The 70583-nt window shown below is 42.1% G+C and overlaps 4 protein-coding genes across 12 annotated transcripts in view; 3 read left to right on the forward strand and 1 right to left on the reverse strand.

Annotated features, from left to right (window-relative positions):
- Positions 1–1954: 1954 nt before the first annotated feature.
- zgc:85932 (calpain-9) lies at positions 1955–16241 on the forward strand. Of its 3 annotated transcripts, XM_027032230.3 has the most exons (20): positions 1968–3548; positions 4211–4280; positions 4453–4571; positions 4833–4966; positions 5313–5484; positions 6237–6308; positions 6872–6963; positions 7149–7223; positions 7676–7821; positions 8162–8313; positions 9924–10132; positions 10313–10358; positions 11143–11217; positions 12583–12643; positions 12916–12980; positions 13240–13308; positions 14323–14401; positions 15542–15658; positions 15746–15804; positions 15957–16241. In XM_027032230.3, the coding sequence occupies exons 1-20, from the start codon at positions 3387–3389 to the stop codon at positions 15981–15983; spliced, it is 2001 nt and encodes a 666-aa protein (XP_026888031.2). In that variant the 5' UTR covers positions 1968–3386; the 3' UTR covers positions 15984–16241. The 3 variants fall into 3 exon arrangements, 2 of the variants coding, with proteins under 2 accessions (XP_026888021.2, XP_026888031.2); XM_027032220.3 differs by lacking the exon at positions 15746–15804 and having other exon boundaries at positions 1961–3548; XR_014126130.1 differs by lacking the exons at positions 14323–14401; positions 15957–16241 and having other exon boundaries at positions 1955–3548; positions 15746–15766.
- A 716-nt stretch (positions 16242–16957) lies between these two features.
- On the forward strand, positions 16958–49490 carry actn4 (actinin, alpha 4). Of its 6 annotated transcripts, none has more exons than XM_081723711.1 (22): positions 16958–17284; positions 34568–34682; positions 35609–35728; positions 36130–36216; positions 36882–36969; positions 37638–37716; positions 37869–37950; positions 39098–39183; positions 41172–41264; positions 41488–41718; positions 41864–42011; positions 42216–42366; positions 42621–42729; positions 42836–42976; positions 43118–43300; positions 43735–43869; positions 44090–44269; positions 44948–45094; positions 45904–45984; positions 46395–46460; positions 46894–47052; positions 47241–49490. In XM_081723711.1, the coding sequence occupies exons 1-22, from the start codon at positions 17153–17155 to the stop codon at positions 47397–47399; spliced, it is 2772 nt and encodes a 923-aa protein (XP_081579837.1). In that variant the 5' UTR covers positions 16958–17152; the 3' UTR covers positions 47400–49490. The 6 variants fall into 6 exon arrangements, with proteins under 6 accessions (XP_081579837.1, XP_081579838.1, XP_035383696.1 ...); XM_081723712.1 differs by lacking the exon at positions 39098–39183 and adding an exon at positions 39702–39787; XM_035527803.2 differs by lacking the exons at positions 39098–39183; positions 46395–46460 and adding an exon at positions 39702–39787 and having other exon boundaries at positions 16959–17284.
- Positions 49491–58736: 9246 nt separating this feature from the next.
- f3b (coagulation factor III, tissue factor b) lies at positions 58737–61999 on the forward strand. The gene is made up of 6 exons (XM_027030022.3): positions 58737–58990; positions 59288–59405; positions 59589–59782; positions 60187–60365; positions 60890–61058; positions 61409–61999. The coding sequence occupies exons 1-6, from the start codon at positions 58933–58935 to the stop codon at positions 61549–61551; spliced, it is 861 nt and encodes a 286-aa protein (XP_026885823.2). The 5' UTR covers positions 58737–58932; the 3' UTR covers positions 61552–61999.
- Positions 62000–63533: 1534 nt separating this feature from the next.
- The window catches only part of abcd3b (ATP-binding cassette, sub-family D (ALD), member 3b), an 8028-nt gene continuing 978 nt past the window's right edge, over positions 63534–70583 (reverse strand). For both annotated transcript variants that reach the window (XM_027031299.3, XM_027031294.3), the window contains exons 5-23: positions 70013–70082; positions 69368–69465; positions 69138–69261; positions 68963–69019; positions 68704–68846; positions 68547–68616; positions 68375–68444; positions 68185–68282; positions 67720–67811; positions 67448–67539; positions 67270–67342; positions 67047–67110; positions 65918–65995; positions 65778–65843; positions 65562–65651; positions 65322–65441; positions 65115–65219; positions 64305–64361; positions 63534–64094 (exon numbers count right to left, since the gene is read on the reverse strand). In XM_027031299.3, the coding sequence (XP_026887100.2) occupies positions 64017–64094; positions 64305–64361; positions 65115–65219; positions 65322–65441; positions 65562–65651; positions 65778–65843; positions 65918–65995; positions 67047–67110; positions 67270–67342; positions 67448–67539; positions 67720–67811; positions 68185–68282; positions 68375–68444; positions 68547–68616; positions 68704–68846; positions 68963–69019; positions 69138–69261; positions 69368–69465; positions 70013–70082 (1645 nt within the window). In that variant the 3' untranslated portion in view covers positions 63534–64016. The remainder of the gene's footprint in view (positions 64095–64304; positions 64362–65114; positions 65220–65321; positions 65442–65561; positions 65652–65777; positions 65844–65917; positions 65996–67046; positions 67111–67269; positions 67343–67447; positions 67540–67719; positions 67812–68184; positions 68283–68374; positions 68445–68546; positions 68617–68703; positions 68847–68962; positions 69020–69137; positions 69262–69367; positions 69466–70012; positions 70083–70583) is intronic.

The following is a 70583-nucleotide window of genomic DNA, read 5'->3' on the forward strand; positions in this document are numbered from 1 at the left end:
TGTCACGTACATAGTCATACATGGTATAACTCACAGTGAAATGCTTTTGTGACTGCTCTGTCTGAGCTGAGGAGATACATGGGTACAATATATATATAATATAATATGTATATATACACACACAATGTACAATGTATATATGTGTATATACAAAATGTACAATTACCAGTTGCAATTTACAATATACAGTTATTGTAGTCTTTTTATGATGTTAATAACATCATATGCAGTGCACAGAGTGGTCCCCACAGTTCATCAGTTGCCCTGATTCAGGGCCCAAATGGCCTGCAGGAAGAAGCTCCTCTTCAGTCTCTCTGTGATGGTCTTCAGGGAGCGAAAGCGCTTCCCTGACCTCAACAGAGAGAAGAGCCTATTGGGATGGGTGAGGTCCTTCACAATCCCCCTGGCTTTGGTCTGGCACCGTTTGTGATAGATGGTCTGCAGGTCAGGAAGTTCTTTATGAATGATGCGCTCTGCTGAACACACCACCCTCTGGAGTGCTTGTCTGTCCTGCTTGGTGCTGTTCCCAAACCAGGCTGTCATGTTCCCGGTGAGGATGCTCTAAATAGTGCAAGTGTATAAGCCCGCAGCACCTTGGAGGGCAGTCTGAAGTCTCTTAGGTGTCTGAGGTGGTAAAGACACTAGCGAGCCCTCTTTGCCAGGGAGTTGGTGTGGCGAGACCAGGACAGGTCCTGCGAAATGTGAACTCCAAGGTATCTGAAACTGGCAGTGTCTCTCACACCAGAGACTGGGACTGGGTCCGGACAGGCGGCATCTCTCGCGCCGGAGCTTGGGACTGGGTCAGGACAGGCGGCGTCTCTGACACCAGAGACTGGGACTGGGTCAGGACAGGCGGCATCTCTCACGCTGGAGACTAGGGCGGGAACCGGCCAGGCAGTGTCTCTCACGCCGGAGGCAGGAACCGGCCGGGCGGCGTCTCTCGTGCCGGGCGGTTTCCTTCACACCAGAGACAAGAGCTAGCAGGGTGTCTGGGAGGGCGGTAGCTAAAGCAGGCTGTTTTGGTGGAGCAAATCGTGTAGTGAGCAACTGGAGAAAACCCTCCACTGTCATTACCTCCTGAGCCCTGTGCTGGAGTATTATTTCTGCTCATTCGAGTGCTTTACCCTGGAGAAATGTTTTCAAAAACACTACCTTCACAAACTCCGGGGGATTAGGGCAGGTCAGGTGTTGAAGGTATATACGGCTTTGCAAAGCGAATATGCCAACCGACGTACATTACACTCCCCGAATATGCCAAACAACATACATTACACTCGCTAGGAGTTGACGAAAGTGAGGGTAGAGCCAAAGTCTTCCCGTCTCTAAGCATAGCGACTAGCGACTTGATGTAATCCATGTCTTTGTCTCGGAGCAAACCATTGTGCGAAGGTGGCTGGGCTGGGGCGGATGGAACGTGATGTTACTCAACGTGGCCCTCCTGCTGCATTCTTGTTTTACGGTCGGTTCTTTTGTTACGATTCCAGTAGGAACGAGGCAAGAGGTAGAACACAAATGCAGGAGGCGGTTATTGAAATGAGGGAAATACAAAGGCAAAGTTCAAGTGCCAGATAGATAAATGACTCAAAGAGGAAAAAGAACAAAAAGAGAAAAAGAAATGCAATATAACCATGGCAAACTTTTTACAACAGCTATGAAATTGCATTTGAACCCTCAGCCAGCCACCCCTAAACTGCTCTATACCAAACCTCTTTTAAGAGTGAACCAATCACACAAAAATCACTATAACTACATATTTAAATAGCTTAGACACCATATTACATTCTTTAATTCTTTCAGTGATGTTTAAATATCTATTCTAATATTCTATATTACATCAACTGTAATACAAAGATAACCACTGACTCACAGAGTACATGTCATGTTGGCGGATCGGAGCTTCTCCTGTTTCCCTGGCTTCATGATCTCTTCCGTGTGTTCCAGTCCTTAGTTTCGTTTTCAACGCCCGTCATTGCTTTCACCTGCTCCTTGTTTATAGTCTTGTTAGCTTTGTATATTTAAACCGTGTCACTGCATATTAGGTTTGTTGGTCATTTCGCTGTATTTTCGATGTTCTGACTTTGCCTCGCTGGTGGTTTCGCTATAATCGTTCTTTGTCTTTCAAGTTAAGTTACTCTTTTCGTTTACTATTGTTATTCTCTCGTTAGCGTTATCTCTTGTTTGGTGCCTTCTTTGTCGGTATTGCCTTCCGGGTTCATGTTCGTTGTTGATTCTGTCCACTGTACGTTATCTCTGTGTACTTTCCTAAGTTTCTTTCCTGATCTTTAATCACACGTCGTAGTCTAGTCTCTTTGCTCCCTTTAGGTTTCTTTCCCCTTAGTTAACTCATACAAGTGTTTGGTTGTTCTCAGGTATGTTACCTGTAACTTGGTCTTGGTCACTGTTTACCGTGTGTGTGTGGTGTTTGTTATTAAACTAGTCATTTATTTACGTTTTGTCCTGATTATCATTTTTGCTATATTATGGAAAGGAATGATGCAAAGGTGAGCTGTTGTGTAAATAAAACATGTTTGTTGACACGAAGACCGAAACACGATTAACACTATCGATACGCGTGAAACAAGGATTCCAACAAAGGACAATTACGGAATAGGACATTAAATACACACACTAAAAGGTCGATTAACAAGGGACCTTCCTCGAGGGCTTCCATTATTGGAGAAAAGAAATTTGCGACAGAATATTTACTAACATGTTAATTCGCATTTGTGGTTATATCCACGGGTTTCATGGTGGATAAAGTTAAAGGTGCATCTTTAACTGACGAGGGAACGCGCAGGCCGTGATTGGCGTGGAAGTTTCGGACGCAATTTAAATCATTGAGGAACCCGAATAATTACAGTACACGACCTCCTCGTGTATAATCTCGGCCTTGAAAGTGTTTAAAGTAATTTATCTGGCACTGAGATGATGGACTGTTAAAATCAATGGCTATAAAATCACTTTTCATTACTTGGATGGAAACTGATGAAACGCAAAATTGCAAGTGTGTTTAAGTGGCATGGCTCTATTAAATGAGAAATGTTTGTTTGAACTGGTGTGAGGTGAAGCCTGTATATGGCTTATTTGTGTGGCTGTTCGTTAAAAGGGCTTTTTATCGGATTGAATACTCGACCTGGCGACGGTTATGCCTTGTGCCAAAGTATGCAGGGCCCAGGTGTGGTTACATACCCACGAGCTTTCTAGTTAGAAGGAGGAGTCAGTAGTAAGGTAAAATATTTTAAATAGGAAGGCAAGTCCAGACAGCTTGTTTTTTGGCATGTAAATGTTGCAGGCTTAAGAATTCCTGGAAGTTAAGTGTTCAATGGTAGCACACACTGAGTTTTTAAAAATAGCCTACCGCATAAATAACACCAACTCGCTACGGAATGTTTAAAACAAAGAAAGAACCTAGTGCACTCGCCAAGACCACGGATTTCAGAAGATGGGCTCCAGGCGGCGGCCCCTCGAAGGATGGGCTTTTCGTGGATTCAGCATTCCCAGTGTGGGAAATTCTATTACGTTCTGATGTGGAGTGGAGGCGACCCAAGGTTAGCTAGTAAAATTCCTTTCACTATCCCTGCACGCGAAATTAAAATTGTCAATAAGCGTTCACATTTTCCCTTTGTATAACTCTAATGGTTTGCGCAGGATATTTTACATTTGATCCTATGTATAATTACAACAAACTCTTACAACAACAAAAAGTGTATGCAAACCTCGTGATCTCGTCACTCGAGCAATTTTAGTGGACTTTGTCCTTAATACAATGAAAGTGATGTAGTCTGTGATCCCTTTACGGCTGACATTTAACAGAAAACCCTATAGCTATGGCAGGAGAGTTGTACACTGTCCAGACTTGTACATGATGCGCAGCTGCCGCTGAAATGTGGAATCCGAAATTAAGCACTATCTGCGCGCTATCACATACTGACCTCAAGGCATAAGGAAAGAGTTATGTTAGCTCTGCTGAAATACTGTGATTTATTTATTTTTTGTATATAGTTTACTTTTTTAATATTCCTGAATGCCTAGCATTATGCGTCTTCTTACGCATTTGGCCAATCACCATAAACCAAGCTATAAACTTGTCACATGCACGTTTCAGTGCTATGCAGAATGCCATAGAATCTCTCTGCACGTTCATCTGTTAAAACCTGCCTTGTCTGAAATGTTCCGTTGGCTTATCTATGATTTTGGTTCTTTTGTGCAGAATATCTGCAGTTTTCCTCAGTTCATTGTGAATGGAGCGACACGGATGGATATCTGCCAGGGAGTTCTGAGTGAGCAATCAGTTAAAGCAGTGAGAATTTCATGTACAGTAATTGCATGTGTGTTAAATATTAGGTCTATCAACTAGTACAATGCTATTAATCAGCTTGTCTTCTGTAGTTAGATTACCAACTTTTTTGTTGTTTGTATGTCTCTCTCTCTCTCTCTCTCTCTCTCGCACAGGTGACTGCTGGTTCTTGTCTGCAGTAGCATCTGTATCTCTGTATCCATCTCTCTTGAATCAAGTGGTGCCTGTGCGTCAGAGCTTTCAGCATGGCTACACTGGATGCTTCTCCTTCTGGGTCAGCTTGTTCTAACACAATATCAACCATTATGTCTGTATTGCAAATATTCATGCCCACTCATACAGCTAATTAGAGACGTTTACCTTATACGTACAGTGTGAAAGCTGCAGCCCTAACAAACATAAATGATATGGAGAATAGGATAAAAATGGATAGTTCCACTGACAGCTCTTGAGCAAATGTTAAAAATTTCTCTCTCTGTGCCTCCTCCCCCCAATCCCCAACTCTCTTTCCCTCTTCATATTACTCTTGGTGTAGTTCTGGCAGTATGGAGAGTGGGTGGAGGTAAAGGTAGATGATCTTCTCCCCACACAGCAGGGTGAGCTCATTTACCTGCACTCCTCTCAGAGGAACGAGTTCTGGAGTGCCCTCTTGGAAAAAGCATATGCCAAGTTAGTACATGTTCGCACACTCTCACACCTATGCAGTGTTTACAATAACAGGCAATACAGTATTTACCCTGTCAGATGCATAGAATTTGGTATATTTTAGTAGTAGTAAACATACACCAAACACAAAATAGGAGCCTAAATAAAAGCAGGCAGAGAATTTTCAAGGAGACATAACACCAGGGGTCCATTCTTGAAGGGTCACAGAACAACAGAACCTGATTTAATGCAGCTAATTATACTAAATACCATGTTGTCCATCAGCTGATTAGAGCATGTCAGAGGATCATAGTGACAAAACTCAGTAGGACTTGTCCGATGTCAAAAATATGAATTACCTCTCTTCCAGACTGAAAGGAGGCTATCAGGCCCTAAATTTGGGATTCCCTCATGAGGCCATGGTGGACATGACTGGCGGAATTACTGAGGCATTCATGGTGGCAACCCTCCCCCAGGCTCTGGCCTCCTTCTTGCGCCCCCTGCTGGCCAAAGGAGCTCTCATCAACTGCGCCAACTCACTGGTCTCTGCTTTTTTTTATTACTACTTTTTCTCCTCATGCCTCATCTCTGCTTGCTTCATTATTTATAATGTGCCATTGTGTGTGTGTGTGCGTGTGTGTGCAATTCATTATCTTAAAAAAAAATCCAGTTCACTCTGTTACTACCATGTTATTGTTATTGTCCTTGTGAACAGGCAATTTTAGTATGGGTGTTATATTTTTTGTGTTTCTTGAAAATTACACCTACCCTACATAAAAAAGTAAAACAAAGACATACTCTGTAGATTCAGATTTTGAATTTGATATAGATTCATCAAGCTCAAAATAAGCAGCAGATGCCACAGCAGGCCAAGAAATAAATAAATAAGTAAATAATCCATTCAAAGAGTGTTGCTTTTTGGAGAATGCCTTGGAGATCTCCATGAATTTCATCTCCAGACCCACCTGAAATCCATTTAAAGCCACAATACTGTCCTTAACAACCATCCCTGTTGTCAAGCAAGTAATCTGAGGGCTATGACCTGAAGGTACTTTCCATATGATGTAACCCTGTTTTTTTGTGTGATTTGGCTACCAGGAATAAAATATGGACATTTTGTGTTGCTTTCACCCCAGACGTTGTCAAACACATTTAAGGGGCATTATTCCAGAAAATTGATTTTGTCATGACTTGGGAAGGCTTGCCCCCTTCATTCACTCTGGTCTATGACTTCTCTCTTATAGAAGTGTGTGTGTGTGTGTGTGTGTGTGTGTGTGTGTTTGTTTGCCTCCAGGGTCCTATGGAGAAGAGAAATGATTTGGGCATTATGTTCAGACATGCTTACTCTGTGACGGGTCTTGAGACAGTAAGAAAATCCCTTTCCATTCATTGCTCTCCCCACTCAGGTGTTCTGTGGTACACCAATCTAGCCTTCTATGCTGTATTCCAGAGAAGTATATGCCCCTAGCTTTTCTTTTTGTTGTTTTTGTTTCTTGCTGTCAAAGCAGTAGGGCAGTGTTAGCTCAATGGTTAAGGTGACTAGTAATAAGAAGGTTGTTAGTTGAAGCCCCATTGGTGCCAGGATGCCATTGTTGGGCTCCTGAGCAAGGCCCTTAATCCTCAATTGCTTAAATTGTGTTCAGTCATAATTGTAAATCGCTTTGGATTAAAGTGTCAGATAAATGCCGTAAATGTAAAGTAGTTACAGTCTCATGCTGTCTTGCCATGAAATAGGAGTCCATGATAACATTTACATTTTACAAGGCCGCTTATTGCTCAGAATACTTTTTTTTTTCTTTCTTTTTTTTTACTGATTTAAGTATGCCCCACTCTTCTACTTTTTGTGTTATGTTTGGGTGAGTTCAGGTTTGGTTTGTTTGCTATTATTTGTGTGTGTGTGTGTGTGTGTGTGTGTGTGTGTGTGTGTAGGTTAAAACTACGCTTGGACCTGTTGAGCTTGTGCGGGTTCGGAACCCCTGGGGTAAAGGGGAGTGGGAGGGTCCTTGGAGTGACTGCAATGGGTATTATATATTGTCACATTTCAAGAAACAGAAATACAATTATTATTAAATATAAACACAGTTATTTTAGTGAGCTAAACTAGGTGTGTGGTTTGAATATGTGAGTAAATATAATATATATAATATACTGTGTTTATATACACATGCAGATGCAGATCAATGTGTGTGTGTGTGTGTGTGTGTAGGCCAGAGTGGAGAACTGTCAGTAAAGAAGAGCAGAGGCGTCTGGAAAGAGTTGCGGTAGACGACGGGGAATTCTGGTGAGCCTGGTCTCAAACACAGAACTCCCAGCCTGCAGAGGTGGATTTAAGGATTTTAGGACCCTCCCCCACCAGCTCTCCTCAACCTGAAATATTTACCTTGGTTTTCTCTCCATGGTTACTTGTCTATCCTGCAGTGGGGTGTGTCTTACAGTCAGGGTTACCTATACTAGTGATGTATCATTCAGACCACCCCTGACAGACACACATGCTCAGTATAATGCTCTCTCACAGACTGCTCAGTACGGTACTTTCATAGACTACATCTGCTCAGTACTCTCAGAGATCTTCAAGGACTTGGCAGTGAAACATGATTGAAATTCTTGCCTTTCCGCAGGGATAACCTAGATAACCAGTAACAGATGAAGTTTTTGCTGTTTTTGTTGTTCTGTGCAACATCTGGTTTTTCTTTTTGTCTTTCTCTGTATCTCATGGTCTCTCCAACCTCCTAGGATGTCTCTGTCAGATTTTCGGCAGAACTTTGAGATAATGGAGGTGTGTCACCTAAGTAATGAGACGCTAAGTGAGGGTGGAACCATCAAGAGGCCCTGGCATTGCAAAATGTATCATGGGTTCTGGGAGCCCAAGCTCTCAATGGGTACACTCATAACATAACATAACATATCCCCTGATATAACATAACCCCTAACCCTTGTTAAATACCAATGTTTGCACCATGGCCCTTGACCCCTGTTAAATACGTCTGTGATTAATAAACTGGCACACAAACACACACACTCTCTCTCTCTCTCACTCACACACACACACACACACACACAAGTAGGTGACCTCTGTTCTGATGTTTTAATTTGGTTTTCCTACGCTCAGGACATGTATGTGTGGTTCTAGATGTCACAAGGGAATAAAACACAAGCCACTTTTAGTGAAGTAGATGATTATGTTGATTGCCTGTTTTTTGTTTGTCTGTGTGTGTTTAGTTCAACATGTCCCTCAGTTCCGCCTGACTCTGCTGGAAGAGGATGATGACCCAAATGACTCTGAGCTCACCTGCTCCTTCCTGCTGGCACTGATGCAGAAACACACAAGGCAGAGAGGAATAATGCTGCCCATTGCCCTGAGTGTATACCAGGTACACACATCACTGCTGCCTTTAGTGTATACCAAGTATACACAATCATTATATCATTAGGTTAATGATTAACTTCGGGTGATTCTGTGGGCCAAAAGTGGTGGCAACTCCCCACAAGGTGTCTCAATGAAAACATCTTAATGATTCAAAACTTTTAATGATCTTTGATCCTGACAAGAAATTTGACATGTACGTAATGTTATGTGTGTTCATAAATAGCAAAAATAAATCAGTTTTCATGCACAGACAAAGTAACTAATTTAATTTGATCCACCATAAAGATATGTGATTGTTCAGGAGTTAAACTATGTAAATGTAGCGGTGAGTGGTAAGGAGGCAGACGCATGTGCAGAGAAGACCAAGATTTATTACGGGCAGATCCAGAGTCAGTGCCTTTGTCCAGAGTCAAATTACCAACATGGAGAGTCTGAGAATACATGATACCACAAACACACGGCAACAGTAAAGAGAAGCAGGAATATAACAGAGAGGCTAGGATTAACAAACGGAGATAAGATTTACACAAATGGCTAGAAAAAGCACAGCGGTTTGGAATAACACACAGGCTATACTTACAAACAGTGGCTAGACTTACAATGAACAACAACAATCCTTCTGTAACACAGGGCTTAAATACATGATCTACTGAACACTAAACAAGACACAGGTGCAAATCATGAGGGGTGGAGAAAACAAAACTAAGGAACAGAACCACAACAAGGAAGTAAAGCAAAAACAAAGAAACGACAGGGAAACCATAGAGACGTGGACACTAGGAGGGTGGCCAATTGTGACAGTAAACGTGTCAAAACATATAATGGGTTTTACAAACAAATTTCCCAACAAAATGGCTTTGGTAACCATAAACACATAATAAACATAAGTGTGGATTCGACTACCTTCAAAACAAATGAATGATAATTACGTTGCATATGATCTGATTTGATGGGTTATCTCACTAAAATAAGAATATTGACTTGAACAGCTGAATAACTAGCTAGGTTAACAACCTGAACAATCTTTTAAAGGAAGTGGGGGAAAAAAAAAGATTTAGCAGTTCTTTTGTATAAAGTCTGTAATTAACTTTAGGCCATGTTTTATGCTTAATGGTTCAAACTCAAAATGGGAGAACTGCTGAGGAGTTCAGTCAGCAAGCTCACTTTAATATGGGCTGTTCTTAACGAAAAGGCCTTGAAATACAGTTAAGCAAATCTTTCAAGATATAAAAAGCTCACATTAGAACTTTTGCACTATTTTATAACAGATTTTTAAAAAGGATCATTTGTAAATGCCTTTGGTCCTGATAATAAGGGTTTAACTCTGTGTGTGTGTGTGTGTGTGTGTGTGTGTGTGTGTGTGTGTGTGTGTGTGTGTGTGTCTGTCCGTCCTACAGTTTTGGGGTGTGTGTGTGCACATATATAATAAATATATATTATTATTACTAAGGTTTTTTTAAAGGTTTGTATTCATTATATGTTCTTACATTATAATAGTTGTGTATATATATATATATATATATATATATATATAGTATGTGATTTCATTTCAGTGTGTGTTGTTATGCATGGGTGTTTATAGTTCAGAGTGTATCTTTTGTTTGTGTCCTGTAGGCTCGATCTGAACGTGACTTCCTTTCCTCTCGGGAGTTATCTTTGCTCTGCCCTGTGCTCAGCACCCATGGTTACCTGCAGCAACAGGAGATTGTGATTCGTGATCGCCTGGCACCTGGTCATTACATCATCGTTCCGTCCACCTCAGAGAAAAGCCAGACAGGAGAATTCCTCCTGAGAATACTGACAGAGAAGGGCAATAATGCTATGTAAGGGATGTCATATGGCGAGAACTGAGAAATATTCTTATTTCTCTGGAAAGGGACACAGTTACATGACTTGTAATATTGGAATATTAATAATGAATTATGTTATCTGACACAGTGCCTGTAGACTCTGTATGTTAATATGTAATCTAATTCAAAGTGTCTGTGTGTGTGGGCCTGTAGACCAGCTCAAATTCCCAGTAGCAGTACTGCAAGCCTACCTAAACAGGTAAACAAACACAAATTCACATATAATTCCTCTTCTTGCATAAAACTGGATGAAACCTTGATCAACCTTCATATGAATTTTAAGATGTATTTAAAAATCTTAATTGATTCAAATAATTATGTAAAGCTAAATGTATTTGAAGTCATCATCCATTGCAGGGGGTGAATTATCCAGGAAAGTCAACATTTTTGTGAAGCTCCTATTCTAGTGTTCAGGTTCTACAGCTCTACGGTCTTTTAAAACCTGTTAGTATCAGGTTTTGTAGTTGGGGTGAAGTCACACACAGGTAAAACTCAATAGGTTTCATATATCAGTACAAAGGGCAGTTCAAATACAAGGTCAAAAACCAGGCAAAGATCGATGACAGAAAAGGCAATAGACTGTGTAGACAAAGCAGACTAGGGGCCAGCAAAAAGACAACAATGGAAAGAACAGGCATGGATCAGAAAATGAACGCAAATGGTAAGAACAACGGGGAAAAGTTTAAACATGCAAGACGGTGCTTAAGGAGACTTCACAAAGACATAGAAACAGGTATTTATAGACAGATATGCAGATAAACTAGACACAGGTGAAACAATAATCGGGAAAAAGAATGGACAGGAGGATTCTGGGGAATGTAATTTGCAAGAGACTGATTGGAGGCTGAAGGCATGACGATTTAAAGCGTTTCATAGGCACACCATAGGCACAGGTCTATATGTGGAATTGTATTCCTTGCTCCATTATGTTTTAATGTATATTTGTATGTGTTTGTGTGTGTGTTATGTTTGTTCCCCAATAGCCAATGTCAGTCTCCCTCAGAGGACTGCCCCCTATCTCAGAGGCCCAGAAACTGTTTAGGAAGCACTGCAATAAGGTAAACATGCACACACACACACGCACACAGACAGTCAATTACATAGCTACTGTACCCATTTGCCAAACCAAGCCATTGTGAGTTGTGAAGTCCCTCTTATTGATCATGAGGGTGTAGCAGCTTTACAAGAACCCTAGAAGGGCGTTAATGTAGGCACTTTTTATGAATCTTAATGTAGAAGCTTGTTTGAGTGTTAATATAGGCATTTGTTTATGAACATTAATGTAGGCGTTTGTTGATGAGCGTTGATGTAGCCTCTTGTTTATAAGCATTAATATGGGTGCTTATTTAAGTCCTGCTCATGTTCAGGAAGGCTGTTCTGCACCAGAGAGCAGCACTGCATCTCAACCTGCAGCATGTACAGCGTTCTTCAGCTTTGGCAGTATGAGTCACTTCGTACAATCTGGGTTACCATCTTCTAAAATACAGAGGGAAGGGAGTAAAATAACCGAGACACTCCCAGGGTAAACACACATTAAAGGAAGTAGTGAAGACTCACAAATTTAGCTTTGGGCAGAATAACAGTTTTGAGTAAGTATCCATCTAGTTCAGGTATAATGAGTATATTTTGAACTAAATAATATTCTAGACAGAAGGTGGAGCCATTTGGAAGTAGTGTGTACTTGTAAGTTGATTGAAATCTTTAGACTGGGAAGTCATGTCATGTCTCCTTTTGTTTGAGGTAAAGGAGTTGCACCCTGCAGTGGATTACTGTTATCACAGGGAGCATGATATGAGTTCATAGTGGTGTAGGGATTGGTTTTAATTTTCTTTATGTGAGCAACCAACATGCTAATATGGCCTAATCTGTGGCACTGTCCTTTGAAATAAATTGAAAGCATGACAAATAAAAACACAGTATAAACGATGCCAAGCACCGCTCTTGCTTTGTGTCCCTACTGGAGTGCTAATGGCTTTTGAATGCTAATTGCACTATGACCAGACATGTAGGTATTCAAAGAGGCTGGACATAGAGAGTTCAAAGGCTGGACACTGAGGTATATAACATCTGGACATGAATGTATTTAAAGCTGGATAGACTAGATAGGAAGTATTGTTTTTAAACAATGAACAATATGAGGTATGCATTTTTGTTCCATGCAAAATACATACATATATATGTTTCTGACAGAGGCCCTTCATCAGCTGTGCAAGCAAAGTGCCTCGCTACTCTGTGTAGTTTACTAACAGGACACTGCAGTTACTCACCTAGGCTCTTATATATATATATATATATATATATATATATATATATATATATATATATATATATATATATATATATATATATATATATATATATATATTTATTTATTTATTTAGTTGCCTGTGTAATTCATCTGCTTTGTGATGTTGTGATTGCAGAAGGGATGTTGTGGGCCACTGGAGCTGTACAACCTGCTAACTGAAGTAATTACAAGAGAGGGTAAGTTGAATGGCCCAACAATATTCTCCTTATGTTTCACGCGCCTGTGCGTATTGAAATGTGCTGCGAGGCTAAAATGTAAAAGTGTGTCTAGTTAGAAACTTAGAGTCTTTTTTAACACACAAATGTACACAGAATCCTTTATGACCTCACTTTATTACCTCTGAGAAGCCAAAAGATGTTCAGGAAGTGGTGCCTTAACAGCACAGAAAATGTTTAAATGTTTATAATGGTCGTTTTCTTTTTGCTTACTTCCCCTCTGGGCTGACCAGTGTTAGCTGGCAGTGAGAAGAAGCTGTGCTTGGAGCACTGCAAAACCTTTGTGGTCCTCATGGACGTATCCATCCTGTCTCAAAGCTACTGCCACTTATGAGGCTGTGGAGAAGAAGAAAAACATCTTCTCCAAAATGTTTCCTTGCTGTTGGTGTGTGTGTGTGTGTGTGTGTGTGTGTGTGTGTGTGTGTGTGTGTGTTAGAGAGAGATGGATTTGATTCTGCTGAGAGTGTATTATGTGTAATACCCAGCATAACCAGCTAGCTTGGTCATGACAGAGATTGGACCACTTTGCCACTTCCTTGACTGTGTTTGCCATCCAGAACAGAGGACTGGCCCAGCTACAATGGACTGAGTTTCAGGCACTGTGGGAAAAATTCAGGAAGTGGACGGTAAGGCCCCTCTCACAATCAGGTGGAGAAAGTAGACAAGGAAGGTGATAAGGAAGGTGTGAGGAATGCTGAATACTGTATAGGAATACAAGTGCACATCACACTGTGTGTGTAGGTGTCTATCACTAGTCCTTGGATAGTGAAGTCAGAAATGAATCTACAAAAGTGTAGATTCAAAATTGCAATTTGGACTTCAGTGACCAGATACTTATATAGGGCAATGTATGTCAGCCTATACAATCTGTTCAAATTGATGCTAGGATATATAATAAAATTCATATTTTGTTTTCCAGAATGTAGAGGTTCAGAAAGTCAATATCCTCTCCACAACTTTGTTCCAGTTACCTTGATTAGCTAATTAGTTCAAACCATCAAGGGGATTTATTAGCAAAACCAATGGGGTGGTGCAAAATCATTGCAGAACTTTCCCAAGATGAGCCTAAGATGTACTGATGCCTCTGTAACATTTTTCTAAATCAAATCTAATTTATTTATATAGCGCTTTTTACAACAGATGTTGTCACAAAGCAGTTTTACAAATGTCCAAGTCCCCAGTGAGCAAGCCATCAAGGGCAACGGAGTTGGGTGGGGTGGAGGTGTGGTGGGTTACAGCAAGGGATATCAGGGGGTGGTGGGAGTAACCATGGCTGCTGATGCGGGTTGAGGCTCAGTAACATCATTTCACACCGTAGCCACCAAAATGCACAAAATGCATAACACGATGTAGAGCTGCATTTCACATTTGTTAAAAAGTAAAAAATGTCTTTAATATTTAAAATAAATACTGAACTAATATCAGTACCTTCCAGACTATTCAAGATGGCTTGTGCAAAAATACTCAACATTAACATTACAACTGACATTCATTAAGAGTGAATTGCGACAGACGTTATGATCAGTACAGTTTATTTTTGCTGATCTTTTGCTGGTTATGGCTTGCAACTGCCCACAGTAGGGACACAAGCCAACATGTTTTGCATAACTGATGCTTAATTTATTGTGTCTGACATACAGAATATATTTCTGAAATTTGACACAAATAAGTCTCAGTCACTGGACTGCCTGGAAATCTCCCCAGCTCTGACAGAAGCAGGTACAATGTATAACTAGCACACACACATGTGCGCGCGCACGCACACACACACACACACACACACACACACACAAACAATAATACCTACATATAGAACACTGACCAGTTGTGGACTGTAGCCTTCCAGATAAGATAAGATAGAACTTTATTCATCCCAATGGAAATTCTTGTGGCATACATTGCTCAGAAAAAAATTAAAACATTAGAAAACAATACACAGTAGAAGAATAAACTGCACTTGATAAAAGATACTATTGCACATATGATACAGAGAATATTGCAAAAACTATTGAAAGGTAATATTGCAATGATGTTTAAAGAGTACTGCTTCAGCTGTCTCTCCCACAGAATGGAGAGGAGCTATACAAACTGATAGCCACTGGTAGTAAAGGCCTCGTGTGGTGTTCTGTGCACCTCGGTGGTCTCAGTCTACATCTGATTGTTTCCTCTTCCTCCTTCTCTCACTACGAACCTCTTAAGTCAGACAATACAGACACTGAGTACATACAGGAATGAACATCCTAGACCAATAATGAGGATCACGAGTAGCTGTGACCATACTGAAACCTCACACATAAGACAGATAGACAGACAGATGTGCAGATTTATGGGAAATTGCAGAGTTATAGCAACAGAACTGTAAACCTTACAAACATATCTAGGAAAGGGAAAGAGATATAAAACAGCTCTGCTCTATACAGATTTAGAGTTAAAAATTAAATAAAATAAATAATGGAATAAAGTATAACTTCCAAGGCATTTGAATTGTAAGTTGGCAGAGTGCAAAATGGTGTTCAGCATTGTTGGTATCAATGAGCATTAGTCTTAATGCATTATCCTTTGTAGCCAAGTAAAGAGGATAAAAACATTGGGATTGCTACTGGGGGAAACATATCTACTTAGTGGAAAACTCAACGTGAATTTAAAGGGTTCTCATCATAGCACACATACACCTATATCAACAATGTATTTTACCCATTTAACCACTGGGGGGCGAGTTTGTTCCACTCTGTTTGGTAGTTTCATGTGTTATTGTTCTTGTTGACGAGACGCACATCCAGCGTTGCACAGAGCATGAAGCAAAGGGAACATCATGATCTTTCCACCTCGGCTGATCTGTGATTGTCTGCTCTGGTCTAGGCATAGAGGTGGATGAATTTGTACTGCAGCTGATTGGACTGCGCTATACTGACCCCGATATGACAGTTAGCTACCCAGGATTCCTTTACCTGCTCATGAAACTGGACAGCATGATCCGTAAGAAAGGAGTTTGTGTGTGTGTGTCCGTACTTTTTTGGTCCATCTGTACATATGGTGCATTTGGTTTTCTTCCTGTTTCTACAGGAAAGTTTCAGTCTTTCGATATGGTGGGGATGGGTACCATTTCAGTCAACTGCAGACAGGTAGCCACTAGCCATTTCAAATAGGCTATGATTAACACCGTCAGTCCAAAGAGTACAGATGATAAATATTTTTTCAATCATGACCAGAGTGTTTCAAACGCTACATTTTAAAATTATATTTAATGAGAGTTTTCTTCTTTTCTGTTCTCCAGTGGCTGCACATTACCATGTACAACTAAGATCAAACCTGGACACGAGACTTCAAGAGGGGATGTCCAATCTTAATCGCATTTCAGTGTTTTATATGTAAACATTATGAGGCATTGTGTCTTGTGCATAGACTGGGACTCGGGGGAAGCAGCGCAACACTTATGTATGTGTAACCATATCAGCGCTACATTAGTGGTAGATTGTTAAATCTTAACAAATTACAGTTGCAATGATTTAAAATCTTATTCTCTGTCCTGATTAAACTTTAATACTAACATTTCAAATAATTCTACAATTGTTTAGTTATTTAACCAAAACATACGACTAAATTACCAAGCATATTAACACATGCATCACCCTAGATCTGCAAACTACAGATCAACAAAAACGTTTCATTTAATGAGTCTGCGGATTGAAGCGCCAACGTTGATCGTCGTGGACGTGCGAAAGGGGCCTATGAAAGTTTAATCGAAGATATAAGCAGACTTATTCCGTCAGCCTAGCAAACTGATAGTCACATTAAAATAAAGCACGCGAGGGTCTGGGCACTTTTAAATGGATATGGTCAAATAAACACTCTTTTGATAGCTAACGGAACTGTAGTTGTGACCCACCAAACAATCAGGCAGTGACTAATATCACATGATTTAGGACTGTCATGAATAATGCATCAAGTTTATCCTGTTATTTAATGTAGTCTTGGACGGTAGGTTTTTCCCCTATGACTATACAAGCATAGACCTTCCAATATATTCACACATTTCAAACTTTGGTATAGTGCTGCTATGCATTCGACCTAGAACTTGACGTGATACATATATTTCAAAATCAAATTAAAGTTTAAAACCAACTGTAAATGTTAAAATTACTTTAAGCTAAAATAAACAATTTCTAGACAAAACAGTTTATTCGGTCGGTGGGCGGGGTTAGCGCAGACGCTTGAATAGTGAAAGATCTTAATATTCATGAAATATTTGGGCCTACCTCCTTTAGTTTGGTGGGAGCGGCGCGACGGAGTCTGCTACTCCTACTCCTTTTTACCCGGGTGGCGAAATATTTGCGGGCACAGTGGCAGTATACGTAGTGGATAGGGTACTTCGGACCGAACGACAAAGGCTTCGAGAGTCGTAACCACTGGGTCAAAACCCATTTTGTGTTTCGGTTGGGGGAAATTTACGCGCACTCAGGTTTTGCTGATATGGTAGATTATCACGCCGCGAATAACCAAGCCCAGTATACCTCGGGCGGGCAGCAGAGCTACATGGAGCAGGAAAACGACTGGGACCGAGACCTGCTTCTCGACCCTGCCTGGGAGAAGCAGCAGAGGAAGGTAAGGCACTGTCTGGGTGCAGGGTTTTGGAAAGCTCGAGGACTATTCATGGGCCTAGGTTTTTCATGATCATGGCCGGACATGGAGTAGAATAGGATGCACGGGAATGCTATTTTCCGTTTCTTTGTTTAAACAAACCGGAACTTTAAAAAATAAATTCTGGCAGGTAGGGAAGGCGAAAGCTTTGCGTTCAAGGTCTTTTTTCGTGGCGCGTTGTAGTGAAAACAAACTTGTAATGAACGCTTCATTGTGGTAAGGAGAGTTCATGCCAATACGGCTATTCCTCCAAGCGATGTCGGCTTTCTGAACACGCTGTCGTTGAATCCCCCTCGTAGCCGTAGCTGGAGCTCCGGATTTAAGATGGCTGTTGAAACGCCGTCTTTACGCTGTTGGTAGTCGATGTGATGTTCTAGCGTAGTCCGCCGCTCCTGGCGCTTTTCGCGGCGACGCTTTTTCCTTCGATTATCCGCCAAGTTACATTTTTTGCATTTTATAGCCATACGTGGGGCCTTCATTCTTTTATCGAGCATCAATTGCTAAATGTTCTTCGTAGTTTTTTAATTTGTTGTTGTGAGTCAGGAATACGTGTATTTGGTTGGACTCGTTAGAAATTAGTGTGTTACTCGACAGGATGAAAATTGGTTTTAGAAAGAGTAACAGTTTTTTTGGGCGTGTAACGAGAAAGGCTGAGAGAAAATAACCTGCATTCTTTTTGGTGGAGTGACAACATACCGTGAGTAATGTTACAAAGTTATATTACGCAGCGTTTCTAATGCCACTTTTGGTTAGGCCTGTTTAGCCCACTCCATCATTCTACCTGTATGGCAAAACTTGGGCCAAGTTGGCATAATTTCTTTCGAATTTGTTTGGCTTTTAGAAGGAGGTCGGAGTTCTCCTGGAAAAAAGAATCAATGATTAACAACCGTGAAGCGCAATCCCTCGCGCTCCATGGCAGCGCCGTGGCTTCCACTGGCCAGTGGAATTGAACTCGGTCGTAGTGTGATGTGATTGGTTCAGCCTGTCGGCCTTCAACCGGAGGCGTGACGCATCCCTAAACGGGACATTAGGCTGCTTGTGAAAAGTCGAGGGGAGGGGAGGGGGCGAATTCCTGGGGTCGCCCGTACTCTTTCCTGCTCGGCTTAGTAGAACGACAACAAGTTAACAGACGGCTTAAGTAGCCATTGTAGAAAAATGGTTTTCAAATAAAGTTGGATATTCTAGACCTGCTCATGTAGCCTGTTGTGATTCTTTTAAAAAAATTAATCTATTTATTTTTGTCTCTATAGTTGCATTGTATTTTATCGATGTGACAGATGTGTTGGGCTAATTTCGAACTGTTAAGGATTGCCATGTGCAATTATAGTGTCACCCTAGCTGGGACCCTGTCTCTGATCTCTCATGTGAAAGCAGCACAGATTCGTTGAGTAGGTTTTCCATACACTGCTGAGCAGATATGCAAATGGGGAGTGTACCTGATTTATACCATTTTATAGTCTAAAGGGTTAGTCACCTCCTTGGGACAAAATGCGTCAGACTGACTTTATCTTTACACAGTAACTGATTCTCTCTCACAGACTCAGTTACATTGTCTAATGGTAGAATGGTTTGTTAGAGTTGGTTATTCTGTGCACACACACCCCCCCCCCCCCAGGAAAGTGTGATTTGCATTTGTTGAGTGAGTGAGGTTCTGTAGATCCATCTGGTGCACCAGGGCCAGAGCTGGGAAAATGCCCTTCTGTAAAAGTGGGCCCTCATGCAGCAGGGCGGTGGATCTTTTTCCTCGAGGAAGACCCAGGTGCTTCAGATGGCACGTGTCCTTACCTGTGACCTGAGATGGACAGTACCATTTTTTTTCCCCTTGAGCCCTCTCCAGGGTGCACCATAGTAAATGGGAACGAACTATCTGGTTGCCTGCGGCAGCTGCTCCTGTCCGATGCTCATGTGTTTCCAAATCAGTGAGGGCCTCTGTGGGTTATCTGAGGTCCTTTACTGCTTGTGGTTCAAGGGATTTGCATGCTGTGCTTTGGCACGGGGCTATGGCGCTTGCTTGTGCACTTGCTCTGCCTGCATGAGACAACCCCCCCTCACCCCATTCAGTCAGTGTTATCTTTACTTGGTAGCCAATCTCTTTAGTCTGGAAGTATTTCCTGTGTATGTGTATGGGAGATAGGTGAAGCGTTTTTGAGCTGGGAGCAGTGAGACTTTCTGCATGGTGCCAAACACTTAAGGACTTTGGTTATCACACAGTGTTTCAGAGCCTTCTCCTTTTCTAGTTAACACTTCTGTCTCACATGTGCACTTTTTCTGAGTGTTTGAGCAGTGCACGTGGCGCTTTGAGCGAGCACACCCGTGTGTGTCAGCATTTCAGTTGCACTTCTGAATGTAGTAGCAGTGTGTGAATAGGGCCTCTGTGTGGTGTGTGCTAGTTCCTGTTACAGGCTGGCCTCTGCTTGTGTTTGTGTGAACTGTTATTTATAAGTCATGCTGAAATCAGTCAACACAGACCGCTTCAGGCAATGTTTAGAGCTTCCCTGACCACTCAGCTATCCCCAGCATTAACATACACTGACTACTAACACCTAGGAGTCATACTGATTAGCTCTTCTGTTAGAGTTCATGTCTCCAAGACAGTGCAAATTCACAGGCATGTAGCAATAAAAAAACATCTTGTCCATATTTGCACAATCACACATCATTTAAAAGAGGAATGTATGGTTTATGGTAGAATAAGGTGCTTGTTAAAATTGTCAGGCTAAGTAAATGTGTAGCTAATCACAACTAATGGGCAGCATACGAGGTCACTGTTACGGCCACAGTTGTCTTCTCTGTTGAAGTGTTCGTCGTCTGAATAGTTCTGGTGCATAGAACATGTTATACAAAGTATGGTACTGAGAGGTCAGTATCCCAGTTATGATAAAAGACAATATATTGTTCAGCCCTTTACCTCTGTCTGAAGGAGCTTTCTCACAGGGCACTGACATTTCCGATACCCAAAAGAATTCAGTCCCCATGTTGACTGCTACATGTCAGCCTGTTACATTGCAACTTATACTGTACAGATCTCATATGCGAGTACCTCACTGAGGTTTAAATGTCCTGGTTTTACAGTATGGTAAAAAGTAATTTGATGTTTGGTGGCATGTCATACAATACATCTAATTGCACACAGTTTAATATTTTCTTTTAAACATGTAGCTTTACTGTAGCATTAACACCTATACAGGTGGACAGTGCCCACGTTCTTGTTCAGTGAACTGTTCGCTTTCAAATCACTGTCGCCAGCTAAACGAGGACGTGGGACAGCGATGGGCTTGTGCGTGGAGTCTGTGAACACTCAGCTCCCCGCGCTCACTCTGCAAGGGGTGGTCCGATGGAGAGGACCACACCGCACTAGAAGGGTTCAGGGGGGCATTAAATTTGTAGTGTAGTATGCAACGTTTCCAGAGAAATGGGACATTTACATTTGATTGGTGATCGTATGGCTGTGTTGCAGTGCAATGAATTGTGGAGGCTCTGTAATCTTCTGCCTGAGGTGGGGAAGATGGGTCACTGTTCCTGTAATGCTAATGAAAGTAGGGCCAAGTGTAGTGAGGTGTGTGTGTGTGTGGGTGGGTGGGGTGGGGGGATGAGGTCATTGGTTGTGGCAATACCTGTCATCACCCCATCTCGGGCCACTCCCTTTATGAACAATGTCAGAAAGGGAGGGGAGAGGGCGCAATGGGGTGGGTGTGGTTGAGGGTTCAATTGTGGTTTTGTTTTATGTTATCTTGGACTCTAAAATTATTTTTTAACATGGGGGGGGGGGGGGAATATAACCAGCTTGTTTGGAAGGGTTGCCCTAAAGGTCTCTCTCACAGCAGCTAAGCAACAAGAAGTGTAGGATTTTCTTTGAAATATTTCAGCTAGTTGATGTTACACTATGCCTGCTTGTGCAGGAGATGTGCCATATATTTATACAGAAGACTTGATATGCATTTGTGTTTTGAATAACAAACACTTTAAAAATGTTTTTGTTGATTTGCTATGGCTTCAAATCTGTATGTGAAAGTAAAATTGTTTTATCCATAGGGTGCTGCAAAATAAATTGCTGTCCAGATATGCCTGACATTTAAATTGGTAACATTTTTGCTAAGCATGTTTTCACAGTCTTGTTTCTGGAGACTGTGCACACATGGGGAGTGTTCACATTAATATATGTGGCACAGTGCATGTGAAAGTCTTGTTATACACATATGCAAAAACACATATAGGGCATACTCTATGAAATCATATTCATGTTGGCACCAAGCTTCGCATTGCTGCGAAGGCCGTCAGGGGCTGACCGATAATAGCATGTTTCCTGTAAACTTCTCTTTATATCCTGACAGGAAAATGAATTTTGAACCATTTCATGACTATATTTGCGGCATTTGAAGTAAAACTGCCAGAAAGGGATTAAGTACATGCTGATTTGACAAGTTCGGGGAGTTCATGTCCTCTTTTGTCTTGTAGTCAACTGCGATTTTGTTTTTTTTAAAGTTAATAACAAGCACTTCCAACAAAGTAGAATGTCAGTCTACTGATTCTTCAGAGTGAAATAAATACGTGTTCCCTTTACCCATAGGTCAGCCTGATCTAGCCCCCCTACCTGCCTTCACATGTTGGTAACCAATCACAGAGCTCCAGAGCTTCTTTCTGGTTTGGCTGTGCCCCTTAGGGACTCTTGTTAGCTCAGGATTGTGCTCACACACGCCTGTCTCTCTCTCTGAGGCTTTTCCAGGCTCCTTGCGATGGATGCTCTACAGGACGATGGGCCACATCAGCTATGGCTATTTGCACAGGGAGACTTCCTGTCAGGAGATGCATAGTGTCAGTGCATGGAGAGCGTGTGTTGCTTTAGCATCGCCAGGGAGTCCCAATGCCAATGGAAACACCTGGAACAGAATGTAGCTTCTTGCGTGTGCCGGCTTTCTAGGTGGAAGAGAAGCAGGGCAGCGGCAAGACTGTGGCAGAGACGACACGCGTACAGACGCAAACGCACGCCTACCACTGCAGACATCGTCCTTGATCGCTAACTCGTTGTCTTGGAGACAGACGGTCTGTTGCTAAAGATTCAGCTGTTGCTGCCCTTGCTTTTACACATCCATTGTGTTATTTTTAGTGAAGCACAGTGGCCTCCTAGTTCCATCGGCACTCCGGATTCCAGGGCCTGCCTTTAAGACTGGCATGGTGTTGAGCACATGAAATTCTGGGGCGCATGAAGGCAACATGTAGGGTGCAGTTTCACTGCTGGTTGAACCATTCATCTTAAAAGAACAAAATGATATACTGAGGTTTTTTCTTCTCTTTACTAGGTAGCATGCTCAGATGGCATTACCCGACAGCGATGGTTCCGTGTTGGTTTTGTCCAAGACAAAGGATTGAATAGAAAGCCTGTCCTGGGCAGCCGTTAATGGATGGCGTCTAATTGTATTGCGTCAACGATTGTGGACGAGAGAATGAACCTTGGCTGTCATGTAAAACAAAAGCGGCTGCTTAGCGTAACCTCCAAAGGGCTGCCAGAGGAATGTGGCTTGTGCGCCACGCCTGCCCAACTCTGACCTTTGACCGCGGAGGGGTCATAAAACACTGGCTGGAGGAGTGATCAGCTGCCCCGTGCTTTGCATGCCTTTCCTGGGAGTGGTGTTTTAAGCCTGCACCTGTTTGCCTGGAAAGGGCGATTTCAGTAGTACTGTAAGCATTCAGCTTGGCGGGGGGATACTATTGCTCAATTTTAAATAGGATGTCAGTTTTATTTTTACAAGTTCACTTCATGTGCTTTTATTTTACCAGTTGCCAATGAACATTTTGGCAAAACTGGTTTTAATCTTAAAGGGAAAAACCTTTTTGAACCCATAAAAGGCTGTTTACCTCACTTACTGGAGCATTGACATTTGTGAGGCAATATCAGGCAAGCTGTTACACAACCAGTACAACTGCCTGTTCGTTCTCACAAATAAGCCTCATCAGGAGGTGGAGCAAGCCCTACCTCTGGAATCTGCCTCTAATATTGTCCCCTCTGTTGATGATGAGCCAAACATGCTGGAAGCTGTGTGAAGTCCTGGGGAAGTATGGATATTCACAAGCGTGAAAACGTGTGATTTTTCCATGACCATTCAGCATGAAGGAGGAAGCTGTGGCTTTTGCGATTTCTCTTCTGCTTCTTCATGAACGTCCCAAAACACGAGTATCACTCCGTCACCACCCCCAAAATGGCCATGCGGGACGGTGCATTATCGTAACGGAATAGTCGCATCTTTGTTTCTGACACTGATTGGATTCTGATTTCATGCAGACTAGTGTGTTTCCCATAGCTGGTTTAGTATGGCAGTGATGGGTGTGGTGGGAAAGTCTAACTCAACAGGGGCCGGACCATGCCTTAGAGGCTGGAGAAAGGCAGGCCTTTCTCTTGCCATGGTGCTTGAACTGCTTGGATTTTCCTGGGCGGGGCTTGTCCGCCAGGTGCACAGAAGCGTTTGTGGTACCCATTCCACTGCTAAAACACCCCGTGGGGGTTGGACTAGTTGGGGCATGTGAGTGTGTGAGGTAGATGCATAAATCTCCAAGCTGGCATCCTTCTTTCATTAGGAGCTCTTAAGATCACCCATTAGCGTTTTACTCTTTTATTTTATTAGCATTTTAAATGGTACATTTTAAGCAGTGTGTTCACCCGTGGTTTTTTGAATCACGAGTCGTCACACTGAGGTGTCTATTAGAACACAAACATGACAATTGTCACCAGTACTGATTTGAAAGCGATAACTTCAGTCAGTATCATTTTATTAGGCCAAATCGGTGAAGTCCAGTGATATGTCAGGCCCTAGAATCTGGCAGTATTTTACTTTTTCTTTACATTATTTATTTGTTTTGAATAAATATGAAATTGGTGTAATTTTTCTCTGTTGTGAGCACACGCAGCCCCAACCCCCAGTGTTGAGTCCTAGTTCAGTAGTATTCTTTTTTTTTTTTTTTTTTTTTAGGGGGGGGTGAGAACTGATCTGTCCAAGCAAGAGACCTGTAGGCCCAGTGAGTGTAGAGCAGTCAGCGCTGCTCAGCATCCTCCTGTCTGCTTCATGTCATGGAACTTAGTCATAGTCTAGAACTACAGCGGACTTAGACTGGGTCAGTGGGGGCGTAGCAGGACTCCGTGATCTGGTTAAATTGGTGTATTTCTGCTTCCTCCTCCTATCATCTTTCCTGTCTAGCATGATGTCCTTCCCTTCCCTTCACAGGACTGTGAGTGGAACGTCTGAGCTTGATGCTTTTGCCAATGCATTAATACACACACACACACACACACACACACACAAACATGGATATGAGTATGTGCACATGGTGTTCTGTAATGGGCAGATGAGAAACAGAATGCGCTCTGAAAGCATCTCTTGTTACCCTCTGAGTGTTTATGGGTACAAAGGGCTTGTGCAACACAAAATGTGGCAGAGGTTGGTAGAAGAGGCTCCTTCTGCATGTGTATGGGGCAGGGTCAGTGTGGAACTCACGCTGGAGTCAGGATGGGGAGGGGCCGACGGACACATACAGAGGGCAGACGCTTCATATTTTTGCATATTTGAATCCTTTACTTTTCTCATTGGACTTCTTTGAAAACACACACACACACACGTGCGCACCTGTCAGGGCTGCATTTGTGTGCTGGCTGTATAAACAGCTGTATATCTCCTGCAGAAGCGCTATAGACACACTATGCACATCATTCTCCAGAGGCTAAATTCACACGATCTCGGCCTTCACAAAGGCTTGGTCACTTGGAGTTTGCCACAGCCTTTTAAACAGCACTTCACTGTGGCTGTTCTGTGGGCCTCCCGCCTGCCCCCACAGTCACACCAAGCCGAGGAGATGAGACGAGCTAACAAGCTCAGCGGCGAGACGGCTGAACCTGTCTAATTCTTTGCTTTCCAGCGGCACCTGACTGACTCGTACGAGCACTCTGATGTGTATCAGTGCAGCAGCCCAGCCCAGTGTAGCAGCCTCTCTGAAGCAGAAAACTGGGCGTTATCCTGCAAACTGCGACACACCAATTTCTGTCCCCACCCCTCCTTACTCTTTTCCTGGTGCCAGTTTTTTTGGTTTGTTTTCAGTTTTTTGGTTTTGGGGTTTCCTTTTTATTTTGCTGCCTCACTGGACGCTCCCGTACATAGACGGGTGGGACAGATGGAGGCAGCGTGGTGGATTCAGGGGTGGTGCTGCTCATGACTCAAATTCCTCTTTTTTGGAGGACAAACACACACACACACACACACACACACACACACACAGAGGCAGTGAGTTTAGGGTGTTTGCCATTTCAGTTCAGCGTGGGATGGGGTAAAAGGTGTGTTTGCCGCCTTTGATCAGGTGTGTAAGTATGTATGTGTGAGGGGGGGAAAGTAGAGAGAAGGGGGGGCAGTTGCACCTTGTTGCCTCTTACATCATGCTGGCAAAGTAGTGGAGTATTGCCTTATAAGGCGAAAGCGTGCAAGAAGGAGAGACAGGAAATGGCAGTTAGAGTGACAATGCTGAGTAGCCCAGCTAGACCAGCTCGCTCAGTCACATTGCGCTCTCGCTCGCTCGCTTAAATTGCCCTCGCTCTCTTGTTCTTGTGTTGAGTGCAAACAGTCAGTCAGGCTGAAAAGTAGGTAGACATAACCACTTGTTTGTTGTGTGGTTTTTTTTTTTTTTTTTGTTTTTTTTTGTAATAAACTTTTGATTCAGGCTGATTTAAGCACTTCTCAGTTGTATTTCATGAAGTTGACTGACTTTATCAGTGCAGGTCAGTCATGTTACTGTCCCAGACACTGCTTCTGCTTGTTCATTGGTCCCTCACCAAGCTCCATGCATTCTCGTCGGTGTGTGCAGATGGCCGTGTCTCAAAGCCCACTGAAAGTTATGTTGTTTCTCAGCTAGGGGTGTGTGTGTGTGTGTGTGCGCGCGTGCGGTTGAGCACTTTGCATCGGCAGTTCTAGACAGTTGGTGTGTAGGTGAAAGGTCGTGTGGAGTGGGTTTCCCCAGGTAGGCTGGAAAACCCAACTGAAATGCACACCCATCGATCTCACTCGTGTGGTCAGGCCCCTCATCCCCCTACCGCGTGCTGGCTTGCAGTTCACACCGTTACTAAGCATGTCCTTTCCCGATTTAAAGTATGAGCTTGTAGAAGTGAACACCATATGCTGTGCAATGGAAATATTTTTATTTCGCTCATGGAGCTCTGATGATGATAAACCCCTGCTGATTTAAGACACATTGGCTACAGATTTTCAGTTTCTCCAGTTGCCGTTATCAAGCGGAAAAGGTGGGTTATTGACTTTCCCCTGAATGTGTTTTTCCCCCAGCAGATAAGAGCTGCCTGACCTGGGCATCCTGGAGGAGGCAGCAAGGCTCTGGGTCAGGCCTCACCGAGATGGGCCGGCTCACCCTTGGGTTTGGTGGGGAAATGAATGAACACGTTTCCCCCAGCAGATATCCAGTTAGAGCTTTGGTTGCGCTGCTGTTTTTACTTGGCTTGTTTATCTGCTGTGGCTAACTTTGGATGAGCTTCAGACAGTTGTTCTGGCACTGTGTTAAGATGTGTTGTATTACATTTAGTACTAAGTTGCGAAGGCTTTGGCTTTTTAACTGTTACATCTTATGCTGCAAAATATGATTTGTAAATAATCGATGACAAATTCACAAGCCGGTGACTGTTTCTTTGTAGTGCCATTCTGTAGTTTAGAACAACACATTTAAACTCCCAAGATCTGCCCTCATTAGCAGAGTAGAATGGTTTTTAGGTGAATGTCTTGCGACCCGATCTGTTTACCATATTTAATCTACATGTCTAAATCTCCTCAACCCCATGTAGAGCATGGGCAGCAGAGCTGGATTCCTGCACACATGCCATCCTGTCAGGAGGATATTGTAGGAATTTGAAGCACTTTTTGCCCTCTTGACCTTCTGCAGCCATTTTTTCCTTCTCAAAACTCCCCTGGTGTTCAAAGGGGCCCTGCTGGGAGCCAGCTGGAATGCAGCTGGAATGCAGCCTGAATGCAGCTGGAGATCTATGACCGGCCATGAGAAGTCCAGACGCAGAGTGTCGGCCAGAGAGGCAGGGCCGCGGCTTGCTGCAGAAGCCTCGGTTCTGGAGCCCATGCCTGGGGCAAGAATCCCACGCTACTGCCCCCCTGGTGCTCAGCTACACCACCCCATCGAGCTTCATATGAGACCATAAATCTGGAGCTCTGTACTAGTGAATTTTAAACTGCAGGTATAAATCATAGGATATTGGAATATGTCGAGTCGTCTTGAAAAGATGGACCCAGAATTTCTAAGCCCCTGTAAAACCTGGGGCCTCCTGTCCTTCCTAATGGCTTCACTGTCTCCTACAAAGTAGCCAGAAACCCAGGGGCCCCATTTACAAGGTTTTATAGATTAGATCATAATTTGTATACATGTTCAAATCCATGCCACACTGGTTGATGAATCCCGAGCTCATAACACTGACGTGGCTTTTACACATGACTCCTTGTGTGTGTTCCAGCTTTTAGGGGCATGAGAGTTGTAGTGTTTTAGCTTTCTATGATGATGTCAGTTGCATCTTAATATTTTCTTCTTAAAGCACCTACAGTACAAACATTGGTGCAATGTGAGTACTTGCGAGGTTCAGACAGAGCAGGCAGTGTGTTTCTGTATGTCCAGCAGATCAGATGAATGAGCTGGGGATGCCAGAGCTGGTGCACGCACAGCTGTGGGGAATGCTGTTGAAGTCGATGTTTGCTTAGCATACTGCTCACCCACAAGAACTGACCAGATAGCTGACTGAATAAATGGTTTCCCAAATCAGTAATCCATAAGGTCTGGACTGGGGCTAAAGAATAAACTCATTCACTTCTGCCTGGTTCATCAATGACAATTTCTTTGTGTTGAACATGTTTTTTTTTTTCCCTACTTTTTCTAGAGAGATAAAAAGCTTCTTTTAATCTCCATGTCTGAATCTACTCAACCCCTTGTAAATCAAAGTCACTGGAGGGAAGTTCATTTTTAGTCCCAACCCCCTGTTTCAGGGCATATTGGGTTCGTGTTGGCTTGCTAAGTGGATGCTAGCAACACTTTGTACAGACAAAAAAAAAAAAAAAAAAATCTTGTTAGTTGCGCTTAGATTTCTAACAGTTTAAGATCTATTTCCTGTCTAACATCCTGCATTGATAACCCCACCCTCCCCAAAGCTATCGGAAGGAAGCTTTGCGTCACCTGGATGCAATGCGCAAGTTAATGTGTGAACAGCTATGACCAAGTTACACTTTGCTTTAAACTTTACTAGTGCTGTCTATTGATACTCAAGTCAGCTCAATTGCAACATATCTGCAACAGTCTGAGCTTGTTTGAACTATGGATTTATAATAACTGAATTCTGTTCCAGGTTTAAATAAGCAGACTTTCCATGCATATCTGTTCATACAAATCAGCTTGTGTGATCTGTAATTTTAAAAAAGCCTGCTAATTTTGGGCTACCAGACATAAGCAGGTGGGACAGTACAATTCATATAAAGTCTAAAATACACATGCTGCTGCACTGCGGTTGTGAATTCAGCAAGGTGCGTGCTTACCGTTTTCAACACGAGCGGCTTGCGACCTGCCAGCACACCGCGAAGGGGGACGTGTTTGGAATTTCTGGCATTCCCGAAATCGCATTCATACCAAATCAGGATGGCTGTCGTTGTGAGCTCTTGATGCATGAAGACACTCTGGTGTCCACGAGTGAGAGCGAGAGTGAGCAAGAGAGCCACCAGATGGAGAGCATTCCTGCACATGCGGGTGGGTGCAGTGCCCGCAGGTCAGCAGGGTGTGCTCACAGCGCCTGCTGGCATGACGACAGGCCTATCTGCTGCGCGTCACTTCTGAGCAGGTGAGGTGAGAAGCTCCTCCCCTGTGGGGCCACTGGCTTGCATTCAGGCCCAAACAGAGGGTGCATGCGGGTGTGCATTAGCGGCGTTAATGAGCCACCTGCTCCACCTGCTGCCTGGCCCTCCCACCCTGCCAGGAGCAGTAACGTCACCAAGCCAGTCCCCGCCCTTGCTTGCTTGGCTGTGCCACTGTGCCGAATTACCGTTTATAACCCATCCAGCCACGTATGAAGGGCCTGCGTTCCATCCGAGAGCCTTGTAGTTCTCATTTGTTTGTGTGTAATTGGCAAAATTCTCGGCATTGTGCGGGCTCAAGTTTGGGTCTGTCCTGGGGAGTGTTGGCTGAATCTGTGGTTGGGAAGGGGTTAACTGCGTGTGGCCTGCCAGTGAAAACTTGACCCAATCCGCTGCCACTGAGAGCCACACAAAGACAGGAAGCAGCATAAATAAATCAATAAATAAACACAGCCTGTTCCATGGAGCAGGGAAGTCTACTGCTGCCGTCCCCCCTCACTCTGAAAAATGGGAAGGGAGGGGGAAACCCCCCCCCCATTATCCTTCGTCCTTCTCCTTTCCTGTTCACTTTCTGCTGCTAGAGCGTCAAGGCTGGATGGCCATAATGGATTGGGTTTCTAAACATAACTGGAAAGCCAACTGGTGCTCTCCTCTCTCCCAGACACCATGTCAGGTGATCAAGAGTAGAACTTAAAATGCAGGTTTTATTGTTCTATATATCTTGCATTTGCTATAATTGTTTACAAGTAATATTGTATGACCCAGAATGAGACATTCACCTCCAAAAAATGTTTTAATTCTGGCCTCGTAGTCCCCAGTATGTTTATTGCCACTTTTGTGTTAGTCACTTAATCGTGCAGTTAACACCTTGGCTCCACTTGTTGGTTCTGTAGAGACTGTTGCGTGCGTGCGCGTGTGCGTGTGCGTGTGCGTGCGTGTGCGTGTGTGTGTGTGTGTGTGTGTGTGTATAAATAGTCTCACACACACACTTTCTAACATGTTGCTAAGCTACATAGTTTCATCGCCCAGCGGTGAAATTAGAGTATGCATTCGCAAGCAGATGTGACGCATCATAGTTTTTATTTGAGGCTTAACATCTGTTTTTGCCGAATGTTGTGGAGTGTGTTTATTGGAGCATGTCCTCTTAAGACCTTTCACTGGACAGGATCTCTGTTTGACACTCGTGCATACATCTACTGGCAGGAGGTAGTGCTTAGGGAGGCGGATGCTGAACAGGCTAAAACTCTATTTGCGTTGGCTGGTGTTGATGATAATATTTTATTGGTCCTAGACTAGATATTAGATTTCTCTCTTGTTCACATTCAGCAAGAGAGATCATGTTGAATACTGCTAAAGGTACTTTTCTAGTTATATATGGAAACTGATTTCTAAACATGTTTTGGGTTGTATTTTCTGAGCGTCTGTTGCAGTCTGGTGAGCAAAGCAACTGTGTGCACATATGCGGCAATGGAAGGCGAGAGATACGGATCAGGTTCTCGCCACTGACACACTGCTGGGGGTGTTCTCCACTCTGTGTGTAAATGCCACCCCAGCACTGTCATGGGCTACTGAAGCTTTGTTTTTCAGTAGCGAAATGGTATGCTACTTTAAAAAAAAAAAAAAAAAAAAAAAAAAAAAAACCCAAAACAACAAGCAAGTAATGTGGATTTTTTTCTTGGGGCACCCCTCGTATTTTAATGTTTGGTTATGGAGCTGCTCGGCATGTGCGAACTGGTCAGTAGTGCGAACTGGCCCGAGAGCTGTTTCAGTATGGGTCATGTAGGTTGGCTATTTAGCTAGAGAACGAGACATCTGGAGCACTAGCATCAGCGCCTGCCCCCCACAATCGTTTGCAAAGCCCAACGAGTAATGTGCGGCTCGTGTACTTAACACGCGCCCTGCGTTGCATTTTACAGCCTGCAGATAAATGCGAGCGAAGGCTGTTTCTGATGATCGCAGACCACCTTAGTAGGGATGTGCAATGCTTTTCAGGACGGACTGATTTTATAGTGTCGTTACTGATAAATTTAAATATTGCAATAATACTTTTCCAAATAGATCCCTGAATGGCATATCTTGGGCATATTTAATTTTGCTTTAATAAAACCTTCTTATACTGGTGCTCTGTCAGGCGGTGCCATACAAACCTGATTGGGCTGCAATTTTTGCTCTCGGATCAAAACATGAAAAGACGTTCAACATATTTCTGGAAAGGTTATGCAATAGATTTCTAGAAACTATATGCAATAGTGGGCTATTAAGGAAATACTGCTAAAACGAAAACCCCTTATTATGTGAAATCAGTTTTGGTGTGACAGCACTAATTTATCATATTAGAAGTACTTTGGTTATTGCCTTGCTTGCTTTCTGGGAGAAGCCTTTGCATTTAGACATTATAGGATGATCAGAGCTGCCCTGCTACTTAACCTTAATAAATGTACAGCAAAATACACACGGGATTGATTCATTTAATGGACTTTCCTTGCGGAGCATAGTAACAAACTGCTATTGTATGATTTAATAGAGCAGCTGCTAGCTTGAGGTGTCTCTCATATATGTTCAACTGGACATTCCATCACTCGGATGGAATTAACATACCATTAGTCAGGCTCTATGATGAAGAACATGTTTATTAACCAGCTGCTGCATTGTTGTTGTTTCCACTTTAATTATATGCCACATCCCCCTGCTAGCATGCCTGGAAACTCCCATAGGGGGCAGGGCCTGTGTCCAACCAGGCATACCTGCACCTTCCAGATAGAGGCTGAATCAAAGGAGGTTGAGCTAAGGGGAAAGCGAGTATCTGAACAAGTGATCACATTATTCTGTGTTTGTCAGAGAAGTTCCAGTTTTTAAAATTTGTTAACTTCAACAGTTCCCATCGTCATGAATCCCCTTGGCATGTAGAATACAGCTAAATAAGATTCCTACCAGCATAAATATAACCCTGTTGCTTTTACCAGCAGGATGACTCCTCTCTGACAGTAGTGTCCTCTTTACTAAGGGAGTGGGTTGGAGTGAGATGCATTGTTCTTCTAACTTTAAAGGAAGTTGTTTGGTCAAAAATTGTTGATGTTTTGTTTATTTTGTGGTTTGATCTGCAAAATGATACGTCGGCACGTGCTGACGCAGGAGACGTGCTGTGACCTTCGGTTTCTCTCGCAGCAGTAGCTGAATTGGGTGGGTGGTTCATGGCGTTCAAGGTCAGTGGAAAAAGTCCAAGTCGGCCACGGTTTTTCTTTCAGCCAGTCGGCCGCTTGCACCTTTTTAAAACCGTTCCTGCTGCTCTCAGAACTGGGAGTGGATGCAGAGCAAATCAGAAGTCTGAAGGCGATCTAGAAGGCTTAAATCAGCTTCCAGAGGTGACCCTGGAGCAGCAAAATTCCTGCAAACAGAAATGTGAATTAAAGTTAGTCACAATTAGAGAAGCTAAAGTTGAGTGGGAATTCCCTTTGGTCACAATTTCTCAATTTAAAATTTTTATCATAGCATTTCAAAATGAAGAAAGTGACTTCCTTCGCAGCTTTCATAACAGTTTCAGACCAGCTTTGTGCATTTTTTTTTTTTGCATTCAGTACCTCTCCATCACACCGTTGTGGTAACTCTGATCTGGGCCAATCTGTGACAGCTTGATGTCCAGTTGCTTCATTTCCATGGCTCCCCAATCTCCCAAGATGTGGAACAGCAGGGGAAATGCCACCTCATCCTTCCTCCCTTTTCCTTTCCTGTTCCGCGGCTGTTATGAGGGCTTTCAGGGGTGCGTATGAGTGCTTTTCAGGAGGAGGAGCTGGCCAGCATACATCTTCTGTGGGTCCTCTGGTCAGGCTGGTCAGTAGCCCTAATGACACTGCTGCTGCACCCATCCTCACTTTGGCCGGACCCACCGTTTCCACACTGCTGCACTGACGTGCTGATCTGCCTCTGTCTTCTGGATGTCTGATAGACTCTTCTTGCGCCAGGGGTGGGGGGGGAGACCACCACTACTAGACTGATCATCAGTTCTGATGCCCCTCTTGCCCAGAGCAAGAGTTTCAACATGACAGGAAGAGGCGGAGCTCTTTAGAACTACTACTGGAGACTGTAGAAATGCACCTGGGAGGCCAGAGGTTCAACTTTTTATTATCGCCGTTATCGCTTGAGTCACCTGACTAACCTAACTAACCTCGTGACATTTCTGCACCGTGTGTACGCATGCGGGTGTGTTTATATGCGCACACGCACCTGGATGATCATGCACAGTGTGCTCAGCGGTTGAGAAATAACGTTGTGTGAGACTGTTATGCAGTAAGTGCCACCACACCCTGTATGCCGTCACTGAGCTTCACAGAGCCTTTCTAACACATTTATTCATACAAGGTGTGTGTGTGTGTGTGTGTGTCACACACAACAAGGTGTTTGCAGATGAGTAAGAGAGGAAGAGTGCATGCAGGAGGCCATTTAAGTGTGTGTGTGTGTGTGTGTGTGTGTGTGTGCGTGCACTCACGCATGCCTTTAGGTAGTTAAGTTTGCATGCATACCTCTGTAGGGTGTGGCTACTAGCAGCTCTCTGTTTTAGAGTGTATAGACTGAAACTTCACACCCAAATACCGTTTTTCCCCCAGTTTCATGGTGTTATGGAAATTAGAACTTGTCTGCTCTTCAGTGTGTAATCCCTGTAGTACCCCCCCCCCCCCCCGGTCCCCGGGCTGTACATGTTTAGGCTGGTTTGTTGGCGTGGCCGCTCTGACACCAGTAGGTGGACTGTGCATGTGTAGTCTCCCTGTCACTAGTAGGTGCCCGTTGTCCAGGGGGTTGAAGGGAGTCATTATTCACACGGCTCAATGTGGTCTTTGTGTGTGTGTGTGTGTGTGTGTGAGCGTGCGAGCGAGCGAGCGGTGCAATGCAGAAAGAGAATTTGAGAGTGAGGAGGTGGGGGGATGTGTGTTAAAGTGGGCACCCAAAGCATCTTTTCCTACTTGGTAGCATGTAGACTGAGAGCAGTGTGAAAGGTGTAGGATGTATTACTGTCTCTGAGCATCCTGCATATTGATGCTTGGGATAACCTGACAGACAGCTATGGACACAGGCAGAATTTGCACTAGGATGCTGAGGACCCTGAGGACATGTCCCTACAACTTTTTAAAAGTGTCCTCTGAAAGTATTTTCTATAACAGCTTGCTGTTGCACCTGGTCCACATTCTTGTACCCAGCACTTTTCAAAACAAACTTATGCCCATGTGTGAATATTTTAGAATTTCCACCTTCCCTCCATTATACCCTAGTGCCCATCCTGAATTAGACCCCCCACAGAAACATCTCCATCCCCTTCCTGCTTGGACTCTTGTAGCTGCTCTGGTCTTCCCTGACTGTGACTTCGCTTCCTGTTTGTTTGCAGACGTTCACGGCGTGGTGCAACTCACACCTGCGCAAGGCGGGCACCCAGATCGAGAACATCGAGGAGGACTTCCGAGATGGCCTCAAGCTCATGCTCCTGCTCGAGGTCATATCGGGTGAGGGCTCACTTGTCGCCCACCGTGACTCCCTCTGCCCCATTTTAACGCACCACCTCGCTCATCTACTCCGTCATTCCATTGTTTATCTCCTCATTTCTACAGTGCTTTACTCACTCCTTCCTTACGTTATCGCTTCCTCCCTCTGTTCCCTCCATTTCTCCTTTTTTTTTTTTTCCGCACACTCCTTCCCTTTTGTCGCTCCCTCCCTTCTTGACTCACCCCCCCAATTATCACTCACTCGCTCACACAGACTCTTTATCAGTAGTCCATCTACACCCTACAACAGCTCAACACTGAAACAAAAAGACGGGCATCGTCTGTTCTCTAATCACTGCCGTGTGTGTGTGTGCGTGTGCATGGAACTACGCCCAAGCACTCACTTCCATAGCTCTCGCACGTGGCGTTTGTGGGTGTGTGTTTGGGCCACTGTTTGCTGCTTGGAACCATGTCCTTTGCTTTCACAAGTTACTTTCATGCTTACAATAAAAGCTCTTCGTCTTCAGTAACATGGACGTTTGAGAATCATTTGAGAGAGACCATGCAGGATTCCCTCCTCTTTTGTTTCTCTCCCTTTTGTCGTTCAGAAATCTTTCTGAATCAGTCCTTTGTTGTGGCTGGGTCCAGCACTGTCCAGATGATGTAATACTAGTTGACCTTTCGTGTTGGTGTCTGTTTAAAGCAGGAGAGAAGGAAGCACAGTTTCCTTAACGATGACATCACCCCACACGCACCGATCTCTCACATGTAGCTTGTATGACATTAGGCACCTTGAATTTAATCTCAAATAGTATTGTCTATGTGTACACAAATCTGGAATGTAAGGGATGTGCTGGTGGTTCTTGGCCTGTAAGAAATGTGTGTGTGTGTGTGTGTGTGTGTGTGCACATTTGAAGTGTTAATTTTCTGCGCGCGTGTGTTTCAAGGTGAGAGGTTACCTAAACCCGAAAGAGGTAAGATGAGGGTGCACAAGATCAACAATGTGAACAAAGCACTCGACTTCATCGCCAGCAAGGGTGTCAAACTGGTCTCCATCGGAGCTGAAGGTATGCACAACATTTTTTGTGGGGGGGGGGGGGTTATCCTGTGGAATCAAGTCTGATTAGTTGCATGTGGCATTTGGTGCTTTTTGGATTGGCTAGAAAACGATTAGCTTGTATTTGAATCAAGCTCCTTTTCTGCAGTGGAAGGGCTGATTCCACAACTGTAGCCTGTGGCGATATTCATGCCTGGAAATCAAGGCGAAATCGTTTAGCCACTTCATATAAATTTCCAGTTTCATTACTTTGATAACAAATGTCTGGAATATGTATGGAAGGCATTTGTGCAGAGGGGTGTGTTTGCATCTAGTGTGTGTTGACCTTTTTGGTCCTCCTCCGTGTTTAACCCACTCAAGAATACTCTTCTCATTGCATAATTTCATCTCTAATCTGATGTTTGTGTGTAGAAATTGTGGATGGAAATGCTAAAATGACCCTGGGAATGATCTGGACCATCATCCTTCGCTTTGCTATCCAGGACATCTCAGTGGAGGGTACGGCTCCCATTCCTTCAGCTTTCACAGAAACCCCTAACTGGAGTGCAGATGTGTTGGCGCACACACACACACACACACACACACACACACACACACACACACACACACACACACACACAGCTGCTGTGGGAATCCTGTGGGAAAGACACGACGGAAAACAACAGAAGTAATGATCCGAGACAAGCCTAGAAACAAGCTTTGAATAGAACAGAGCTAACTGTGAGGTAGGTTAGATAATATGGTCAACATTGAGGCAGGCTAACATGGCTAACTCTGAAGCTAGCTGCTAAACGTGTTTAGCCTCACAATTTGGAGTTCAGTAGTGCTGAAATTACTCATATCATGCCATATTTAACTTTAAAGCTGCAGGCTAGTGTCACATGGTGGCTTCCTCTAGCCACATTAAATGAGACTGGTTGGAACTGGTTTACATGCTGAAGCTGTGGGAAGCGTTAGTGTTTAGCACGCATGAACCACAGTCTCTACTGAGTGTGAAGAAACAGTTTGAGCGTATGTGGTCATACTCAGAATTATGGTCCTCAACAGACGAAAAGCTGTATTATCCCACAAAACATAATCCCATCTATACCATCACAGTTTGTTGGGGATTTGGGGGTAGTCTGTTGCATATATTTATTTATTTTTATTTTTTGTCATTCCAGAGACTTCTGCTAAAGAAGGCTTGTTGCTCTGGTGTCAGAGGAAGACTGCGCCCTACAAAAACGTCAATGTGCAGAACTTCCACATCAGGTACTGAAACCCAGACCCCCACCCCTCACCTCCCAACTGAGATGAGACCCACAAGGTTCTCCAATGCCTCTTTGCCGAGAGCCTGACTTGGCCACCAACAGCTCCTCCTTAAACCATAAACGAGCAGCAAAATGCAGTTTCCTATTAAAACCAGATGAGCATTTTACATGAAGGAAAGAAAAAGCCTATAATTCTTTTTTTTGTGCTTTTGAAGTCTTGGCGTACGTTATACTCCCTGTTCCAAATAAGTGATATGTATGGCATCACCCACACCATGCCTATAACATGTGATTGATAACACAATGTGAGTAATATGTGAATGTTGAATCTGTAAATGTACTAGTTCTATAGTAAGCGCTCCAATTATTTTTATTTATTTATTTTTATTTTTTGCAATTTGTTTTGCACATGGGGCTCAAAGTGCTACTGGCTATTAAAATAAACCAAGATGAGACCCCATCACAATGTCTTATTTGCATCGATTTAGCAAATTATTATAGGCTAGTTATTACCGCATGTTGTGTCGACTGGGAGAGGTATAACCTAAGCCCTCCCAAAGCTCCAATAACAGGGGGAGTATTTCTTTTAACCACAGTGTGAAACATTGCCCCCTGCTGTTCAGTGCTGGAATGGCCAAACTGTGTCATTTCATCTACTATCCCCCACAGCTGGAAGGATGGCCTGGCCTTCAACGCTCTGATCCACAGACACCGGCCTGAGCTGATCGACTACGACAAACTGCGTAAGGTGAGGCTTCAGACGCGTATTCTTCCACATCCACATCCCTCAGCCAGCGACAGTCTCCTAAAAGCATCCCCACTTGCAGATAAATAAGTGAACGAGGTCCTTCCTAAATAAATGAATGAGTGAGCTTTCACTGGGGCATGGTTGTTTTGCAGGATGACCCAGTGACCAATCTGAACAATGCTTTTGAAGTAGCTGAGAAGTACCTGGACATTCCCAAGATGTTGGACGCAGAAGGTAGGAAATTGCTTTTCACTGACTTCACATGTGTTTGTCACTCTGTTTTGGTGTTTGTAGGAGCAATTCTGTCCCTCCCTCTTCTCTCTCACTCCACGCGCACACACACACACACACACACCCTCCCCTGTCTGCTATCTCAGAAAAAGTATTTACATGCTTTATCCAGTGAACATTTCTCCAGTGTATGCATGTTTGGGACTGTTTTATTCATTGTTGCTCATCTATCAAGTGGCCCTAACATGGTGTGTGTTCGTGTGTGCTTGCTCTCATATAATGTTAGAATACCTTATGTGCCTGACACTAAAAGCATGGCAAAGTTATAGGTGCTATTGCCTATGTATGGTGTTCTTAACTGTTGGTGGAATGAAGATTGGGATTTGCAGGCTAAACAGTAAAGGCTTCACCAAAGACAGCCAGGCCTTTTAGTTTTCAACAAATGGTCAGTTTTCACCATAATGTCTCCAGCCCATGACTTGTTTACTTTTCACCGATGACTAAAGCCAGTCATAATTTTAAAACAAGCCTCTGGTGTGTGTCTGTGTGTGTTCATTCTGGCCAGAAGTCCTCACTCTGGCTTCCAGTCATTCTCTGTCCTGATGGACACGCTCACCAAGTAAAGCGAGTCAGGGCTTAGTCAGGGACCTTGGGAAGGATTCCTAGGAAACAGCCTGCCTACCTGCCTGCTAGGCAGCCGTAAGACCTCAAACACGGCCACTTCAGGGGCACCGCACGCACACCTGCAGAACCTGCTCCCCTTGTAGGACCTAAGGCGAGCCACAGGTTGGAACGGCAGTGCACCATCGAGCAAGTTCATTCATTGTCAGAGATTAGCTGATGTGTGAGGGAGAGCAAGCAAGCAGGAGAAAGTTAGCGAGTTTCAAGCAAGAGCTTTGTCGCTGTCTCTGTGTCTAACTCTAACCAACTGTCTCCAACCTTACCTGAGCATGTGAACGTAACCATGTCTCCACATCTGTGTGTGTGTGTGTGTGTGTGTGTGTGTGTGTGTGTGTGTGTGTGTGTGTGTGTGTGTGTGTGTGTGTGTGTGTGTGTGTGTGTGTGTGTCGGTGCGTGCATGCGCATACACATGCCTATTCGTGTCTGTCTCGTCTGCCTGTATGTGTGCGTAACTTCTGTTTCCCTGCAGACATTGTGAACACAGCTCGTCCAGATGAGAAAGCCATAATGACCTATGTGTCCAGTTTCTACCATGCCTTTTCTGGAGCGCAGAAGGTACCCTCCACTGGCCCCTGGCTCCGCCCCCTGCCCCCAGCAGCTGCTTGCGACCCCCAAAACGCTCTCTAGCATGGCTTTCTCACCAGTAATGGGCCACAGTATACAGTGTTGCTCAGGGCATACACACGCCATGCGTGCGAGCAATACACCCCCCATACACATGCACACATACACAGAATAAGCACACAAGGTTGTGTATGTGTGTGTGGCTGTGGTTGTGTATCCTGAGCCTCATCACCTCTGGTTGTTCTCAGGTGGACTCGCGCTTTCTCTCGCTCTCTCTCTCTTTCGGGTTGCCATATTGATTGTTCAAGGCTCCTTCCCCTGAAACTGGGGCGGGGCTAGTGTACCCTGGAGCCAATGAAATTCTTCTCTTCGCATCAGCTGACCTTGACACTAACCTGCTTTTCTCTGAGCAGGAGCACGCAGGCTTTGGGTTGCTTGGCTTCACCCCCCCCTCTCTCTCTTTCCTCTCTCTCTCCCTCCCTCCTCCCTCTCGGCTTGCTATGCTGTAGATATCGTGGGTACTCTCCGGCCGGACGAGAAGGCCATAATGACCTATGTCTCCTGCTTCTATCATGCCTTCTCTGGCGCTCAGAAGGTGAGGAACTCTCAGTGCCTAACCTCTGACCCCTGTGCTCCCTTGAGCGGGTAGGCTACACAGGCCAGGGTTAAGCCTGATGAGACCCTGGGCTTTCACTGCAGCTACCCGACTGTCCTGTAAGAAGGAACAGCCTTATATTTCCAACATTATTCTTCTGGGTTTCCCATAGTTCACAGCAGCTTCTGAAGCTCTCCCATTAGAGCCACTTCATAATGTACTAGAACATGGTTGCTTAAATTAGGGGTCAAAACAGAGGGGGAAATACAAATCAGATACAGAATCGGGCTGTAAATCTACAACTGTTTTTCAAAGTCAGGTGTATGACTTTGAAATGGTTCTAAGCATGCTAAACCACTGGCATGTAGTGAAGAGAAGGTTGCAGCTTATCAGTCAGAATCAAGACATATATTAATTATCTGCTTGTGCGGATAACCGTCTCTTCCTGATTTAGAAAATGACAGCTTGCTAGACTGTATGTAGTTTCAGCTGTGTTGAGCAGTCCTTCTCTTGGGGGGAGGGGTTGTCTAGCTCTGCTGTAATAGCTGTGGGAAACTCCTCACTTGATGATGATGATGATGATGATGATGATGATTGCTCAAAGTTTATGCCAACATTTTGTTTTGACACCATTACACAGCTTGTGTTATGTAACTGTAGTTCTGTTACCAAAACACACACAAAAAAAATGCAGTTGTTCAGTCCCAAGGCTAAATGTATCTAATGCAACTAGTGTAGCTTTTAATATTCTAGTTATAGTCATTGTAATGGTTTAGTTACTAATACTTTATTCATTTTGTTATTTTTATAGAAACATGAACATTTTCTTTATTCCAGCCTTTAGTTAAAGACGTGTGAACCCCTGAAGAAGCCCTTTGCGGTACCTGAAATGAGAATGCGTGTTCTTGTGCTTTTGCAACAGAGAAGCATGTAGTTTTCCTCAAATGCACAGTGTTGACAATTAGCATTCACTGTCCACTACCGTACTAATGCATGCTGCAAGCCTAGTTAGCGATGTGCTTTAACTTGAGCATTTGCAAAGCCACTTGAAGAGTTGTAAGCTTTGTAATGCATCACTGTCGTTTGGAAAGTGTATTGGTATGTTCAGAACAACTTGAATATCTCCACTAATGTGTGCACTCCAATAATTCACTGAGTGTAACTCTAAAATACCAGAGTGATGTCACCCTTCAGAGAAACCTTTTAAATAAACATAAATGGAAAGACTTGCAATTAGCAGGCAATTGGCAGAGAGTAATTAGTGATGCTTTATAGCAATACCTGGAGGTGTTTTAGCCGTCCTGCATACAGGTTACTGAAGCATCTTGAGGTCATTTGACTACGAAATCGTATTCTTGGCATTGACTGTCCTGTGCTGTGATAGGCGGAGACAGCAGCCAATCGGATCTGCAAGGTGCTTGCAGTCAATCAGGAGAATGAGCACCTGATGGAGGACTATGAGAAACTGGCCAGCGATGTGAGTAGTGTATGGGTCGGTCGGTCTGTCTGTTCCAACCTGTCTATTGTGTATATCTCTCTCACTCACTCGCTCATTGGATGTTTCTAAAGATGCAGTATCTTAATAGATTTTGACCGTTGTAATGTCGGGTATGTTAATAAATAATTTATCAACTTGGCCAGTATTTCTTTAATGATATTCTTATTGGAATCTTATTGTGTGTATGCGCGTGCGTGTCTAGTTGCTGGAGTGGATACGCAGGACGATCCCCTGGCTGGAGAACCGCATCCCAGAGAAGACCATGGCTGAGATGCAGCAGAAGCTGGAAGACTTCCGCGGCTATCGCCGTGTACACAAGCCGCCCAAGGTGCAGGAGAAGTGCCAACTGGAGATCAACTTCAACACGCTGCAGACAAAGCTGAGGCTCAGCAACAGGCCCGCCTTCATGCCCTCCGAAGGACGCATGGTTTCGGTACGAACACACGTGCCAGAGCTCTGTGTGTAAGAGCCCTGTGTGTAAGACTACAGCACGATGACTCCTGATCAGAATACCAAGTTTAACAAGACCACCAAGGTTCTTTTAATTATAATGCTTACCACCCCCCACCATTTCTTAGGACATCAATGGGGCGTGGCATAATCTGGAGGGGGCAGAGAAAGGCTATGAGGAGTGGCTACTTAATGAGATTCGCCGTCTGGAAAGACTTGATCACCTTGCTGAAAAATTCCGTCAGAAAGCCACAATCCACGAGGGCTGGACCGATGGTAATCTAGGCTACACATTTCTTTCATCTTCAAAATCATAACTAACTGTGAAAATGTCTTGCAACTAAGATGACTTTGGCACGGACATTCAATCAGAAATGCACCCAGTTTTGTTTAGCTTTCATCCTGTAGTCTGGCTAGCACCAGAACGAGTCTAGCGTCCCATAAAGAGCCCATTTATCTGGACCACGTTGGGGTTTATAGGTAAGGAAGCGATGCTCACCCAGAAGGACTATGAGACGACGAGCCTCTCTGAGACCAAAGCCTTGCTGAAAAAACACGAAGCCTTCGAGAGTGACCTGGCTGCTCACCAGGACCGTGTGGAGCAGATAGCCGCCATTGCCCAGGAGCTCAAGTATGATATGCTCTGACAGCAGGGGGGGGGCGCGAACACTGGATCACTCTGAGACGAGTTTACTTTTCTTGGGGGGGTGGGGGTGTTGTAGAATAACATAGGTGACATGCTCCCTCTTTCTGTGTGTGTGTGTGTGTGTGTGTGTGTGTGTGTGTGTGTGTGTGTGTGTGTGTGTGTGTGTGTGTGTGTGTGTGTGTGTGTGTGTGTGTGTGTGTGTGTGTGTGTGTGTGTGTGTGTGTGTGTGTGTGTTGCAGCGAGCTGGACTACTACGACTCACCAAATGTGAATGCTCGCTGCCAGAAGATCTGTGAGCAGTGGGACACCCTGGGCGCCCTGACCCAGAGCCGCCGTGAGTCTCTGGAGGTACGCACACGCCCTCGTGATTTATGCGACACGGATTCTAGCCCTCACGCACACACTTTCACAAGCTCCCTTATGTCATTTGTGTGTGTGTGCACGCGCACCGCAGAGGACAGAGAAACAGCTGGAGTCCATCGATGAGCTATACCTCGAGTACGCGAAGAGGGCGGCACCATTCAACAACTGGATGGAGGGTGCCATGGAAGACCTGCAGGACATGTTCATAGTGCACAACATCGAGGAGATTCAGGTAGGAAAGGACTAGCGCGGTTCCTCGGTACGCCGTGCTCCGCTCACGGTTCGAAAGCGGGCTCGCCCAATCAGCGTCCAGTTCAGCTGATGACGGCAATCAACAACTCGTCTTTTTCTTGCCTTTTCTCTCTGGGCTCAGGGTCTGATCACGGCCCATGAGCAGTTCAAGGCTACGCTCCCGGAAGCCAATAAGGAGCGGGAGGCCATCCAGGCCATCCAGGCTGAGGTGCAGAAGATCGCGCAGTACAACGGCATCAAGCTGGCCGGCACCAACCCCTACACCACCATCACCCCGAGCAGTATCGACAGCAAGTGGGACAAGGTACTGTCCAGTCACAACACTTTTCGCAAATGTACTAAATCTGTCAAGTTCACTGGACAATTGCTGTTCTCTCAGAAGATTCTTCCCCTGGCCTTCTTTTTAGTATCTGATTTGCATGTTTGATATATTGATTAATCTCTGGATATTGAGATTAATCAGATGTTAGTTTTATCTACTACTTCACCTCACCCAGATGCTTTTACAGTAAAGTGTAGGACTATGGTGAGTGTGTTGTATGTACCTCTTCAAACTTCTTTATTGTGTTTTGCTTGTGCAGTCTATATTTTAAAATTTCCTTTTGGTAAAATGCACTAGTTAAATCAATATTCCGTCACATTTCCCCTGCCATCAACACGTGCATCAGCAAAGGTTGCAGTCTTGGTGATCTGAAGTTGAGTGTGGTGCCCCCCCCCCCTTGTGGTTGCTATGTGCAGGTGCAGAAGCTGGTTCCCCAGCGGGACCAGGCCCTGCAGGAGGAGCTGAGCCGCCAACAGTCTAATGATCACCTCCGACGTCAGTTTGCCACCCAGGCCAACATGGTCGGGCCCTGGATCCAGAACAAGATGGAGGTACAATGAACAGATTTGTTCTTGGTCTCAGTTTTGCACTGTCTCTCATTTATCGAATAAGATGGCGGAATTTACAGAAAAGGATAGAGTTCACATAATTATCGCTGGGGTTTTTAACTTTTGAAAACAAAAGGCTCAAGGGAAGGATGTCATACACATAATGGTAAGCTCACGTTCTGTGTATGTTTATTAAGGTGTGTGTGTATGTGTGTGTGTGTAGGAGATTGGCCGGATATCCATTGAGATGAACGGGACCCTAGAAGATCAGCTGACCCACCTGCGTCAGTATGAGCAGAGCATCATCGAGTACAAACCCAACATTGACCAGCTGGAGGGCAACCACCAGCTCATCCAGGAGGCACTCATCTTCGACAACAAATACACAGCCTATACCATGGAGGTACACACACAGGCTCACAGTGAGCAGTATGTGCTGTAGAGTTCTACTTTGCTAGTATGGGTTTTAGGTGTGTCCATGGTGTTAAAGGGAGCTTTAGCGGTACATGTAATGGCATGTGGGTACACAGCAGGTACCCGCACAGAACATTTACCTACTGGCATGGGATTGACTAAAGGAGTTCCAAAAAAAGAAGTGATTAGAACTGAATAAAGAAGGGGAATACTTAATATGATACAAATAATATAACACCGTCTAACTGGGAAGTCAGTGAAATCATTAGATTTTTTTTTATATGAGAGAATGGAAGAACATTACTGCAAGTGTGGTGTGTTTACCAGGACTGGCACATTCATAGCTACGTGATTTATCATTCATTAATCATTTCTACAGTACTGATGCAAACATATGCAAACTGGCAGTCTCGCCAAGGGCACGTGTCTGATGACAGTTCTGTAAAGGATCTTACAAATTGGCACATTGATGTGGCCAAATAAATATGGATCAGCGCAAGAGTCTGAAGCAGCACCATGTGCAGCGTTTGGTACTAACGATCTTGTTTAATGTTAAATATGAAGATAGCAGCCAACAAGGTGGTAGTAGTAGTACATTATAGCATACTCGTGTTCTTATTCTCACTCACTCTCTCTCTCTCTCTCTCTCTCTCCTTACCCCACCCAGCACCTGCGTGTGGGCTGGGAGCAGCTCCTCACCACCATTGCCCGCACCATCAATGAGATCGAGAACCAGATCCTGACGCGCGACGCCAAGGGCATCAGTCAGGAGCAGCTGCACGAGTACCGCACCTCCTTCAACCACTTCGACAAGGTCAGGGGCCCCTCCCCTACACCCGTGCCCACAGCCACACCTACACCCGTGCCCTCACTCACCTCGCTCTGTGTCCAAAAAAAACCCAAAACCCTTGCATATATACCGAGAGGCGCACCAGACTGAAGCCCCGGTTGCTCAGTTCGGCATGCAGGGCTTGTTGTTTGTTGTTGACGACAATTATTTTTTCATGGTTCTGCCCCAGATGTGTCGGGTGATGACCTGGGAGGGGGAGGGGTTCCATATTAAAGCACACCACAGTTCATCAGGGGTTATTGCTGGGGAAATGATCGTTTATGCTCAAGGTTGGGCTGAATGATTGCCTTCGTCTCAGTCGTTTGCCATCTCAGCCGTTCTTCTGTCATCTCCAAGCATCACTATCATTTGATGGAGTCACTGGTTTCATCAGTCAACGTTTTAATTTTCAGACACATAGTCTTCCAGTTGAATTGTTCTACAGAGTGCAGAGGAATAGGGAAACCAAATTTATGGTCACTCAACAAGACTTAGTATGTTAGTCTAACTTATTGCATTGCATGTTCTTTATATGGTTTCTGACAATTTATTTCAATCACTGCATAATAAGGGTGTTCCATTGACCATGTCACTTGTGTTCCATCATGTTGGGTTTTGTTTTGACATCTGTCATGTTTGTTTGTCTCCACCCCTTTCTGTTATGGTCCTGCCTCCATCCCATGCATGCCATGGTGCTGTGGTGCCATGGTCCCGCTCACCTTCATCCATATCACACACCGCATGTTCTGTCTGCTCCGCCCCACGTGATCTCTCATGTGATTGGCCGACTGCAGGATCACAGCGGCACCTTAATGGCCGAGGAGTTCAAGGCCTGTTTGATCAGCCTTGGTTACGACGTGGAGAATGACAAGCAGGTATGAGGTCAGCGGGAGAGAAGTGGGTTTCCATCGCTCAGCTTCGGGCTGTCGTCTCGAGTGCACGCGGCCTCATACGTTTGCTCGTTTGCTCACGTGCCCCCCCCCCCCCCCCCCCCAACGCTAGCACATCCCGCAGCACCCTCTGCTGACCAGCTGAAATGGTCGCTCGATAAGTGACGTTTCTGTTAATGCTGTTTTCGTTTGTTGCTGGTTTTTATGCTGTCCAAACCTCAACATCCATACCCTTTGCTCTCTCGTAACATGCTCACACGCTGCCGTTACTGTTGCGTCTGAACTGCTTGGCCTACACCAATCTCCTCCTCTTCCTCGTCTCCTCCTCTGCCCTGGCTGCATCCTCTCATTTCTTTCACCTCCTTCTGTCATCCCTTCATCCTCCTGGGGTACAGAAGCGCACAGGGATCATGGATTCAGACGATTTCCGCGCACTGCTCATTTCCACTGGGAACAGCCTGGTACTGCGCTCGCTCGCCCTCGCGCTTTTTCACTTTTTTCCTTCTTTTCCTTTCTCTTGTCCTTTCACGTCTTTCTTTTTGTTCTCTTTTTCAAGCACTGTTCTGTCTTTCATGCTTTCTTGTTCTCCTACTAAATGCTCTTGTCCCCCTTAACTGTTTTATTCAGTTATTGTGTTTGTCTGTAATGCGGTGCCTTACACTAGAATAATTAAATTATTTAAATTACTAATTTAATTCTTATTGCTTATGTAGATACAAATTTATCAGCCACTACATGCAAAAATTAGAATGTTTAGATGTAGTTTTAAATAATTTTTACTATCTCTAGACATGGCACAGTATATAATTTTTATTCCAAAGCTGCATGTATTGCTGTACTCTTGGTGACCTTCTGAGCACTGGATTGGGTTAACCTCCTGAACCTTGTTTCCAGGGCGATGCTGAGTTTGCTCGCATCATGGGCATTGTTGACCCCAACAACAGCGGCGCTGTGACCTTCCAGGCCTTTATCGACTTCATGTCACGGGAAACAACAGACACGGACACCGCAGACCAAGTCATTGCTTCTTTCAAGATCCTGGCTGGAGACAAAGTAAGTTTGTCTATTGGTGGGCATGTCTGGTCAGTGGGTGTGAGTTTCTCTGAATTTTGATGACTAGGCATCTCCATTCCAAATGTTTAGTTATAATACAGTACACACTCTAGAAGTAAAGACAGATGTCTTCTCATTTTACATACCCTTCTGAGCAAAGGCAAACCTTTGTATGTTGTTCCCCCTAGAACTACATCACGGCAGAGGAGCTAAGGCGGGAGCTGCCGCCAGATCAGGCGGAGTACTGCATTGCCCGCATGGCTCCCTACTCTGGACCCGACACCGTGCCCGGCGCCCTCGACTACATGTCCTTCTCCACCGCCCTCTATGGGGAGAGTGACCTATAAGGGCCACCTCCAGCCCTCTGCCTAGGAGAGTTGCTCTCTCCCAGCCTCTCTCCTGCATAATGTGCTGATCTCCTAACAGACTGGATAGGTGAGAGCGCCCCCAATCCAGCTTGACCCTGGCCTGCTTTCACCCGTCCAGTCTGTACTGAGGGCAGCACTTATGATGGGAGGGAAAAAGGGTGGAGATTTAAGTGTTGGAAACGGAACTTTAAAGCACATCCGAGGGGCAGGGACAGGAAATGTTTTTGTTTTTTTTGGGGGGGGGGGGGGGGTGGTATGTTCATGTTGGTGGGGCTTTTACCTGATGAAGCTTGCCACAACTGCAGGAGGGAGCATCAGTATAGGTGTTGGAGGCTGTCACTCATGATTGGTGGGTATGGACTGTCAGGGTGGGGAGGGGAGGAGCTCAGTGTGGGATATTAGATGGCTTGGCTCCGATTCTTACAAGCTCACACGCTTGCTGACTTTCTCCCCTGTAATCCTTGAAAAAACTAATAAATCATTCATTTATATTAGATATAATTAGTTTGAGATTTCTCACCAGCAGAATCATAGGAAGTGAATGAATGATCTGCCCTTGAGCAAATCAGGTCAGTAATAAGTCAGAGTTGACAGTGATTTAAGATGCACATTCATCGTGGGAGGTGGTGCTTTATAGAATCTGGGTTTTTGCTTTGGTCCCAGACCCCAGTACCCATGTACACTTCACCCTCCAAGCCAGGGACAAGGGCACAAGCTATTCTAATTTTACATGCTGTTTTGATTTTGTTATTGTTATGTAGGGGAGGGGAGGTTCATGGGGAGGGCTGAGACTGTTTGTTAGATTGAGAGGCTTTGCCTTGATAGAAGAGGGTTGACGAGGGAAAGATGTGAAGTCCATCCTCTGGCTACATATTGCTGGATGAGTGAAACTCTGTTGTCCAACCTCAGCTTTCCCCCTTTCTACTCTTATATATATTTTTTTGTTGTTCTTCTTCCAGCAATTATGAGTTGGTGGGTTTCTTGCTGTACATACTTATTTTTCCAGTACACAAAGCAGTTTAATTTGCCCCAGCAAAGACACGGGGCTTCAGAGTTATCATATAAGAGAATACAGCAGTGGAAGAGCGGGGGGAAAATAGGAGGTTCACTCGTGCACAGTGCTGTGGATGGGTTTGCAAAAGCACACTTGCAGAATTTAGTCCCGTCTTTGGGCTTGATGTGTGGAACTGCAAATACAGCACAAGGCCTATCTACCGCTTATAGTTAGAACTTATTGCCTCCAAGACTGAACAAAATTATATATAATGTGTGTGTTTTCCCAACAGATCAATGAATAAATATTTGTAATAGTTCGGCATAGGCAAACATGTCTATGATTTAATTTTAAACTTCTTCGTATTCCTAGGCATGAACAGATGACAGCGGGCATTGCTGTACTATACTGCTTTACCCTCACCTGTTTGGGTAAAAAAATAAATAAATAAAATTATTGATAGCAGAAACAAATCTATAACGTCCCTGACAGTGGCTCTCTCGCTCCCCTCGCGCGCTCTCCCTCTTCTCTCACACTCACGTGCGCGTGCTCTCTCTCTGACTGTGTGTGTCTGTCTCATTTCTTTCTCAATTGTTTCCTCTAGCTGGGAAGGGCAAGGAGCTGCAAAACCAAGGGTGGGTGTTGGGGTAGAGCAGTCTAATAATTAACCTTCCATTATGTCTTAATTAAAAAGAATTTACTGTCTAACGATCTATGCAATCATATCCGACATCAACCGTGCTTTGAAAAGAATGGGTGAATTAGATTGTAAGTTAAAATGTTCAGTAAATATTTGTTAAATAAAGTGAAGGTTGGTAGAAAAAAAAATCAGGATTAGCAGGGGATGGGTAAGTGGCATGGAGTTAAGATGAGCAGCATGAATTTAAGAACAGTTGAAGAGGCTTGGACCAAAAGCGTGCTCTTTATTCTGCCAGGTTGAGAGAAGCATTTGGAATTGTGATTTTGTTCTTTTTTGTACTCTTTAATATCAAACCTTATCTGCTGTACTGGAAACTGCTTTCTGTCTCGAAATGAAGTGAATTTCACATGCACACATAAAGTTTCCTTATAAAATACTACCATTTGAGGGTTTGGTTTTGTTTGCTCTTTTTAGTATGCGTCGAGGTCCGTTCGGTGAGAGCGTATATGCGGTTTGTCTTCTGCCCTGTAGCTCTACGGTCCACGTGTGCCCGTCGCACGGACTCGATGCTGTACTGAGCACACGAGAGACATTTAAGACCGAGAAAATGGTCAAAAGAAGATGTTTGATAATGTTCAATATGATAAATAGAAATAAATTGCATAAGTTAAATTATTGCGCGTGAATGCAAGACCTTCAATTGTAAGTCATTAGGATAATACGACCTTTATCTTTTAGGGTTACTAAATTCTACGGATGCAATCAAAGATCCCCAAGTTACTTTACATAAATTACTGTATTAGAATGGAGACGAGACATGAATTTACTTGTTAGGCCTACTTTCAAATATTCCAAAACGTTTTTCTCCATGAAGACAAAAACCACTAATTTATTTTTTAAAATGTTCTGCATTAATTAATTATGAACGTTTTAATAAGTAGCTAGGTTCAGGTTACAGTAGCGAACATTTGATGTAGCAAATTAAGATGGTTCAGCAAATCATGAAGCTCAGGAATAGACATTCCTGTAGCACAGGCTACTGCAGCTCACTTTCTTCGGCAGAAGCAGCCCATATTTTGCTTGTCTTATCTTCCTTTAAGGGAGTATTAAGATTTTATAGATAGACCTGTATGTTTAGAGCTGCGTTTTAACTCCAGTACAGAACCGTTTTCCCGTCTTCAAGTAAAGAAGTGGTGGCGTCCTCATATAGCTAGTTCCGTGACACCTGGGCTAGGTAAATGCGAGACACATTTTTACATACGGAAAACGTGCCACACCGAAAAGCACCGAGTCTTTCCATTTCTCCGTTATCGCTTAATCTTATTGAAGAGCAGGTAATTACATTTTCAAAAAAGGCGCGGATGATGAAATGCTTTCACTGTCCAATCACAGGCCACTACCGACCTCACAGGGCGTGATTTAGAATAGCGTCGCAATGTCCCGCATGAAGTTGCTCGTGAAAGGTAATACAGTCTGACGCTGATTAAAGATTAGTTAGCGCGTGCAAAACAAGACGACTCCCCTACTCTGAAACGTTGCCAATCATCACTTGGTCGTCTTAGGGCCGCTGAAGTAGCACGTTACGCTTTTCAAAAAATAATACCAGTGCTCTTACCGCGGTGAGGCTATCCGCGCTTTAGCGATTCACGGTCAAGTCATTTGATGCGACTATATGCGCGATGTTACGTTATTTGGATGCTCACCGCGATCTAACGCTCCCTGAGCAAGAAGAAACAGAATCTCTCTCTCTCTCTCTCTCTCTCTCTCTCTCTCTCTCTCTCTCTCTCTCTCTCTATATATATATATATATATATATATATATATATATATATATATATATATATATAAGCGCTTTGATGGACACGCACTTTTACTGCATTTAAAAGTACAAAATACAGTTTAGTTTACTTGCATCATTACATTAAACACAATTAGTAATGTTTAGACAGCTTAATCAGCATTGTGCAAAATGATTTTTTCAGAGGTTTATTACAGAGCTTGGCTGCCGGATAAAACAGGCGATATCGCTAGTGAGATGTTGCAAATGTGCAGGGCAGCACTGCCAGTTGAGTGGTGGTTCTTGGCTATTCTACTGCACCAGTTTTTAATAAATCTATATTGAGGTCCTTGTATTTGTAATGATGATGTTTAAATTCCCATTTAATTCAGAGAAAGTGTAGTTGCATATTTTTTTCTGAATTTGGTGAGCGACTAAAGCAAATAACAGATTATTCAAAAATATGTTGATCAGGACTACAGATCTCAGGGCGAGGCAGACTGACCTGACCTCTTAAAACCTGACACATACATGCGCAGTGAACCTTTGTAAGAAATACGTCTGTGAAAGCCTTGCACCAGATGGGGGCAAGCAAGGAGCAGTGAAATTTACTAATCAGCTTGTGATGGAACAGGAGTTTTCAGACATCTGAAATGAATTGTCAAGATGCTGTTAATCAAATGACTGAAGCATTTATTCTCAGAACAACAAATTTTTTATTTTTTTTTTATCCATATTTTGAAATCCCTATTTTGCAAAACTAAATGGATGCTTCTCATTCCAGTTTGGAGCTTTGTGAGAAACCAGGGGAGGAAAAGTGCAGTGCTTAGTGGTCAACGCTATCAGGAGCATTCAGTGCAGTTAGCCAAAGCAAACATAAAGGTAGTACACCAGTCAGGGCAAAACTGCATATCAATGTCTCTGGTCTGCCAGTAGTTCAAAAGCAGACTGAGGCTTGATCTTATACACAGATGCATACATAAACAAACCCACAAATAACATGTATTGCTATAGGTTGTGTTTCCATTGATTGTGATTATGAACATTTACTATCTGAGTATGACAGATTTACCTGGTTGCCATGTCACAGAGGTCTGGGAGAATCTTTGGTTGATGGTCATTTTAGGCTTGGTCACATGAGGAACAAAACATTTGCTGGATGTAAAAACAGGATAAGAAAGTCCCTCTCTGAGTTTCCCACGCCCTTAAATCCACTAATCGCCCCAGTTTTCTTGGATTCAGTCCCATTTCCCCCTTTTGCTGGGGCCCTGTCCAGTGATCAGCTTTGGCTTCTAACCAAACAGCACAAAACCCTCTTAGGGCCCTAGCAGATGGAGCAGGAATAATTTTGCCGGACAAGGCATCTGCTTTGCTGTTAGGTTTGGCACTGACACATTATCAGGAGTCTTACAGAAGAGTATTCTTGTGTATAAAGACAGAAACATTAAGTGGAATAAGGAATAGTGCATCCTGTTTATTTCTTCCAGGCTCTAACATTACTGCCCCACCCATGGCCTGGTGCTCTGTTATCTGCATGTGGTGCAGCTGTTTACAGAAACACTGTATGAAAAGCCTCTGATTTGACATGATGGCATACAACTGAATCGCAAAAGGACAACCAAGGCAGAAACATTAAAGTGACACAACGTTAAGTGGTGGACATGCTAGCTGATGAACATGCATGAGTTATGGCTTTCATACTCTTTTATACTTTTATTCTCTTCTTGTTGCATTATTCCTTTCCAGAATGCACAATTGTGAAAAAAGCAATTTTTTAAAACTCTTTCCTAGACCTTTATTGTGTGAGAAATGTAACTGATCAATTCCAAAATGTTCTCAATGTCAACCATACGACATCCAGGAGAAAACTGCTTATGGTCATGCAGTCCTGCACCACCGAGAGGTTTAAGGTCCAACCTCCTGCAGCTCAGGACGTGAGAGTGATGTGAGTCTGCTGCCTGGTGTCTCTGAACATCCTCATTCAGTATTGTAATCTTCCTCTTTTCCTGTGATTGGAAAGACAACAGACTAATCTCATATGACCATGCTCCCTGGATTGTGCAAGTCTGTGTTGACAGTAATTTCTGATAAATGTATAAATTTGGTTGAAATGCTGTGGTCAGTGTAGCCACAGCTTTCCTCAATACAGAAAGGCCCTTGCCATGACGTCAAATTTCCTATAAAGCTTCCTATAGCCTTATGGTTTAAAGGTTTGATGCTTTGAGTATGTTTATAGTGGAAAAAAGAATGCATAGTTTGTTGGGACTATTGTATGCCTACAAAATACCTGTCATTCCAGTAACCTCTGATCCCCAGAGATGACATAAAGCATGACAGGAAGTATGACTCTACAAGAAGACCTACAGTGGTAGTGGCTATGGGTTCTGAATGTAGAACGTAGTACAGAACATTGGGACAGCCATCCCCACTCCCTGCTGCTACATTCCTCACTGTGTAAAATATTTTTTCAGAGGATGGTTCCTCTTGTGTGGGTAAAAAGGTTTTAGGGTTGTCTGAACAGGGTTTTATGGATGTTGTATCAGTGATTATTCAACAGAGTTTTCAATATTAATATATAGTCCTGAGTGCTGAGTCACTGGTCTCTGACTAAGTATGCTGTAGTCTTCCAACAACACGTTGCTTTCAGTATGACTTCATATAAACCTACTGGTTAGTACTGTATAAGGAAACACTAAAATACATGAGTTAAACATTGTTTCATTAGGTAAGCTTGTATATTGTGTGTGTTAAACAATTTTGTTCTGTCTTAGGGGATTGTGTATTTACATGGTCATGTTTAATTTACAAACAAGCTAATACTATATTATTATCTTCAGATATTTTTATATAGCCTTAGTGGAGGGGACTAATTAATTGGTAATTACTCTGGCTGGCGTTAAAATGTTCTAAAATGGCCTGATGAGTCTACAGATTGGGAAAAAGAAGGAACCCCATTTTTAAGACCACATGGTTTGTGTTTCATACAAAGCCACACCAGAGCTACACCTCCCACGTCACACCATTATGGTGAATTCCTGGACAAAAATGGGAAGTTAGCTATGTGGTGTGTGGGTGTGGAACCAGGTTATAAACAGGTGGTGATTTGGTTTTTGTAATATGAATGTTAAGTTTTCACTGCATTGATTTTGAATGTGTGTGTTGTTGAACATGCATGGTTATAAAAGATTTAAAGAAAAGGTTGGTATCTGAAGTTTAATCATATGTATTATGGCTGTTACATTAAAATAATGAAGAAGAAAATTTATTGCAAGAAAGGAAGCTCTTTGCAGCAACTGCTAAAAATAGGCCATACTTGACTGCATCTGGCAAGAAAAGGCCTAATTAAAGCAAACCATTTACCCAGCACATGCACACCTACCCAACACACTTATGATGCAAGTTCATTCAAATTGACAGTTGGTTAAAAAGCAAGGACATTTCTGAAGAATAAAGTTGTTAAGTTTTTATACCATGCCTTGCCATTTTTTATTAAACTGCAAATTGCACAAATGGCCCGTTATGCTGTATGTTGATTGGTGCTCAAGTTTCTGATCATTCAGTCCTTAACTCCAGTATGTACTCCACACACCCAAAGCAGGTCATCGCCACTGCACTCCACACACCTGAGACAGGTCATTCATCACCGCTGTTCTCCACACACCTGAGACACGTCATCACCCCTGTACTCCACACACCTGTAGGTAACCGCTACAGTACTCCACACCTGAGGCAGGTAACTGCTACAGTACCCTACACACCTGATCCAGGCAATCATCATTGTACTCCACACATCCGAGCCTAGTAATCACCACTGTATTTCACACACACGAGGCAGGAAATCGGCAATGGAAATTGCTGGCTGGAACCCGCGGTCATAGTGGTGAAGTTGTGTCGAGAGAGGATGTGTTAACACTGCGTCATAGTTGAGAAATTCAGAGCTGGCCATCATAAAACATTTCTTCCTTCCTGTTCCTTCTTCTTTATTCAGTGTGATTTTCAGTTAATGAAAATTTTAGTTTCTCTTGCAAGATGGAAACAAAAACTAAGCAAAAAACAAACCTGCATAATACATGGATAGTGGATTTACTAATGTTTAACTGAGATACTGTCTCAAACCATTAATAAAATTAGTCCAGTTACTGTAGAACAATGCTATGAGCTGTGTTTGTGAAATCATTGCTGTGTTTGTGAAAACATGATTTGTGGCTCCTGAAAAAACATTTAACATTTACATTTAGTTAGTCATAGCACATCCATGCATGGCATACCAATTAAAGGTTATACCTCAATAGTCTGTACAAAAGTAAAATATAGTATGTCTACCACGGTGGAGTGAGGCTTGTGAAGATGTACTGGAGATACCCAGTAATGTGATTCAAAAGTAATAACACAAAGTGCACATATTTCATGACTTAAATGTTGCATTCTCTTCAAAGTGAATATGAGGATAAAAATCTCCAAATTAGGTGTATTTCATGATTATATGTATCATCATGAATATGAATCCAGGACACTAGTGAAATGCAGTGTGTTTGGTTTCACTTGATATGAGTTAACCAAGGACTGCTACTTTTTTTGGAGATTTATTGTTGTCTCATTTCAGTTGCACAGTGAATAAGCATGTTACATATTGGCAGTTTGTATGATAAGTCCACATCTTTGAGATGCAGAAATGCCAAAATGTTGCATCATCAGTGTTCAGTTTGGGAAAATGAATTTCCAAAACATATCAAAAAGTGTGGAAGCCACTAACACTGACCAAGCCAAGAGGCTCCAGAACGGTTCTGCCTTTCTGTCTGTTTACAGCTCCTCTTCCTGAGCAAAATGACCTCACCTTTTACACATCCAAGCTTTACAATGTTTGCCCCCTCTCCTGCCTTTGACTCTGTACACTAGCAAGATTTCAGCAAGAAAAGTTTCATCATCTTATTTTGTGTGGGAAGAATGTTTTTGTTTTTTTATAAGCATACTTGTAAAAGAATGCTCTGGCTGGAAATTTTCCTTCTGGAACCTTCGGTTTATCCCCATTGGATTCTCACTACGTGTGTTGATCTTGTGCTCCTGCTCACATCTATTTCATATTATTTTTGTAGCAATTTTTCACATAGCTTTTTTTGTCAAAAAGCGGGCTAACAGTGCACATTGCATGCACAGCTGATGAAGGACCTCTATCCGATACTATTTTGAATTTCTCTCTCTCTCTCTCTCTCTCTCTCTGTGTGTTTTGGCTTAATTAAAAAGGAGAACCAGAAGGTAGTACAGGCCTTTGGGCAGCAAACATTGCACCATCCCTCTACTCCAACATCAACTGTGAATCATGGTGTGCAAAAAGACAGCGTGGCAGCACCAACATCCCAGTTTATCACAATTCACTGTACACGAGTACTCTCAGGTACTACAGCGCAACACCAGTTGTAGTTTCTAATCAGTGTAAAATATATGTAATATTATCAAATGATTAAGCACTAATAAGCTTATTTTAGTACATACTGGAACATCCACACAGCCAGAATAAGTGTCCATCCTAGATGTAATGAAGGCATGGACTGGTTTCTCCACATCATATTGTGAGAGTTTATATATATAGACAGAAGAAGGTTGTTCTAACAATATTATCTACATATGCATCTAATAAGAGATTATAGTCACACTAAAGCTACACAGGATAGAACGAAAAAAACAGTGTCTTTAATGTATAATTGGACATCTTGATTCTCACAGCATTGGGTCCACTAAAGACACTTCTAATTTGGAGAAAAGGCTAGACTTATTAATGTTTTTAGCCAGATGTCAATCTACTGGCTCACACAACATTTTGCTCCCTCTGCTAAGCCATTTTCTTCTGTATGTAGCATCCTTGACATGACAAAATAATGAGAAAATAATACACGTTGATTTTATCATGGGCCAGCAATCTGGTGCAATTATTTTTATTCTAGTGCAAATGACATAGTTATTTGTACTCACAGTATTTGTACTCCAGTATATCATCACAAATAAGCAATAATCTGTTTTCTATGAATCAGATGGTGAGCATATTTATTATCTTAACAACATTTCTTAGAAGAAGGCTGTTTAATAATGTTAACTCTATGTGCATTCAGTGAAAGTTTAGCCAGTAATAACATAAAGGTGTTTCACAACTATACTCCATGCAGCAAAAAAAGCTAATTAGATTAATATTATTTTCAAAGCATTTGAGAATACAGCATTTACTTTAAAATGATCAGTTAACCAGATATGATCTCATTCAGTGTAGTGCTATTTCCCTAAACTCAAATTGTATTATTGTATCTAGTAGAATATTGTAATCTATGGTGTCAAACATGGCACTGAGATTTAGAAATCCAAACAAAGAGCTGCAGCTCTGCCTGTAGGCCAGTAAGAGATTATTACCAGTACTGTCCTGGGATTGTAATGAAGCCAAAATCCTGACTGAAATCTTTTATGTATGTGATTTGTATGTAAGGACAGTTTTAGCTGCTGAGATACATTTTGATGGATGGATGGATGGAAAGAAAGAAAGAACTTCATGAGCAACAGGGTCATGCCTGTGATGTACCCATGATGCAGTAAGTGGAAGTTAACAACTATTTTAACCTCTCAGAAAGTGAAAGGAACAACTTTGCTATTGTGAAATATTTGAACTGCAGTATATGATGAAAATAAAATAGAAATATGTCGTCACTCAGTCTTTTTTTTCAATTAGCAACACTCTGATAACTGACTTGTACACAGCTACAGATTACCTTTTTTTTAAAGGCTATGTGTGAAATAAATGCAATGGAAAAATACTGTGTTAGGCATATAGTCTGTCATAATACTAGCCTTCTATTGGACTAACATGTTAAAGTCACTTGATAGTCAATAATGATTCCTATACCCATGACTATGTGGGAAGACACAACCCCCCACAATTCATATCGTCTATTATGTATGTGAGTTAGTGTAAAAATTAACAATGAGCCTTCTCATCTTTATTAATTTGAATTGTCCACCGTGTCATTGTCATGATTGATCACTCCCTAGCATATTCGTTATCACGATTACCCTGTCTTTGTTTTGCTTTGCTTCCTTGATATTCCACCCCTTGTCTGCATTTTCTCATCCTCCATGAGTTTAACATGTGTCTTGTTAAATGTTATTGTAAATAACATAAATACAATACAATGTTCTGATTGCTCCACGTTACAGTCATATGTTCAGTTGTCTGTCCTAATGATTAACACAAAGATGTGAACTTCAAAAACTATTTCACTCCAGCAGTTATTGCTCTGTATGATATGTGGCCATCAGCATTTAGTTGTGATACTCAAAATGCCTAGTATCACAACTAAATGCATTTTTCTAAGACCACGGTGAAGTAGGGACGGAGGGTACCAAATAATACATGTATTGCATTATTGCATTGAGTTTTATTTATATTTGTTACCAAAATACACATACAGTAATTAGATAGAAAATCTGGTAACTGACTTTCACTTCAGCAAAGCGTCATGTAGTCACCCATCAATTTTTCATCTGTTAATTTACTCATCTGACAAAAAGCAGTAAAATACCAAAAATTATAGTATTATTATTAAAGGAGCATTAAGTCATGTTTTCCAGTGATTCTTCTTTACATTATGGAACATCCATTATACTAACACTTGGTGGCCATAAACTAGTTCACTCAAGGACTACAATGCAATTTGATTCTCATGCAAGCTGCACTTTATAGAAAAACATTAAAATAATAATCACTTTCATAAATGTAGCTTATTTTTGGTGGTAAAAATAACATCGCTCTAGACGAATCAGTATGCTGTCCTGCTAGATACACTGGAACAGGAGTTGCCCCGGTCTGTCCAGATGACCAAATTTGGTCAGGGGTTGAGCTATTTCTACGTGACAAAATCACATACCTTCTCAATGGGCTGTGGGAGGAAAAAACTGGATGACTCAAAGGTGTTTTTGGCTGTTTGCGACAGTTAATCGGAAAAGTATAAATGTACGAGGACCACTACCAACCTCAATTGACGAGCGATAATCAAAGAAGTGGAGTTCTTACAGGAGGCTGGACTTTAAACGGTCAAATACCACAAGTTAAGGGGAAAAAAACATGAACTCCATGTCAGTACTGTTTTTCCTTCTCTTTAACTTCTTTGGCACATCCTCGGGTAAGAAAGCTGCTACAATTGCATTTCATGTTATCGATGTTTGGTTTAACATTTTAGTGAACAGGCAATAAAAAATGTTACCATTTAAGATTAAAATATTTGATGCGCAAGAAATTGTGCGCAGACAACCGTTTCAATAAAGTACGCCCAGCCAAACTGCGTAATGTCGCATTTGTTCTGCAACGTGTGCTAAATTCAAAATGTAACCTATATTCAAAATTTAAATTATTCTCATATTTATTAGGCTTAGTGTACGTATTATTGCCATATTTTAAAAACTTATTTATTTCCTTTTAGCATCAAAAGACTATCTTCCCAGAGCAAAGAATGTAACCTGGGCATCACACAACTTCAAGACAATTCTAAGATGGGGACCTAAACCTTTCAACTACACTCATACAGTGGAATTCTCCAAGTAAATATACTTTTCTTCACATTCTTTAAAACAGTTTAGTTGTGAAAATGGCTTAAAGAGTTTTTTTTATTATTATTTTCTAATCTCACTTTTTTAAATCATGCACACAAGGGATGATTTTGAGAAAGGCAAGAAATGGATTTATTTTAATTCATAACAGTCATTATCCACGTGTCTCTGCAGAGTTGGAAAGGACAAACAGCGAAACCCGCACTGTATCAGAAGCACGGAGACAGCATGCGACTTGACCAACGAGCTTCGTGATCTGAAGATCTCCTACATGGCTGATGTCCTCACAGAGCCTCTAGTGAGCCAGGGCATGGATCTGGTGGAGCTTCCGTACACTCAGTCTAAGAAGTTCTGCCCTTACAGTGATAGTGAGTTTGCATTCATTTGTTTATTTGACAGTATCTTAACAGTCCTTAACAGGTATTGTTTCTCTGGACATCGTCTTCTAGGGGGAAACCAAGAGAGAGATGATTTATGGAGGAGAGCCATCATACCATTATCATTTACTTTATTAAAACATGGAATAAATGTTAACGTTTAACAAGATAAAACATAAATAAGTCATCCACAGAAAACAAAATTGGGTAAAAATAAATGTAATAAATTAAATGGTGTAAATGACATTCACATATATGTGAATTTATGTGTAAAAAAGTTTTTATTTTCTGAATAAGGTGCAGAGATTCCTTGCTACAATTAAACCATCTGTCAGCTCAAAGTGTGTGTGTGTTGTGTGGTGGAGGACTCACTGACCCTGTGTGTGTGTTTTCAGCTGTAATAGGAAAACCTGACTTCAGAATCAAGATTAATGAAAACAAGACGATTGTGATTTACATTCGTGACCAGCTGACTGCTTTGTATAAAGATGGCCGTCATTTAACACTCCGTGACATCTTTAAAGAACACCTGAAGTACAAGATTATATACAGCAGAGCTAGAAGCACAGGAAAGGTGAGTGACAGGAAAACATGGAAATCATTTGCGTCTCAGCTGGGAATGTGAAGGACGCATGTATGTACATTAGGAATGAGCATCTTGTACTGAATCAGCAGTCAGACTAGGGCATCTATTTTGGCTGTCTGACATTTGATTTATTTATGTATCCACTGATGCTGGCAGATGTTACTATTAGCCTTACCTGTTACACTCAAATATTCAGCAGAAAATAGATTAACACTCATTGATTTAAAACATTACAGTATCATTGTGTTACATAATATAATTTAAAGAAAATTCAGTTATATTCAGTTTTGAAAATTAATGGGGTAGTTGCTCTGCTGTTCTAAAACCCCTGATTACACCAAGAAGTTGGCAATGACCACAAAGTCCCATTATCTAATGGATTACAGGGTACTAACTAAAATTAAAGCCAACACATTTATCATCTTGTGTGTTGTATGTGGGGGAAACAATGAACATTATAATATTCCTGATGCTGATGTGAGTAGTCAGTATTTCTGATGCTTTTCCCACAGACTGAGATGATTGTGGATCAGAATAAGGTGGAACTGAATGAACTAGACAAAGGTGAGAGCTACTGCTTCAGCGTGGCTGCGTACATCCCCTCCCGGAGAGGGCGCAAGGAAACGGGCAAGTGGAGTCCTCCCAAGTGCTCGCCAGCAAAGGAAGGAAGCCTCATTGAGGGTGAGTCGGAATCCCAGCCCTGTTTGTCCTGCATTGATTAATTTAGCAAAGTACACGTACGAGATGCAGTGGTCGTGGCGGCTAGGTGAAAGGTCAGCAGACAGCACAGGAAGGATGACACGCCGTGGTCCGTGACTCATGTGTTCACTGCAGAGGAGTTCGTAGCGCTGTCAGGCTGTTTCCATAAATAAAATAGCCACAAGAGGCATAGAAATATTAGGAAATTACATCTTGACTCAACCTAGTTTAGGGCAGGAAAAAATGTTGATTGCAGTGATGTGTATGTGATTAATCCCATTAAAACAAACTGTAAGTAATGCTCCTTTCTTGCTGAACCTCTGTCCTTTCAGAGTATGGCCTGTGGACCATCGGAGTTGGGTCTCTTGTGGTCATGTCCCTGCTCATCATAGTCATCATCATTGTCGTGACCTGCTGCAAGCGAGTGTGTGGGTACAAGCCAGGAGAGGAGAAACAGGTCGTTTCTCATGTGTAGCCAGGGTGTGAAGGGCCGTGCAAAATGGCCGACTCTGAAAGACTGCATGATGGTTTCCGTGAAACAATAAAACTACAGGGTATGTCATACATATCCCAGTTATAGTTTTGATAATGGTAGAGCAGTTAATGACCAGTATTGATGAACTCCAAGTGAACTTTCAGAGAACAGAAAACGGAGAACAAAAAATCAGTTTGAACATTTATGACTAAAATGGGTCATTGCCAAGGAGTTGCTTTATTTGCATCCTTTTGTCAAATTGTTTGGTTGTAGTCATTGAAAGTCTACTTCTTTGGGAGAAATATATGTATATTAGCTGCTATATTTATTAGATACATAATTTTTATTTTCTTACAACTCCTCACATGTATAAGATTTATTTAATATAATGACACCAAACATGTAACTACACAGATTAACTGAATAAAGTCTTATGTTCCATAATAAAGGTTTCCTGCCACAGTCTGTTAAAGATTGCCAACCTTTTAACTTAGAACTAATTTGAATCTGCTTCCTCAACAGCTTTATGTTAAATCTGTCACATGTAAAGTGTCTTGGGATGTTAACACATTCATTCTGCAACAGTATTTTTTTTTTTAATCTGAAATTCTCAACTGTGCCACCTACAGAAGACAAATATACTCTTGAAGTACTTAAGCATTTGACACACCACTGGAAAACGCATGAGATAGTGAAGCGGGTGCTGCAAAAAAACAAGTTTTCATTTATTCAATTGTCTTCATCTGTGTTTGTAAAAATGGTTTCTATGTGTGCTGAACATGGCAGTTCAAACAAAAGAAGATTAAGAAAATTTGTTGAGATATTTGCTCAAATTGCCAGAAAAACTAGGGCATATGGCAAGATGGGTGTAATATATATATATCTATTTATAAATATATATATCTATTTATAAATATATATCTTTATTTATTTATTTATATATATATATATATATATATATATATATATATATATATTTATTTTTTTTTGAATATAAATAAAAAAATATATATTTATTTAAATATAAATATATATTTATTTAAATATAAATATATATATATTTATTTAAATATAAATATATATATCTAAATATATATATATTTATTTAAATATAAATAAATATATATATATTTATTTAAATATATATATATTTTTATTTATATTTAAATAAATATATATATATTTATTTATATTTAAATAAAAATATAAATAAAGATATATATTTATAAATATTTATTTATTTATATATATTTATATATAAATATATATATTTATAAATATCTATAAATATATATCTTTATTTATAAATATATATATAAATATATATATCTATAAATATATATATTTATAAATATATATCTTTATTTATTTATTTCAATATAAATAAAAATATATATCTATCTAAATATATATATATTTAAATATAAATATATATATTTAAATATAAATAGATATATATAAAAATAAATATATATATTTATACATATATTTATATTTAAATAAAATAAAAATATAAATTTAAATAAGTATATTTATATATATATTTATTTCAATATAAATAAATATATATAAATATAAATATATTCAAATAAATATATATTTTTATTTATATTTAAATAAAAAATATATATAAATATATATATATATATATATATATATATATATATAAATATATATATATATATATAAAGAGATATATTTATAAATAGATATATATATAAATAAATATATATATCTATTTATAAATATATCTCTTTATATATATATATATATATATATATATATATATATATATATATATATATATATAAAAAGATATATTTATAAATAGATATATATATTTATAAATAAATATATATTGATAAGTATATATATTTATTTAAATATCTATTTATAAATATATATTTTTTTAAATATATATATCTATTTATAAATATATCTCTTTATTTATATATATATATATATATATATATATGCATGCACATACACATTTAAATATACATACACATTTATATAAATAAAAGTATTATTTAATACACAGCCCTAATTCACCTTACACTTAAATTTAAGCATAAACAACTTGTTACTATTAAATATAATACAGCTGAGACAGTGGTTTACAGTAGTGTTTGGATAAGTCCTAAAAACAAAGAAATACAAGCAAAAAGACTAGCAGTACCATTATAGACCAGAGACAGTTTTTTTAAATACTTGAAGTACTATAGAGAAGTACAAACCAGATATTATTTAAATTACACAAAACATTTCACGCATATTAAAAGATATCAACAGGACCTTCATGTGAAAATCATTTGAGGCCACAGAACTCTCGCTGAGAGATTTATCTTGGTATTTCCTCCAGGACAGAGAAAAAGGAATATGTTTCTAACACAAAGCCATCTTAGAGGAAAATGGACGGATTTGCAATTCTGCCCTGATCACACCCCTGTCCACATGTCCCAAGCTCAGGAACCAAACTCCACAGTCTCCTTGGTGATGGGCTTGAACTCATAATTTCCTCTCCCATCCATGTGCAAATAGTACTACAATAAAAAAAAAACCAAAACATTTTGCTTTGTGGTCAAAAACAGGGTCAGATGCAACAGGACATCATCCCAGGAAGATATTTATAATTTTTCATAAAATTAAATTTTTCATGAAATTAAAATTTTTCATTTTATTCAATTCTATTAAACCAACCCTCCCTCCCCCGTTCCCTCGCTCCCTGGTTTGAGCTATATATTGGGATTTACCTCATGGTGTTTCCAGAGAGACTTTCTGTGGGAGACTGTAAACAGAGTGATTCCAACCTGAAACATGTCCACAGATAAAGGGAAGCATTAGAAGGAGGCTTGGTTTCTGTCTGTTGATGCTGTATGCACTCTCTGTGTAGAGAAAGAACATTACAAGTATCTCCTGAATTTCCTGAACAGTCTTTCAAGAAGGATTTCTGGTTACTCTATTGATGGTGCACTATTGTTCTGCTATATATTTTAATTCTGGTTTTCAACTTTACAGCTCTTCCAAATTCTGTCTGCACAGGTACGTCAGAGATATTCTTTTCACTTTTTCCTGTGAACAATGGGTTGAAGCCAGTGGAGGAGGCTGACCAAGGGCACCACCCAGAGGGCTATACTGGAACTATGTAATAAACATCTTAAAATATGTAATACATGACAAAGGGAATGAGAGAGATTTGTCTGGTGTGCAGTACATATACAGAACTCAGTGGCCCTTCCCAATTTATCCAGCAATATAAATATTACAAAATGCTCAAAAGGGCTGCACCTTTACCACTCAGGACATCATACAGCTTGCAAAAGAAAAAAAAAAAAAATCCCCCTTAAATTATTTTGTATGAAGACAACAAGCATTTAGATGGACTGTCTGACCCCTACTGTCCAACTGCATGAAGCATCACTATGGTGCATCATTAATATAAGCATCACACGGCAAAGGGATACCAGTTTTAATTTTAAATCTGACATTCCAGCATGTGGTGGAATTCCATTGCAGTAGGCAACCTTCTCATACTCTGATAGGAAGTGCATCGTGCACACTACCTTCCTGCAGTGGCTGTAGATATAGTCCTCCACATCCACGCTCACAGCGCTGGTGCATTCGTCTAGGATGGCAAACTGGGGCTTGTGGTAGAACAGGCGGGCCATCTGAACCCAGATATTACTAGTGAGTCCAAACAAGTAAACATACAGGTAGGTGCAGAAACAGCATTGCATCATTTCCCTTTCAGTAGGAAAGATGGCACTTACAGCCATCCTCTGCTTCTCTCCCCCACTCAGAACGTCCATCCAGTCCTGGATACTGTCCCAGCCACCCTCTCTGTCCAGGATGTGGCCCAGCTGCACGTTGTCGAGGTATTCCTTCAGCACCTGTTCGCAGTTCCCACATGCTCATTTCCCACAATGCCCCTCTGCTCGCTAACACAGAGGTTCATGGATCTACAATTATGCTTTCTCCTGCTTTAGTTTTGATAATACTTGTCATTGTACCTTATCAGAAGTTCCTTTTCTTCTTTGGTCTTCATGTGTGTCAGGGTATATAACCTGATCCCTCAGGGAACCAATAGTCATGTATGGTCTCTGCACGCACGCGCACACACAAATAAACCTTATCTTCAGCTTAGCCTGTCCGTGAAAATCCTCCCTACATAAAACAAACTAATAAAGATATTTCCTCTGTGTAGGCCTATGTGCAGTTATCCTTACCTGGGGAACGTAGAAGAGCTTCCCTCGTTCAGGTTTGGTGAGACGTCCTCCAAACAGAGGCCACAGCTGAGGCACACACCCACAGTAAGTGACTAAACACTTTTAAAAGTAAAGTTCTCATATAAGTGTGAACTTCTCACCTCACCCAGCACCCTAAACAAAGAGCTCTTTCCACAACCGTTGGGGCCACACACTAGAACATTGGTCCCTGATGACACCTGAAAAACAAGAGAACATCTGATCTGATCAAAATGCTTGTCCCGAAACAAACAGGACCAAATAGTGTTTTCACCATATCTGCTGAAATAGACTGAGACAGAAAACCCATCTGTCCTACACAAGTCTCGCCTACACAAAGAGTTACAAATCAAAAAGGTTCCAGTCCTAAAATCTGATTGGCTGAGCCACGTTGGTAGCTGTTAAAATCCTAGATATGTGCACACCTATGATCACATCATAAAGACTGGATTCTGAACTAATGCAATCCTCCACTGAAGAGACTGATCTGATTCTCATGGTACGCCAGGCACCTTGCCTGAAGGACATACCACTGCCACATGCACACACCGCTCCTTTCCAGCTATAGAATCATGAATCACCTTTTGCTTTGTTCTGCATGTGGAGAATAAAGAATAAAGCTTCTGTGCACTCACATCTCGCTTCCTCCCTCTCAGCATCGCACTGTTGTGATGCTAGCTAGCATTAGCAAACTTGTTAGCAGACTATATTGCCTGGAGGATTTTATTATTTTTTTTAAATTGTGAATATTGTTAATAATAATAATTGTAATTATTTATTGAGCACTAATATATTTTATCATGTTGTTTTTGTCACAGTTTTATAAAAGCTTCACGTATTGCCTGAAATGCCCTTATCCATGATAAACGGCCTTGTTGCTTTTTCAATAAAACAGTAAAAAATAAATTAAGTACATTTTGTTTAGGAAAATAAAAAGAGGGTCTAGAAATAAATGGCCCCATTGCTTGCAGGTGCAGCATGCTGTATGCTTATGGCATGTTCTTGAAGGCTTTTATCTGTGCCAAAGGCTATTCCTGTTGAGCACTGGTTCTTTGGCAGCAAAGATTTTGATGAAGGCTGCAATGTTCTGCACATTTGAGCCATTTTCAGAAGATATATGAGCCAGTAATTCTCGTTAGGTCCACAGGTGCTGGTGAAATGAAACAAGGCATCACAGCTTACACATTATAAAAATGCAATTACATACTGAGCAGAATCAAGCTTCCGCTTAAGATGGAATAAAACACCAACCTCAAAGGATAAGTCATGAATCAGGAGATCTCCATTGGGTGTTGCTAGAGGTATGTGCTCGAACCTGTGGGTGAACAGATCTCTTACATCTCCTATAATGTATGTAAGGTGAGCCTCTTAAATGTTAACTGACATGGCATGGAGTTCCTAAACTGTAAGTGATCTATAACTGATATGTGGAGTTATGATTGGTAACCAGGTTTACACTGTGTTTGGGTCTTACCTGATGATATTATCTGCATTAACAATTTCTCCACTACCAGGGACCAGCCTCATTTTCTCTACTGCCTCTGACTCTGAGAAAATATGAAAGATCATGAAAATATGAAATATATCATCATCTTTAAGTAACTAAAAGTCATTGTCATTTTCAAATAATGACAAAACACAAAGACCCAAACCTTTTCCTATCTGGGAAATCATTGTGCGTTCATATTTGCCGCAGTTCAACTCTCTTAAAACCTCTTGAATCTCTGTGATCCTTGCAGTGAACCTGCAAAGGGAACTCATTGGGTCAGGCTGACCAAAACTCACAGGATTGGTCTCCTAAAGTCTCCTAACTCCTGTTCACACTACACAGCAATTTCCCCACACAGTTTCTTCCCATACATTTTGAACAGTGACATGACAGGTCATATTACAGGTGATGAGGTTTATTAAGAGAAGTCCTCACCCTGAGAGCCTGGTCATCTCCCTGCCAGCCAGCACAATCCGGCCCAAAGCCTGGGCTAGGCTGAGAAGCATGCGTCCGCTCTCGTAGTAATCCTGCTCAAAGAGCCCAACAACAACACAGTGAAGCTGCTGTCCAGATAGGCTCACACAGCACAATGTAACCCAACTGTTACATATATGACCATTCACTCTGCCTGTATGTCCGGACTGGGAAATGTAAACAAAGATGCATATCCCATGAGATTTGTGAAAGAATATGTTAACTCCAATGTTCAGCGATCAGCAGTCATGTGAGACAATGAAAGTTAAATGGGTTTCAGTAGTGGTCAATGTACAGAATATATGGACAGCAAAGGTCTGAGAGCTTTGTCATCTCTGTGCCCGTCAACATAACCTGACCATCTCTCTGACACAGTTAGAAGCACTTTCACACACATTTCCCAGTCCCTGTTAATTCAAAGCCTACCTCCAGCCTTTCAGAGTGTGTGCTATGGAGATGACGCTTGTTCTTAAGATCTAGGAAGGGTCGGCTGACCACCAGGTAGCCAACCACCAATGCGATGTCTGAGGAAACAGAGAATAATATTTGTGTATATTCCAGGGTCTGCATGTAAGTAGTTTTTCATCTCTTCCCACTTAGTCACCCCCAAACTCACATTTAGCAACAATACTGTCTATGATGCCTATAGAGAAACGGAAGTAAATGAAGCGGTTCAAGTGATCCACCTGTAGGGGGCAGAAGAGCACAAAAAGAGTACTAAAATGTTCACAAACTCTTGCTGCATGGTGAACTGCATGGAGCTTGGTGTCCCTTTAGGAGATCCATACCAGCTTCTGGAAAGTCTCATAGATGCTCCTCTTCTCCCTCCTGCTTCCATTGTAGAATGCAATCTCCTCACTGTAAAATCACCCAAGGACAGTGTTCTATGGGATTCCATCTGAAGCAGTGACATAAAACAGAATCCAGGCAGGGACACTTGGATACCTATTAGTGATGAGGCGGGAGTTGACATATCTGAACTCTCCTTCGTATTTCTGCTCAGTCACCGTCATCCTGCCGATTGGTCTCCGTAGCCTGGTCAGCAGAAGGCCAGAGAATACCAGGTAACTGAGCATACCAGCAGGGCCCTGCAGGACAGCAAGGAAATGTCCAACAGAAGTTACTCAATGACATGTCAAATGGTGTAGCAGAAAGACAGGGGCAATAAGAGCATGACGTTCTGGCTTTCAAAATTTAAACTCACCAAAGGGCCAATGGTTGTGGTCAGCTTGAAGAGGTACAGGAAAATGTCCAGCAGAGGCTGCAGGGACAGTAAGAGGCTGCATTTGTTATTCATGGACAGAGAACATTTGAGGACAGAGCCAGGTGTGTGCATGACACTGGAGACAGCACACATCTCTCTGTGGAGATCTGATTACCTTGCTGATGTTGGAGTACAGGTCCACCACACTGTTACAGAACTTCTCAACATCTTGGGTAAGCAACTGGTCAGGATTGGCAATGCGATTATCCAGGTTACCAATTTTGTAGTAGGTAAACCCTCTGTGGAAATATGAGGAGCTAAAGACTTTTCTCCTCTCACATGAGTTGAGTTGATGATGAATCATGGTGAAGTTTCAGCACTGATGGCTAATGTGCAGAAGCTTACTTCAGGTAGTTGCTGTATAGATGCTGCGTGAGTCTCACACGGAAGCAGAGTTTGAGCTCATTCAGACCCAGCTTCAGGACATTATTGACTAAAGAGATCTGATTAGGGAAAACATATGAGACTTGCTTCATGGAAGTTATGAAAACTTCCACAAACAAACTACAAATATTAACATGGACAAGAAAACAAGATCATATTAGACCAGTTTTAGCATCACTCCACTGGCTGCCAGGTTCCTTTAGAATGCCCTATAAACTTTTACTACTAGTTTTTGAATCTCTTAAGTATTTAGCACCTTCCTACATCTTTGAGTGCCTGCTAAGTATTACAAATCATGCATGTCATCAAGTACTAGACTTCTCCATGTTCCATGTATAACATTTAAAAAGAGGCTATATTCTATTTTTGTGCATCAAAGATCTGGAACACATCAACAGTAAACATCCATCAATCTCCTGTCACTGATTTTCAAAAACAGCTAAAAACATTTCTTTACATTAGTATTTAGCAAGGCATTTTAAGGTGCACTAAAGATGCATTATAAATAAAGCTTAGAATTACACAGTGTAAAACAATAAAATATATGATAATTTCTATATTATATTAATAACTTAGATTCATAAATTCAATTAACAATAAACTCACAAATGGCATGACAGCAATAAAGCTGAATAAGTATGACTTGAAAGCTCTAGTTGATCGTCCAATGATTGCACTGCAAGACACACAAACACACACACACGCACAAGCACACGCACAAGCACACGCACACGCACACGCACACGCACACGCACACGCACACGCACACGCACACGCACACGCACACGCACACGCACACGCACACGCACACACACACGCACACACACAATTGAAGGCGTTTTAAATAGACATCTCATCTGTCTAAAGACCGTACACAAGACTGGAAAAACTGGGCTGACTACATGTAACGGCCCAGTATGTGCAACCTATAATAGCCAAGCCATCCCTGCATTGACACCTAGTGGTAGAAATGTATTTGACAATAAGGGAACATCGTAACGCCAATCATATATTAATTTATGCGGCATTAATAGCAACATCAACGTTATCTTTATGTATGAAGGGAGAAAATGATCAGCAGAACAGAATCCATGAAGATCATAATTTTGTATTTATGTGAAGAACTTGAATTCTGCTGGTCAGAACCGCCTCCCTGGCAGTCACAGAAGTGCTTAAA

Source organism: Electrophorus electricus, chromosome 11 (assembly GCF_041902795.1).
Source record: "Electrophorus electricus isolate QZ-2024a chromosome 11, ASM4190279v1, whole genome shotgun sequence".
Taxonomy (NCBI): domain Eukaryota; kingdom Metazoa; phylum Chordata; class Actinopteri; order Gymnotiformes; family Gymnotidae; genus Electrophorus; species Electrophorus electricus.

Bases quoted from the DNA above. Each gene is read 5' to 3' on its own strand.
- zgc:85932 (XM_027032220.3), top strand. From the start codon at position 3,387: ATGTTTAAAACAAAGAAAGAACCTAGTGCACTCGCCAAGACCACGGAT. The intron at 6,309-6,871 runs GTAAGAAAATCC...GTGTGTGTGTAG, and splicing joins CTGTGACGGGTCTTGAGACA to GTTAAAACTACGCTTGGACC. The intron at 13,309-14,322 runs GTAAGGCCCCTC...TCTGACATACAG, and splicing joins AAAAATTCAGGAAGTGGACG to AATATATTTCTGAAATTTGA.
- actn4 (XM_081723711.1), top strand. From the start codon at position 17,153: ATGGTAGATTATCACGCCGCGAATAACCAAGCCCAGTATACCTCGGGC. The intron at 37,951-39,097 runs GTAGGAAATTGC...GTTTCCCTGCAG, and splicing joins CAAGATGTTGGACGCAGAAG to ACATTGTGAACACAGCTCGT. The intron at 42,367-42,620 runs GTATGATATGCT...TGTGTGTTGCAG, and splicing joins GCCATTGCCCAGGAGCTCAA to CGAGCTGGACTACTACGACT.
- f3b (XM_027030022.3), top strand. From the start codon at position 58,933: ATGAACTCCATGTCAGTACTGTTTTTCCTTCTCTTTAACTTCTTTGGC. The intron at 59,406-59,588 runs GTAAATATACTT...GTGTCTCTGCAG, and splicing joins CATACAGTGGAATTCTCCAA to AGTTGGAAAGGACAAACAGC. The intron at 61,059-61,408 runs GTGAGTCGGAAT...CTGTCCTTTCAG, and splicing joins GGAAGGAAGCCTCATTGAGG to AGTATGGCCTGTGGACCATC.